General features: G+C 42.1%; 2 protein-coding genes and 1 non-coding gene across 3 annotated transcripts; 2 read left to right on the forward strand and 1 right to left on the reverse strand.

Moving 5' to 3' along the window:
* The first annotated feature begins 9529 nt into the window (after nt 1–9529).
* On the forward strand, nt 9530–9605 carry trnaa-ugc (transfer RNA alanine (anticodon UGC)). Its single transcript has one exon. It is a non-coding gene; the product is annotated as a tRNA-Ala (tRNA).
* Nucleotides 9606–24673: 15068 nt separating this feature from the next.
* cnga1a (cyclic nucleotide gated channel subunit alpha 1a) lies at nt 24674–36466 on the reverse strand. Its single transcript, XM_082974354.1, has 11 exons — nt 36225–36466; nt 35807–35923; nt 34012–34074; nt 32271–32324; nt 32043–32168; nt 31777–31881; nt 27766–27872; nt 27323–27627; nt 26832–27137; nt 26021–26632; nt 24674–25844 (listed from the first exon to the last, which is right to left on the reverse strand). Exons 2-11 carry the CDS (start codon nt 35902–35904, stop codon nt 25599–25601), a joined length of 2022 nt encoding a protein of 673 aa, XP_082830480.1. The 5' UTR covers nt 35905–35923; nt 36225–36466; the 3' UTR covers nt 24674–25598.
* Nucleotides 36467–48710: 12244 nt separating this feature from the next.
* On the forward strand, nt 48711–50948 carry LOC106602751 (E3 ubiquitin-protein ligase TRIM21). Its single transcript, XM_014195590.3, has 2 exons — nt 48711–48883; nt 49099–50948. The coding sequence occupies exon 2, from the start codon at nt 49101–49103 to the stop codon at nt 50733–50735; it is 1635 nt and encodes a 544-aa protein (XP_014051065.1). The 5' UTR covers nt 48711–48883; nt 49099–49100; the 3' UTR covers nt 50736–50948.
* Nucleotides 50949–57293: the final 6345 nt, after the last annotated feature.

Here is a 57293-nt window from a genome sequence, read left to right on the forward strand (position 1 = left end):
AGAAGATCCCACCAAAAGATAGCCAAGCAGCGTGCCCTCACCAGGAAGACGAGCGGGACCAAGCAATGTGGTTCAGAGAACTGGACCTGGGAAGAGATCCTGGATGGGGCAGGACCTTGGACTAGGCTGGGAGAGTATCGCCGCCCGCCGGAGGAGATAGAGGCAGCGAAGGCGGAACGGCGATACTGGGAAGAACGGCTAAGGGAGCTACAGGAGCCCGAGAGGCAGCGGCAAAAAAACATTTTGGGGGGGCACACGGGTAGATTGGCTAAGCCGGGTTTAAGACCTGAGCCAACTCCCCGTGCTTACCGTGGGGAGCGAGTGACTGTACAAGCACAGTGTTATGCGGTGGTGCGCACGGTGTTGCCCATGCGCACTCACAGCCCGGTGCGCTCGGTGCAAGCTCCTCACCGTTGCCATGCGAAGGTTGGCACTCAGCCAGCTTGGAGTGTGCCTGCTCCACGCACTCTCCCTCCAGTGCGCCACCATAGCCCAGTACATCTTGTGCCTGCTCCTCGCACTCCTCACCCAGTGCGCCTCCAGAGCCCAGTACGTCCGGTGCCTGCTCCGCGCACCCTTCCTCCAGTGCGCCTCCATAGCCCAGTACGTCTTGTGCCTGCTCCTCGCACTCCTCATCCAGTGCGCCTCCATAGCCCAGTACGTCCTGTGCTTGCTCCGCGCACTCTCCCTCCAGTGCGCCTCCCTAGCCCAGTACGTCCTGTGCCTGCTCCTCGCACTCTTCCTCCAGTATGCCTCCATAGCCCAGTACGGCCGGTGCCTGCTTTGAGCACTCAGTCCTCAGTGCATCTCCCCAGTCCGGTGAGAGCTGTTCCAGCTCCACGAATAAAGCCTCCAGTGATAATCGATGGTCCGAAGCCTGTAGAGATGATCCATGGCACAAAGCCTCTAGTGATGATCCATGGCCCGGAGCCTGTAGGGATGTTCCATTGCACGAAGCCTCCAGAGGTAATCCATGGCCCGGAGCCTGTAGAGATAATCCATGGCGAGAAGACTGTAGGGATTATCCATGGTCCAGAGCCTGTAGGGATAATCCATGGCACGAAGCCTGTAAGGATAATCCATGGCCCGGCACCTGTAGAGATGATCCATGGCACGAAGCCCCCAGTGATGATCCATGGCGCGGAACCTGTAGAGATGATCCATGGCATGGAGCCTGCAACAACAGTCCCTAGTCCGGAACCTATAATGACGCTCCCCAGTCCGGAACCTATAATGACGCTCCCCAGTCCGGAGCCTCCAGCGACGCTCCCCAGTCCGGAGCCTCCAGCGACGCTCCCCAGTCCGGAACCTATAATGACGCTCCCCAGTCCGGAGCCTCCAGCGACGCTCCCCAGTCCGGAGCCTCCAGCGACGCTCCTCAGTCCGGAGCCTCCAGCGACGCTCACCAGTCCAGAGCCTCCAGCGACGCTCCCCAGTCAGGAGCCTCCAGCGACGCTCCCCAGCCCGGAGCCTCCAGCGACGCTCCCCAGCCCGGAGCCTCCAGCGACGCTCCCCAGTCAGGAGCCTCCAGCGACGCTCCCCAGTCCGGAGCCTCCAGCGACGCTCCCCAGTCCGGAGCCTCCAGCGACGCTCCTCAGTTCGGAGCCTCCAGCGACGCTCCCCAGTCCGGAGCCTCCAGCGACGCTCCCCAGTCAGGAGCCTCAAGCGACACTCCCCAGCCCAGAGCCTCCAGCGACGCTCCCCAGTCCAGAGCCTCCAGCAACGCTCCCCAGTCTGGAGCCTCCAATGGCGGTCCGCAGCCCGGAGTCTTCAACGGCGGCCTGCAGCCCGGTGTCTTCAACGGCGGCCTTCAGCTCATAGACTTCAACGGCGGCCTTCAGCCCAGAGTCTTCAACGGCGGCCTTCAGCCCAGAGTCTTCAGCGGCGGCCTTCAGCCCAGAATCTTCAGAGGCGGTTGGCGTTCCAGAGCCTCCGGCGATGATCCTCCGGACACACAGAAGTGGGGGGATCAGTGGGCGGAGGGGGTGCTACGCCCGGAACCAGAGCCGCCGCCAATTATAGATGCCCACCCGGACCCTCCCCAAAAGGTTCAGGTTTGCGGCCGGGAGTCCGCACCTTTGGGGGGGTACTGTCACGCTCTGACCTAGGAGAGCTGTGTTTTCTCTGTTTAGTTAGGTCAGGGTGTGATAGGTGGGTGGGCATTCTATGTTTTGTTTTCTATGTTTCGCTGGGTATGGTTTCCAATCAGAGGCAGCTGTCTATCGTTGTCTCTGATTGGAAGCCATACTTAGGCAGCCTGTTTTTCCCTGTGTTTTTGTGGGATCTTGTTTTTGTGCAGCTGTGTTTGAGCAGCCCCAGAACGTCACGTTTGTTTCAGTTTCACCTGTTTCTTGTTTTGTTCGGGTTCGGGTTATGACAGGGAATTCGAAGACAGCACTCGTGACAATTGGCATAATGGCCAAGGCAGAGGTGTCATGCCCCAAGGGGCACAGGGGCACGTACACCCATTAGATTTGTCCTGTTTACAAAATATATGCACTGAACAAAAATGTAGAAGCAACATGCAACAATTTAAAAGATTTTACAGAGTTACAGTTCATATAAGGAAATCAGTACATTTCAATACCTTCATTAGGCCCTAATCTATTGATTTCACATGACTTAGAATACAGATATGCATCTGTTGGTCACAGATACCTTAAACAAATGTAAGGGTGTGTATCAGAAAGCCAGTCAGTATCTGGTGTGACCACCATTTGCCTCATGCAGCATGATACATCTCCTTCACATAGAGTTGATCAGGCTGTTGATAGTGGCCTGTGGAATGTTGTCCCACTCCTCTTCAACGGCTGTGCAACGTTGCTGGATAATGGCGGAGACTGGAACACGCTGTCATACATGTCGACCCAGAACATCCCAAAAAACATACTCAATGGGTGACATGTCTGGTGAGTATGCAGGCCTTGCAAGAACTGGGACATTTTCAGCTTCCAGGAATTGTGTACAGATCCTTGCGACATGGGGCTGTGTATTATCATGCTGAAACATGAGGTAATGGCGGCAGATGAATGACACGACAATGGGCCTCAGGATCTCATCACAGTATCACTGTGCATTCAAATTGCCATCGATAAAATGCAATTGTGTTCATTGTCCGTAGCTTATGCCTGCCCATACTATATCCCCATTGCCACCATGGGGCACTCTGTTCACAATGTTGACATTAGCAAACCGCTCGCCCACAGGACACCATACACGGTCTGCCATCTGCCCGCCACAGTTGAAACTGGGATTTATCAGTGATGAGCACACTTCTCCAGCATGCCAGTCGCCATCGAGGTGAGAATTTGCCCACTGAAGTTGGTTACAACGCCAAACTGCAGTCAGGTCAAGACCCTGGTGAGGACAACGAGTACACAGATGAGCTTCCCGGAGATGCTTTCTGACAGTTTGTGCAGATATTCTTCAGTTGTGCAAACCCACATTTTCATCAGCTGGTCTCAGACAATCCCACAAGTGAAGAAGCCGGATGTGGAGGACCTAGGCTGGCATAGTTACACGTGGTCTGCGGTTGTGAGGCCGGTTGGACGTACTGTCAAATTCTCTAAAACGACATTGGAGGTGGTTTATGGTAAAGAAAGGAACATTCAATTATCTGGCAACAGGTCTGGTGGACATTCCTGCAGTCAGCATGCCAATTGCAGGCTCCCTCAAAACTTGAAACATCTGTGGCATTGTGTTGTGTGACAAAAGTACACATTTTAGAGAGTCCTTTAATTGTCCCTAGCACAAGGTGCACCTGTGTAATGATCATGCTGTTTAATCGGCTTCTTGATATGCCACAAGGGTCATGTGGATTGTCTTGGCAAAGGCTCACTAACTGGGACATAAACAAATTTGTGCACAAAATTGTAGATATAAGCTTTTTGTGCAGAAGGAACATTTCTAAGATCTTTTATTTCAGCTCATGAAACACTTTACATGTTTATATTTTTGTTCAGTATGTATATATTTTTTGTTGTCATTTCTCTGTAATACTACTAGCATACTATTACTATCCACCTAGCAATTTTATGATGTTGGCTTTAGCTAGCCCAGATAGGGTCCCAATCTCCTAACCTCATAAGTAGCTACCAATAAGTAATTTCAGGCTATCAATCAAGTTAGAGTAGCTAGCATGCCTACTGGTAGACTTACTGCTGGTCGACTCACTACTGTAAGTCGCTCTGGATAAGAGCATCTGCTAAATGATAATTTTTTATACTGAATAAGAGTCACATTCCTTTCAATATTTTACACATATTTTAGCAGTGATGCAGAGAAGCATGTTTAGTTTCTCCCAAAAAAATACCACTAGTCAGGACGATACAGACAGCTCAAGATGTATGCTTAGATATACAGAAAAAAAAAACATATTTCTGACATAGAATTCAGCATAATGATTATGGCTCTAGATTGCTGGGAAAATCTGGTTCCGGCATTTGAAAAATTTGAAATTTTCCAACTTACAGCAGGGGCACCTTCAAAATCCTTTGGATGAGAAGGTCAAAGCGGAGGAACCTCTGACCTTCTTATCCAATGGGTTTTGAGGAGACGAGGAGAGAGGATGCGAGGAATCAAAGAAATGCAATTAAGGGTCTCCTCTTGTATATACAGGCCTGCATAAGGATGCATACTAGGTCACATTGAGGTCAGAATACTTATTTTACAAGAGACCTCGCCAAGAAGGCAGCTCAATAAAAAACACATAGATCAAACAGATTTCAGTGCATGCACAGCACCCGAAACATATTAAACTCAAACTATGAATTGAGTTGACAGTCCACTTGTCTGTCAAGTGTCTACATCCCAGTTGGCCTTCGATTGGCCCCTCAACACAACCAAGGCCACTCTGTTGCTTAGCTACAGGAAGCTAATTAAGGTTGAGAAAAACGGAAATGTTTGTGTATCACAGGAATGCATTTCCTTCACTGTCTGCCTGGCTGCATGCCTCCGGTCAAACCCACTGGGTTGTGGGTCAATTACTCAGGATTATTCCAACATCATCAACAGGTCCAACAGAGCAGATAAGGGGTTCTGATTTAGGATCACAAGGTTTGAGTGCACGTGATGAATATGATCTTTGTTCAAGTAGTTATTTGTTTTCTTTAAAATACTTAGAGAGAGTTTCAATGAGCCTGCCTATAGAGCCAGATGAGAGGGGTTTGCACTTTTGGGAGGATTCAACTGGTCAATTGCAGGAGGCATGCTCAACCAAATGCAGATATAGTGTTTTAAAGATAACCAGAACGATTTGAACCCAGGTTTAGACATATTACGGTTCTTTTCAATCATGTTGGTGTAATTTTTACAAGTATGTGATACATTTTCACAACTCTAAGCACAAAAATCAAAACAAAATGGCATCAAACAAATTCACTAAGTCACTTGTTCACTGCACCATATCACTCTTTCAATTTGGATATATATTCAATAAAAGGCTGTGTTTACACTGGAAGCCCAATTCTAATCTTTTTTTCAATTATTGGCAAAAGATCTGATTGGTCAAAAGACCAATTAGTGAAAAATATATTTAAAAAACTGGGCTAGTAGTATCGACTTTTCAAAATGCAATATTTACTTTACTTTCGATATGTTAACAATACAATTAACTATCACTTAATCATACTGTTCAAAATGTATAACTACTAAAGCAAAATGTAGTGCCTAGTTAACATATCTAGTTCGATTACTTCTGAACACTGTAAATGTCTATATTTTTACCATGAATGTATCAATTTGGCATAATTTACTTTGGAAGGTAAAACCAAATCATATATGGATATGGCAGTAAATACTACCTCCATACAGTATATGCCAGCAGCATACCACCTGTAAGGTACACGCAGGGAGTCAGGAAGCAGAAGGTAATAATAAACATGATGAAAATCCCAAACAGGAGAAGCGTACTGAACAAAGCCAAAACCAATACTGCCTGATGACTGGATGGTGATGAAGTCCAGGTGTGCTTAATGATGGTGAGCAGGTGTGCGCAATGATGATTGCCAGAACCTGTGGTTAGTAGACTGGCAACGTCAGGCGCCAGAGGGAGGGAGCAGGAGTAGGCTTGACACCACCCTGCATCCCACTGCTGACTTCCCTCTGAAGCTCAACAGGGTTGGTCCTGCTTGGCTCCTGGATGAGAGACCAGATGGTGTTGGAATTATAGTGTGGTGTACAATGCACTGCTGAAATGAATTTCAAGCAGAGAGACAGGCTATACTGCATCAGTTGACATGTAGAAAAGGTGATATTGTACAATGTTGCACAGGGCAGAAATGGCATACAACACTGTGTTGTTTTTACAGTAGCCAACTGTTTTACAATACTCCTATTTCTGATGATTTGTCCTACATTCAGTATGTATTGTTGGGTTCTGAGAATATGAAATATACTTATTCAGGTCACTGAGGGAGAGATGGTAATGTATAACGTTTACATTATGTCAGAATATGTTATTGATAGCCATCAGGGATCCTATGGGAGGGATCCTCTCGGAGGAGAAGAGACACAGTCTGGTACCAGGCTCCATGACAGCCATGAGTTGGGGAGGAGTGAGCACTTTGGGGTAGAAGTTAGGTCAGATGAAGTGAGGAAGAACAGATATCACTAAGGTTTTGTCTAGCAACAGAGATGCATTGGCTGTTCAGATGTGTAGGAGGAGACTCAGGAGAAATGTCGTTGTCTAATGCAGCTGTATTGATCCTTTGGGAAGAATTAAACTTGGTTAAGCTTTCATAGTGTCCTCTGAGTTTTTTACTCTGAGAATTAGAACAGTATTGTATAAGGATAATAAAACTGTTAGAATTACATATTTCTCAAAATGCTCAGAACCTGCCATTGGATACAAATTATTGAAAAGAATTGCTATAAAATGTATTGTAAAAATGTATAACAAAAAAGGCAACACTGATCAGGAGGCTAAGGGATTATTGTATTATAGCAACCTTAGCCCAACACCTAGTGACCTTGTCAAGAGGTTCGGCTCTCTTGACGTAATGGCTGAGGTGTTGGGTTGACAGTCGTTAGGCCCGGGTTCTCCCTCCCCCCCCGCCCCAAATTCGATATACAATATTTAAAGGGATGAGGGAACAAGGGATGTTGTGGCTGGCTCTGTTCTAATATCCACACTAGCATATCACTAAGTATGAAGCAATGTATGTATAGGTCTGCATAGGCATGCATACTGAGTCCCATTGAGGTCAGAAGACCTCTTTTATGAGGGAGAGCTGGCTAAGAGGGCATCTCAATAAAAACACATACTGTAGATCAAACATACTACAGTGTATACACAGCACCCCACCCTTACGAGATATTTTTTTTGCTGATTCACGTCAAAATCCCATTTGCAGTTTTACATGACAGAAGCTTTCAAATGTGAAAATCTAACATTCACATGTGGAATTCCTAGTTCACGTGTGAAAAACAAACATATGTGTTTTTGTTGTTGTTGAAGTTTCCCATTCACATTTGAAAATCTAACTTCCACATGTGAAATTGCAAGTTTACATGTGGGGGTGAAATAGTGTTGAATTGAATTTGAATTGAAGTAGTAAACAGGATACTGAATTGCTATTCAAATTTGAATTAAATGAAATATAATTAAATTCAGTGAAATTCAATGAATTTCAAATGCCTCTTCTATTCTATATTAGGTGTAGTCTATACAGATATGCATTTTGTACATAAAACATATGTCGTTATATACGTTATATAAAATATTGTTGAAACAATTGATTTGCAGGACAAACTTAAAATTAATGTTCAAGGAAAACAAAACCTGTATGCAAATATTCTAAGGTATTATATTTCATTAATCACTTAAATTTTGTTCAATATGGGGGGGAAATACTACATTTCCCAGAATGCATTAGTTTAACCCTCAAGTTGACCTTGATGCCTTCAAAAAGAAGTCAAACTAATTAAATGGTTAAAAAATGTATATGAATATTGTTTCTGGAAGTGTGACCTGTCAGATTCAATAAATGTTCTATGAGTGAAATTTATTTAAATTGCCCTAAATAAAATTATACTTCCTGTCATTCAAACTCAAATTCTTATTATAGAATTCCAAAATTCTGAATTGAGCCCAACCCTGGTAGCAATCTTTCCACATTCTGCAAATTCTGTAATGCCCTTCTGTAAAAAGGGAGAATGTTCTGAGGGCAAGAGAGTGGGGCGAGTGTGCAACTCAATGTTAGGAAGGTGTTCCTAATGTTTGCATACTTAGCGTTACGACTAGGAGGAGGCATTTGGAATGTTACTGCTGCGGGCGCACGCCTCTCGTCATATGTTGTTCGGTGACCATTGGAAGAAGCGCAATGAAAAGAACAGAGAAGATAGCGCTCTGTGTCTCCTTCATTTTTATCCTGTTTTCTGGTTTGTACACATGGTTATATTTTCAAAATCTAGAGATACCATGTTTAAATAAACGGTGATGAGTTTTCTGGTCATATGATGTATTATTAAATTGTTTTGACTGAGTGAAGAAATAGTGATATTTTCCCCTTTACATGTGTAGCCAAGCTAAGTAGCTTGCTAGCTAGCTCACTTTTGTATGCAAGTCAATGAAAACTATATGGCGTCTCGGATGATTTTTTTATTTCCGTTAAAAATATTTTGGCTCATCAATGGTTTTATTTTTTACCAACAAGGGCTCATAGTGAGTGTATTTATTTGCATTTACACTCTTCTTATATATTTATTTTCGAAGGATAATTTGATGGAATTTTTATCTAATGTTGCATGCTAATTGCTAACCACTAGCTAGCCTGCCATGTTGTCGTAGCTTGCTTTTTAACCTTCTGATATTGTTAGCTATCCACTTGGTTTTAATGCACAGGCCTATTTTAATGTATTTTAAAATGTATGAATGTGTTTTCTATTGGAATGAATGTAAACAAATACTTTCTACAAGAAGATTAACTTGAATTGAACAGTCAGTGATTTTTTTTTTATGTGAAAGATACATGTGAAAACCACACGTATTTTAAAAAATTTTTAAAATCTGGAGATATTTTTTGTAAAGTTTCACATGTGATTGTTTCATGTGATGTTTTGTGTAAGGGCAAACACGTTAAACTCAAACTATGTGTTGAGTTGACAGTCCACCTGTCTGTCAAGTGTCAACATCCCAGTTGGCCTTCTATTGGCCCCTCAACACAACACAACCAAGGTGACTGCTGCTTAGCTACTGGAGGCTAATTAAGGTTGAGAGTTTCAACACTGTATATAGACATATGACATTTCAAATGTCTTTATTCTTTTGGAACTTCTCAGAGTGTAATGTTTACTGTTAATTTTGATTGTTTATTTCACTTTTGTTTATTATCTACTTCACTTGCTTTGGCAATGTTAACATATGTTTCCCAAGCCAATAAAGCCCTTGAATTGAATTGAAACTGAAATGTTTGTGTATCACAGGAATGCATTTCCTTCACTGTCTGCCTGGCTCCATGCCTCTGGTCAAACCCGGTGGGATGTGGGTAAATTATTCAGCCTTACTCCCAACATCATCAATAAGTCACATGGTCCCGTGTGGCTCAGTTGGTAGAGCATGGTGTTTGCAACGCCAGGGTTGTGGGTTCGATTCCCACGGGGGACCAGTACGAAGAAAAAAAATGTACGAAATGTATGCATTCACTACTGTAAGTCACTCTGGATAAGAGCGCCTGCTAAATGACTAAAATGTAAATGTAAGTCCAACAGAGCAGGAGGTTACTGATTTTTATGAATACAAGGTCTGAGTGCACGTGATGAGTATGATCTGGGTTCAAGTAGTTATTTGTTTTCTTTAAAATACTTTGGGAGAGTTTCATTGAGCCTGCCTATAAAGCCAGATGGGTGGGGTTTGCACTTTTGGGATGATTGCATTGGTTCCATTGCACCAGGCAAACTCAATCAAGCACAGATAGTTCTTGTTTTCTTTCAAACACTATCTGAACCCAGGTTTAGACATAGTAATAGTTGATGCCAGAAGATTTGCTCATGATGTACTGAATCAATGGGGTTTTGCTGTTGAATTGCCTGATAATGAAACCCAAAATAACATTTGATGGTGTGTGAATACTGAACACAAACTCACCCAAGAGTAATCCTTAGAAGAGTAGTGCAACTATGCCAGGTGAGGAATGTGTGCGTGTGTGCATGTGCGTGCATACGAGTGTGCATGTGAAGTTTCTGTAATCTGGTTTTGAAAGAGCAGAATCTTTTTTTATTGTGGATTTCAGTCACACTTCACATTAGTGTCCCAAAAACCTGTGGGCCTATGCAATTACTGCAACTAACTGGTGCAGTTAACTTAATTGCATAACGGATTCCTCTGAAAACAGATAACGCATTTGTACTTTAGAATTACATAAGATGTACACCAGTCCAGACACAGTATAGGCGCTTCTCCACTAAATGAGTGTTATCTGTTCCTATAGACAAGAAAGCATATTACAGTAACCATGCTTTGACTTTGAGGTACATTTACAATGAAAGTAATACTGTTCCCTGTTCATACCTGAATCTCCTGCTTTTCTCTGTGAGGAGTTGTACGACTTACTGTGACATTTAAGGAGCATACATCAGCAGCCTGAGAACAATAAAATATAAAAATTCAAAGTACCACCAGCATACATATTCAAATGGCTTTCTCACTAACAGAAGAGGTACTAATCCAGAATTCCTTCAATGTGTGCGCAATTACAATGATAATTTAATATGGTAAATTTCTGAAAATTGTATATAACATAAACATAGTGTTGACAAGTAGGCTATGGTGTAATAGAATGTTTTGCCTTGTGTGGTAGGTTTTGTTGGTTTATACACTCTTATGTAGGTGTCATAACCAGCCATAAAACAATGCAATATATGTCAAGCCAAAATATACAGTTGGAGTCGGAAGTTTACATACACCTTAGCCAAATACATTTAAACTCAGTTTTTCACAATTCTTGACATTTAATCCTTGTAAAATGTCCTGTCTTAGGTCAGTTAGGATCACCACTTTATTTTAAGAATGTCAAATGTCAGAATAATAGTAAAGAGAATTATTTCTTTCAGCTTGTATTTATTTCATCACATTCCCAATGGGTCAGAAGTTAACATATGCTCAATTAGTATTTGGTAGCATTGCCTTAAAATTGTTTAACTTGGGTCAAACGTTTCGGGTAGCTTTCCACAAGCTTCCCACAATAATTTGGGTGAATTTTGGCCCATTCCTCCTGACAGAGCTGGTGTACCTGACTCAGGTTTGTAGGCCTCCATGCTCGCACACGCTTTTTCAGTTCTGCCCACAAGTTTTCTATGGGATTGAGGTCAGGGCTTTGTGTTGGCCACTCCAATACCTTGACTTTGTTGTCCTTAAGCCATTTTGCCACAACTTTGGAAGTATGCTTGTGGTCATTTTCCATTTGGAAGACCCATTTGCGACCAAGCTTTAACTTCCTGACTGATGTCTTGAGATGTTGCTTCAATACATCCACATAATTTTCCTGCTTCATGATGCCATCTATTTTGTGAAGTGCACCAGTCCCTCCTGCAGCAAAGCACCCCCACAACATGATGCTGCCACCCCCGCCGTGCTTCAAGGCTGGGATGGTGTTCTTCGGATTGCAAGCCTCCCCCTTTTTCCTCCAAACATAACAATGGTCATTATGGCAAAACAGTTCTATTTTTGTTTCATCAGACCAGAGGACATTTCTCCAAAAAGTACGGTCTTTGTCCCCATGTGCAGTTGCAAACCATAGTCTGGATTTTTTTTATGGCAGTTTTGGAGCAGTGGCTTCTTCCTTGCTGAAGAAGTTATGTCGGTTATGTCGATATAGGACTCGTTTTACAAGTAGATAATTTTGTACCTGTTTCCTCCAGCATCTTCACAAGGTCCTTTGCTGTTGTTCTGGGATTCATTTGCACTTTTCGCACCAAAGTACGTTCATCTCTAGGAGACAGAACGCGTCTCCTTCCTGAGCGGTATGACGGCTGTGTGGTCCAATGGTGTTTATACTTGCGTACTATTGTTTGTACAGATGAACGTGATACCTTCAGGCATTTAGAAATTGCTCCCAAGGATGAACCAGACTTGTGGAGGTCTACAATTTTTTGTCTGAGGTCTTGGCTGATTTCTGTTGATTTTCCCATGATGTCAAGCAAAGAGGCACTGAGTTTGAAGGTAGGCCTTGAAATACATCCACAGGTACACCTCCAAATTGACTCAAATAATGTCAATTAGCCTATCAGAAGCTTCTAAAGCCATGACATCATTTTCTGGAATTTTCCAAGCTGTTTAAAGGCACAGTCAACTTAGTGTATGTAAACTTCTGACCCACTGGAATTGTGATACAGTGAATTATAAGTTAAATAATCTGTCTGTAAACAATTGTTGGAAAAATTACTTGTGTCATGCACAAAGTAGATGTCCTAACCGACTTGCCAAAACTATAGTTTGCTAACAAGAAGTTATTGAAGTGGTTAAAAAACAAGTTTTAATGACTCCAACCTGAGTGTATGTAAACTTCCGACTTCAACTGTATGTGTCTTTACAGTGTGATGTCCAAAATATGACATGTTATGACAAGTTATGTCAGCAGTTATGACATATTATGACATGGTTATGACTGTGTCTTAACATGTTATGACACTGGGTGTCAAGTAAAGTGTCACCGAAAAGACAATTGGAAATTAGAAGAAAGTTGGTGAGCTAAGAATAATAATAGGAAAAAGCATAAGATGAGTTACAACAACACATTTGGGGCTCCATTATCTAGGCAGTGGTAGGGGCTGTCTAATCAAAACATAAACCGGTTGTGCATGCACTACAGGCATATAGTGGTGAGATGTTTTACTCCGCCCAAAATCTGTCCACCAAAATAAGCCCACGAAGTGAGGTCAATGAGATAGTGTCGAATTTGGTCAACAAAAAATGTAATTGCTAATTTGCTACGTGAGGCTCATTTGATCGCATAGAAGTTTCGTAATGGTTAGATTGTTAGAAATGCACTGATATAAGTGGACTCACGTGGCATTTCGGCAACTTTGAAAAAATTGACATTATATCGGGGTTGTGCCTGTTGTCATAGAGATAGATAGAGGACTCATCATGCATATAACTTATCTATCTTTATGACAACAGGCACACCCATTTTTTTTGCATGGACATTGCCATTGAGGGCTTTCACCATTTTAAAGTAGTCAACTGGGTGGGGATTCTTATGAGTTGGGAGCAATGGGCCAATGAAGAAGAAGAACATTGAATACTTTAAAATGAGATTGCCTCAATGGCGCTGCCCATCATGTCACAGCATTTTCATCTCTTATCAAAATGAAAAGAAACCAATACATACATGTAATGAATAAAATGTAATATTTTTTATATTTTGGCAACCTCACTGCAGTTCACCCACGACCCCAGCTTTGAATACCACTGCCTTGGAGTGAAGCAATGTATTGGACCCTGCATTCTATGTGATAGGTCTATGTAGGTATGGACATTATATTGTAGCCTGGAGGGCATCGGGTTTGGTAGGGAGTGAACATATCATATTGCCTACGTATCCCTATCTCTGTATTTCTGAAGTCGAGCATATTACGTTTTCCGTTACTTCCATCTCTTCTTCCCGCCTTCTCTCTCACCACCAATCAATCAGTCAATCAAATGTATTTATAAAGCCCTTTTTACATCAGCAGTTGTCACAAAGTGCTTACATAGAGACCGAGCCTAAAACCCCAGAGAGCAAGCAATGCAAATGTTGAAGCTCGGTGGTTAGGAAAAACTCCCTAGAAAGGCTGGAACCTAGGAAGAAACCTAGAGAGGAACCAGACTCTGAGGGGTGGCCAGTCCTCTTCTGACTGTGCTGGTTGGAGATTTTAAGAGTACATGGTCATTAAGTACATGGTCATTAAATAAAGGTTAAATAAAAAATAAAAAGCTAGATTGCTCTTCAAGATGTTCAAACATTAATAGATGACCAGCAGGGTTAAATATTAATCACAGTAGTTGTAGAGGGTGCAACAGGTCAGAACCAATACATTGATGAACAGAATCTACCCACTTCACCTAAATCAGACTTAATGAATTCATTGAAAATGCATCAGCTGTTTTCTAATGCAATTACTGAGTAGCCTATCCTAATTACAATCTCACATTTAGCATACCAGGAGTGATGCTCACATAAATTGAATGATTACACAAGAGGGATCAATGTTTCACTGGCTCAAATGTCTTTTCGACCAGTTCGATGGTAATGATTTGAACAATAAGCTACACGATTTGTAAGAGGAAAACCAATCATCAAGCACTTTAGTAAAGCAGCGCACCTGTGCTGGCTGGGACTCGTTGGGTGGAAGGTTTAACGCCGTGACGACCTGTGAGCAAAGGCTTTTGCCGAGCAGCGCACGGCGGGAACTTCCCCTCCTTTCAGAAACGCTCTGGTAAATGCAAGTGACAGGGGCATTGGCAGAGATTTCATGGCTGTCACTCTGGTTCTGATGAGGCGAAGAGTTTTCTCCCTCCCTGTCTCGTTCGTTACGCACTGACTGCCCAAAATGGATATTGCCAAAGTGGAGGGGAGTTAGGAGAATAATTGCTTAAATCCCCCTGATCTAATATCCACTTACTTTGCTGCAGTGGCGCAGTCGGGTTTAAACCCATGCCTTCGGGGTCAATGTGTAGTCCATAAAGGACCAAGTCCCTTGGAAGAAGCCATGCTGTACTTGCGTATAGCAGGGACAATACAATAATCTGATAAGAATCTGTTATTGTTTCTGCAGTCTGAACAGCCAAAAAGCACATGGAATCAGATATTTCAAGTCACATTTCAAACCACCTTCGTAGGTGGTTTGAAATCAGATACAAATCTGATTCCTGGCCTTGTGACTTGTGTCTGAACAGTCAAATCTGATTTATTTCCCCTCAAGTGGTTTTGCATATCTTGTTGCTTCCTAGTTACTCTGTTGACAGTTTTGACAAGAACATGTGGTAGCTAAACTAGCTTATTAATTGTTTACAAACAAATAAGTGAATGTGCTAGAAAGAGAAACAGCTACCTAGATAGCTAGTTGACTGCTGTGGCTAGCCAAAAGAGAATCTTTTTGAAAGTTGGATCATCTTATCCTTTGAGGCTTTAAAGGTGTTTTTACACTATAATTTTGAACATACGAAGCTACTGGGAAAAGTCCATGGCAGACATTGTTGTCACCTTAGCTTGCTACATAACTTCTGCGTGATAGGAAGCATGAGCACCACCACCAATCAGCCTACACCACTGCGCAAACACCCGTTGTTACTATGACAACTAGCGTAGCCATGTCGGCAATGAGTACTGCCTTGGTCACTTGTAACTTTCTGTTTGGACAGTCAGTATTCCAAAACGTTTTTGAAAAGCAAAACTTATTTGAGCATTAAGGCCTGCAGTGTGAACAAGGCTTAACTGGTCTTGAGATACCATCAAAACTACAAGTCTTGCACCCCAATACAAAAGTCAGATTTTCAGTCCACTTCCCAAATGCTACAGTCATGTTATATTCATTCAACACATTTAAGACTCCTAGGGCCATATTGTGCAGCAGTGTGTGTTAACTCTGGTTTTCTCACAGATATTTCAATAGTGTGGTACTGCTCTAGACCCATCACCCAATTATATCCATACTGTAGGAGAACACAATTAGGTCTCCTTTGGGAAATCACCTCGTGCATACCATTTATCCTATCCACACTCTAGAGAAACCATGATTCTCTCACCATGGGTTGAATAGATTTGTGTCTACAGGGGCATTTCTCAATTTGACCTTTATTTAACAAGCCAAGTCAGTGAAGAACAAATTATTATTTACAATGACAGCCTAGGAACAGTGGGTTTAACTGCCTTGTTCAGGGAAAGAACGACAGATTTTTGCCTTGTCAGCACAGGGATTCAATCTAGCAACCTTTCAGTTACTGGCCCAACGCTCTAACCACTAGGCAACCTGCCGTCCCTATTACCAACACAAAGGCTACTGTTACTTTCCACAAGGAGTGTGCGAACGAAACAATGTTAGCTAACTAACCAACACACAAAAGTATTTAAATGTTTTGGGTCCTTTGCACCAATGCAGAATTATAGGGCTGACAAAAAAGTAGTTTTTAACGTGATGAGAATAAGGGCCGAAGAATAGGCTAGAACAGAGCCAACTAATTACCTCTTTCGATATTGTGCGTACTTTATGTGGGCGTGTATACTGTATAGCCCAGTTGTAAGCCTACATACAGTATCTATGAGAGCCTTGGTTCTATATTAAAGAGGTAGTCAAGCATAAGGTTGGGTTCCTCAGAAAGCGGACTGAAATAGGGAGGGACTACCTGGACTAAGAAATCGTTTTTTGTTCTTAAAAAGTTTTGCTATGGTGTGCATTACTGAACACCACCCTTTGGGCTCCCGAGTGGCACAGCGGTGTAAGGCACTGCATCTCAGTACTTGAGGCATCACTACAGACCTCCTGGTTCGATTCCAGGCTGTATCATAACCGGCTATGATTGGGAGTCTCGTAGGGCAGCATACAATTGGCCCAGCGTAATCTGGGTTTGGCTTGTGTAGGCTCTCATTGTAAATAAAAACTTGTTCTTAACTGACATGCCTGGTTAAATAAAAAATTCGGTGGAGGCATATGGGTCTTCCAGGAACCACATACACTCAATCTAAAGGTGGCCTCTAGATGAACTCTTTTTCAAGGGATAATATGAATGTTGAGCTTGAGCTTGAAAGGGAAAAAGACAAATAAGGAGGTCTGCATAACGCATACGTAAACTGACTATTTACAGAGATAGGAGCAGGTCAGGTCTTCCTAATGCAGCGTTGAGCTTGAAAAGAATTAGGATGATGACACTGGCATCCAATCCATGCAGATAGATACGGTTGAAACGTTCTTTCAATGTGTTTTATTGTTAACTTGTTAACTTTCTTGTTATAATTTGGACACAAAAGAAAAGACAGGTGAAGAATTAGCCTAGTCCGAGATAACAACTCTCTTCGAAATACAATGAATTCACATAACAAGCTACTGCAATCCACATGGATATGGCACCTCGGAGAACTATGTGAACCACACTTGGCCCCAAATGAAACGTGCTACTGATCTTAAGACTCCCTTCTAGACTGCTTTTCATTTCGTGCTTCTGTGGTTATTACTGCGTCTCAAACGACCCCAAAACGATACATTTCTGGAATGAAATGAGTGTCCCTGTGTGTATGCTCCTTTTCCTGTCTGTTGCACTACCGTACCTTTAGCCTAGGCTAGCCTACTTCTCTTTATGTCCTGCTGTGCTTAGTTATTAGGCCTACTGTGGCTCAGTTAGGAAGCTAAAATGCTACATTGGTGAGTGGAGATTGTTGTATGCTCCCTTAGAGTCTGTCTCCTGTCTGTATCATTACAGGGATATGAGATATTTCAAAGCAAGAGCTAAATTGGTAGTTTAAAACTATCTGTTTGACGCCACTATCACCAGTCTGATTGCTGCAGAGGCACTCTGTCGGTGGAGTCTCACTTCGAGCCACTGAGAAATCAGGGATGAATGTCCAAAAAGGCTGTAAAATAGAATAGGCATTCTTTCTCTCATAGTCAATGCTCGGCTGCACTCACGTCGGCCACCACTATCTATACTGTACAAAATTATAAACGCAACATGCAACAATTTCAAAGATTTTACAGTTCATATAAGGAAATCAGTCAATTTAAATCAAGTCATTAAGCCCTAATTGTCACGTCCTGACCAGTAAAAGGGGTTGTTTGTTATTGTAGTTTGGTCAGGGTGTGGCAGGGGGTGTTTGTTCTATGTGTTTCTGGGTTTTTTGGTTAATGCTCTATGTTAGCTATTTCTATGTTCGTTCTAGTTTTTCTATTTCTATGTTTAGTTTATTGGGTTGACCTTCAATTGGAGGCAGCTATTCCTCGTTGCCTCTAATTGAAGGTCATATTTAGTAGGGGTGTTTTTCTATGGGTTTTTGTGGGTAGTTGTTCCAAGTGTAAGCTGTGTTCCTTACAGGACTGTTTTTCGTCGTTGTTTTTGTTTAAGTGTTTGTTTTGGTTTTCTTCACAATAAAGAAGATGAGTATTCACATTCCCGCTGCGCCTTGGTCCCATCCTTACGACGAACGTGACACTAATCTATGGATTTCACATGACTGGGAATACAGATATGCATCTGTTGGGTATTAACGGGAACTGGAACACGCTGTCGTACACGTCGATCCAGAGCATCCCAAACATGCTCAATGGGTGACATGTCTGGTGAGTATGCAGGCCATGGAAGAACTGGGACATTTTCAGCTTCCAGGAATTGTGTACAGATCCCTGCAACATGGGGCCGTGCATTATCATGAAATATGAGGTGATGGCGGCGGATAAATGGCACGACAATAGGCCTCAGGATCTCGTCACGGTTTCTCTGTGCAGTCAAATAACCATCGATAAAATGCAAGTATGTTTATTGTCAATTTATGCTCTGTCGCCATCTGTTTAGTTTTTCGGTCCCATGGCTTGGACCTCCTGGGTAGACCCTCTGGCAGTGCAGCAGAGGTGCGATACCATCTCTGATAAATTGTGTTTTTACAGCAGTGGTGGTGGGAGATGTAATCACTCTTTCTGTTTTCTTTCATAGTCTTTGTTCTGAAGTTACCTACACATGTCTGTAACAAACTCAGTGTTGAAAATGTATTTTCCTACACTTGTCTAATGACAAAAGCAATGTACACATCTGCACAAATCTGCACAGATAACATACACACACACTGAAATATAACACACACACACACATTTGGCCTACACCAAGGCTAGAATAAACAATCAAATGATTCCTTGAACAGGAAAGAATGCAGCCAGGGTGTCACCATGTAAAGAAATGTACTTGTACATGTTTTTTGTTGGGGAACATGGTTTTAAACATTCATGTGAAGTGCAAAATAATATACACATACAGACACACACACACACGCATGCACACACGCGTGTGCAAATGCACACACCAGTTTTTTCCCTTTCTTCAATACTATGTAAACTTTAACAAGACAATTATTTGAACCAAAGGGCTTTCTCTGGTTTCTATGAATAATGACAAGGCAATTGAGGAAGAATATAGATTAATTAATGAGATTCATACTGGGGCTTCCCATGAGATGTGAGACAGGACCTAATGCCCTGTGTCACGTCTGTCATCATGGGTAATTGTTTTTCTCCTCTCTTCTCTCCCACCTTTTAGTTCTTGCCTCTAAACACATTAAAGTTAATGGCCAAATACAGCATGACAGTAAAAGGATGTGGAGCTTAGGATAGTTACACTAACAATGGAAGCATTACCATAAGGTAGAGGTCATTATACTATGTGATTTACAGTAAAATGTGAGGCTATTCGAGCAGCATATACAGTGCCTTCGGAAAGTATTCAGACCCCTTGAGTTTTTCCACATTTTGTTGTTACAGCCTTATTCTAAAATGGATTAAATAAAATACAATCCTCAGCAATCTACACAAATAACCCATAATTACAAAGTGAAAACCGTATTTTTTAAATGTTACCAAATGTATTAAAAATAATAAACAGAAATACCTTATTTACATAAGTATTCAGACCCTTTGCTATGAGACTCGAAATTCAACTCAGGTGCATCCTGTTTCCATTGATCATCCTTGAGATGTTTCTACAACTTGATTGGAGTCCACCTGTGGTCAATTAAATTGATTGGACATGATTTGGAAAAGCACACACCTGTCTATATACTGTAAGGTCCCACAGTTGACAGTACATGTCAGAGCAAAAACCAAGCCATGAGGTCAAAGGAATTGTATGTAGAGCTCCGAGAAAGGATTGTGTCGAGGCACAGATCTGGGGAACGGTAACAAAACATTTCTGCAGCATTGAAGGTCCCCAAGAACACAGTGGTCTCCATCATTAAATGGAAAAAGTTTGGAACGAACCAAGGCTCTTCCTAGAGCTGTCCGCTCAGCCAAACTGAGCAATCGGGGGAGAAGGGCCTTGGTCAGGGAGGTGACCAAGAACCTGATGGTCACTCTGACAGAGCTCTAGAGTTCCTTTGTAGAGATGGGAGAAACTTCCAGAAGGGCAACCATCTCTGCAGCACTCCACCAATCAGGCCTTTATGGTAGAGTGGCCAGACGGAAGCAACTCCTCTGTAAAAGGCACATGACAGCCCGCCAAAAGGCACCTAAAGACTCTCAGACCATGAGAAACAAGATTCTCTGGTGTGATGAAACCAAGATTGAACTCTTTGGCCTTAATGCCAAGCATCACGTCTGGAGGAAACCTGGCACCATCCCTACGGTGAAGTATGGTGGTGGCAGTATCATGCTGTGGGGATGTTTTTCAGTGGCAGGGACTGGAAGACTAGTCAGGGTCGAGGCAAAGATGAACGGAGCAACGTACAGAGAGATCCTTTATGAAAACCTGCTCCAGAGTGCTCAGGACAACGACCCTAAGAACACAGCCAAGACAATGCAGGAGTGGCTTCGGGACAAGTCTCTGAATGTCCTTGAGTGGCCCAGCCAGAGATAGCTGTGCAGCAACACTCCACATCCAACCTGACACAGCTTGAAAGGATCTGCAGAGAAGAATGGGAGAAACTCACCAAATACAGGTGTGCCAAGCTTGTAGCGTCATACCCAAGAAGACTTGATTCTGTAATTGCTGCCAAAGGTGCTTCAACAAAGTACTGAGTAAAGGGTCTGAATACTTATGTAAATGTGATATTTCCATTTTTATTTGTAATAAATTTGCAAAAATTTGGAAAAAACATATTTTTGCTTTGTCATTGTGGGGTATTGTGTGTAGAATGATGAGGGAAATAGCGATTTTATCAATTTTAGAATACAGCTGTAACGTTACAACATTTATAAAAAGTCAAGGGGTCTGAATACTTTCCAAAGGCACTGTATATTAAATTCAATAACATCAGCCCAGTTCACAAGTATAAGAGGAAACCATTGGCAGGGGTTGAGATTAAAATCAGATTGAAAATGTGAGTTGAGGAGTTATAGGAGGTCGTTCGATCTAACACGCACACACAATAAGAAATGACTGGAAAAAGCAACAATAATAGCAAAATTATCAACTTAATTCTTATCAAAACATCATTAGACATGTAAATAATGTAATCTAAAATAAAAATGTACCAAAATACATAGTTATTTTTGAAAAATTCTGTCAAATTAATTCTGTCAAATGAAATATATATTTTTCCTTTATATAATGTGCAACTTTTTTCCAAAGTAGAATCCACATAAGTACTATAAAGAAGATTTACCATTATTTGATTGTTGTATCATTTAGTTTTTAGAATTTTGTTGTAAAAACACATTTTGTTACATTTATGTGGTACAAATGGGCGGTACACCAACATTTTAAATACACTTAATTTTATTGATCCCTCAAGACAATGACCAAAAATATGTCTTAGTTTTCTTTATTTACTGCTAGTGAAGCAATGGGAGTAGTATGGTCTATGGCAGCAAGCTTCAAAAAGTATGCCTAAATCCTCAAAGTCACTTTAAACCAAATGTTATAGCAACCAAAATACCATAACAAGTTGCATATATAGAAGCTAGCTAGCTAACGAAGAACAACAAAGAATATCTAGTTAACAGAAGAAAAGAAAGAGAAAATCAGGACAGAAGAAAAAGAATATCAAAGTGAAACAGTTCTCTAAAGACACAAGAGACAATAATACAAGAAACAACACTTCTGTAGCTTGTCAACTATGTGTCTGTCTATCCCTGTTCTCTCCCCTCTGCACAGGCCATACAAACGCTTCACACCGCGTGGCCGCTGCCACTCTAACCTGGTGGTCCCAGCGCGCACGACCCACGTGGAGTTCCAGGTCTCCGGCAGCCTCTGGAAGTGCCGGTCTGCAGCCAACAAGGCTGAGTTCATCTCAGCCTATGCTACCCTCCAGTCCCTAGACTTCCTGGCGCTGACGGAAACATGGATTACCACAGATAACACTGCTACTCCTACTGCTCTCTCTTCGTCTGCCCACGTGTTCTCGCATAGCCCTAGAGCATCGAGCCAGCGGGGTGTTGGCACTGGAATCCTCATCTCTCCCAAGTGGACATTCTCTCTTTCTCCCCTGACCCATCTGTCTATCTCCTCATTTGAATTCCATGCTGTCACAGTTACCAGCCCTTTCAAGCTTAACATCCTTATCATTTATTGCCCTCCAGGTTCCCTTGGAGAGTTCATCAATGAGCTTGACGCCTTGATAAGTTCCTTTCCTGAGGATGGCTCACCTCTCACAGTTCTGGGTGACTTTAACCTCCCCACGTCTACCTTTGACTCATTCCTCTCTGCCTCCTTCTTTCCACTCCTCTCCTCTTTTGACCTCACCCTCTCACCTTCCCCCCCTACTCACAAAGCAGGCAATACGCTTGACCTCATCTTTACTAGATGCTGTTCTTCCACTAATCTCATTGCAACTCCCCTCCAAATCTCCGACCACTACCTTGTATCCTTTTCCCTCTTGCTCTCATCCAACACTTCTCACTCTGCCCCTACTCGGATGGTATTGCGCCGTCCCAACCTTCGCTCTCTCTCTCCCGCTACTCTCTCCTCTTCCATCCTATCATCTCTTCCCTCTGCTCAAACCTTCTCCAACCTATCTCCTGATTCTGCCTCCTCAACCCTCCTCTCCTCCCTTTCTGCATCCTTTGATTTTCTCTGTCCCCTATCCTCCAGGCCGGCTCGGTCCTCCCCTCCTGCTCCGTGGCTCGACGACTCACTACGAGCTCACAGAACAGGGCTCCGGGCAGCCGAGCGGAAATGGAGGAAAACTCGCCTCCCTGCGGACCTGGCATCCTTTCACTCCCTCCTCTCTACATTCTCCTCTTCTGTCTCTGCTGCTAAAACCACTTTCTACCACTCTAAATTCCAAGCATCTGCCTCTAACCCTAGGAAGCTCTTTGCTACCTTCTCCTCCCTCCTGAATCCTCCCCCCCCCCCCCCCCCTCTCTGCGGATGACTTCGTCAACCATTTTGAAAAGAAGGTTGACGATATCCGATCCTCGTTTGCTAAGTCAAACGACACCGCTGGTCCTGCTCACACTGCCCTACCCTGTGCTTTGACCTCTTTCTCCCCTCTCTCTCCAGATGAAATCTCGCGTCTTGTGACGGCCGGCCGCCCAACAACCTGCCCACTTGACCCTATCCCCTCCTCTCTTCTCCAGACCATTTCCGGAGACCTTCTCCCCTACCTCACCTCGCTCATCAACTCATCCTTGACCGCTGGCTACGTCCCTTCCGTCTTCAAGAGAGTGAGAGTTGCACCCCTTCTGAAAAAACCTACACTCGATCCCTCCGATGTCAACAACTACAGACCAGTATCCCTTCTTTCTTTTCTCTCCAAAACTCTTGAACGTGCCGTCCTTGGCCAGCTCTCCTGCTATCTCTCTCAGAATGACCTTCTTGATCCTAATCAGTCAGGTTTCAAGACTGGGCATTCAACTGAGACTGCTCTTCTCTGTGTCACGGAGGCTCTCCGCACTGCTAAAGCTAACTCTCTCTCCTCTGCTCTCATCCTTCTAGACCTATCTGCTGCCTTTGATACTGTGAACCATCAGATCCTCCTCTCCACCCTCTCCGAGTTGGGCATCTCCGGCGCGGCCCACGCTTGGATTGCGTCCTACCTGACAGGTCGCTCCTACCAGGTGGCGTGGCGAGAATCTGTCTCCGCACCATGCGCTCTCACCACTGGTGTCCCCCAGGGCTCTGTTCTAGGCCCTCTCCTATTCTCGCTATACACCAAGTCACTTGGCTCTGTCATATCCTCACATGGTCTGTCCTATCATTGCTATGCAGACGACACACAATTAATCTTCTCCTTTCCCCCTTCTGATATCCAGGCGGCGAATCGCATCTCTGCATGTCTGTCAGACATATCAGTGTGGATGACGGATCACCACCTCAAGCTGAACCTCGGCAAGACGGAGCTGCTCTTCCTCCCGGGGAAGGACTGCCCGTTCCATGATCTCGCCATCACGGTTGACAACTCCCTTGTGTCCTCCTCCCAGAGTGCTAAGAACCTTGGCTTGATCCTGGACAACACCCTGTCGTTCTACACTAACATCAAGGCGGTGACCCGATCCTGTAGGTTCATGCTCTACAACATTCGCAGAATACGACCCTGCCTCACACAGGAAACGGCGCAGGTCCTAATCCAGGCACTTGTCATCTCCCGTCTGGATTACTGCAACTCGCTGTTGGCTGGGCTCCCTGCCTGTGCCATTAAACCCCTACAACTCATCCAGAACGCCGCAGCCCGTCTGGTGTTCAACCTTCCCAAGTTCTCTCACGTCACCCCGCTCCTCCGCTCTCTCCACTGGCTTCCAGTTGAAGCTCGCATCCGCTACAAGACCATGGTGATTGCCTACGGAGCTGTGAAGGGAACGGCACCTCCATACCTTCAGGCTCTGATCAGGCCCTACACCCAAACAAGGGCACTGTGTTCATCCACCTCTGGCCTGCTGGCCCCCCTACCTCTGAGGAAGCACAGTTCCCGCTCAGCCCAGTCAAAACTGTTCGCTGCTCTGGCACCCCAATGGTGGAACAAGCTCCCTCACGACGCCAGGACAGCGGAGTCAATCACCACCTTCCGGAGACACCTGAAACCCCACCTCTTTAAGGAATACCTAGGATAGGATAAAGTAATCCTTCTAACCCCCCGCCCCCCTTAAAAGATTTAGATGCACTATTGTAAAGTGGTTGTTCCACTGGATATCATAAGGTGAATGCACCAATTTGTAAGTCGCTCTGGATAAGAGCGTCTGCTAAATGACTTAAATGTAAATGTAAATATATAGAATGTTGAAGGGCATTATAGGAATTCCGGTATTTTGTTATGAATACACACCAATACAGCACTATGTCTACATTCAGAGGGTAGTTGGTTATTGTATCACAGTTCTACCAAGTATTTATGCCATTGACAGACATTTATGAGCTGTTTTGACTGCAACTAAGCATATATCTAAGACAATTTAGATTTTTTACGCGATCATACTTAGTTATAACCAAAGGTGAGAACATAACATGCTCCATCTGTGCAGGTTATCTGTCTATCACGTAGAGATCACTCCAACAGATCCCTTTGATTGACAAAGTCATGAAACATTTGAAGAATTTAATGAACTAACTTTGGGCTATGCTAAAAAATATTGATAGTAGTTTGAGTAGTTTGAGGGTTAACTACAGCACAATAGTCAAGCTTGGGCAGTATTTCTGTTTGCCAATTCATATATCATATACTTTCTTCATGTGGTCAGTTTGTGTGTTACATATGGGGTCCAAACACTTAAAAAAGACCAGTGTGAAAGTGATACATAGTTTTATGGCCTCTGGTGCCCTCTAGTAGTTGAATTATCTTAAAACAAATAGTGTAATAAGTCTGTTACATCAGGTTTCAAAAATCATAGATTTCCCAAAAGCTGAAAACCCTTCAACAAGAAAAAAAATTGTTTTAACCAATATTCCAGCAGACTTCAATTCAAGCAGTTTTTATTTTTCTAATGGTCTATATCCAGTTAGCTCAAATTGTGTTAAGACCACACCAAAAAAGTTTGTTTTTTTCCTCACAAGAAATCTACTTCTCCTCCTCCTCCTCTTTCTTCTCATCATCCTTCTTCTCTTCTGCCTCCCCTTCCTTTTTCTCCTCCTCCCCTCCCTCCTTCTCCTCCTCATCTAGGTCCTCCTCTGCTACAACCTCTCCAGTCAGCCGCTCTATCTCAGCGATGCGTTCCCTCGTGGCCCTCTGGCTGATGCTGTAGTCTCCCAGCAGCTTCTTCAGCTTGGTCTGCATCAACTCCAGGTTGCTGTACATGCGGTTCACCTTAAATAAAAATAATAATAATAAAATGTCACATTTAGAATGCACTTTATGTTGTACAACATTTTTTAAGTCTTACAGTTTGTGCATTAAAATACTAAAAACAAGAATAGATAACTCTACAAAAAGGCAGTTATGTAAAGGAAATAAAATTTAAGGCAAGTTTTAAAAGTTCCAACCTTTTCCTCGATTTCTGTGGTTTCGGGGATAATTTTGGAAGGGTCCAGTTCCAGCAGGCCGTCCTTCAGCAGGATCTGACGACCTTTCTCCTCCAGCATGCCCTTGGCTTCTGGGTACTCGGTCAATGACTCCATCAGGTCATCCTTGGACAGGCAGAAGAGATCTGAGTAGCCAATGCTGCGGATATTGGCCGTCCTCCGGTTCCCTGCCTTAGAACCCTTTATCGCTAGGATACTGATCTCCCCAAAGTAGCTGCCATCTCCCAGCACGCAGAACTGCTTGATGCCATCATCAGCCACCACCGCCAGCTTGCCCTCCTTGACAATATACATCTCACGGCCGATGTCGCCCTTCTTACAGATGTAGTCGCCAGGGCTGAAGACCTGGGGCTGCAACTTGAGCACCAGCTCAATCAGCAGGCCCGCTTCGCAGTCAGCGAAGATGCGGACCTTCTTGAGAGTATCCAGGTGGACGTTAATGGCGATTTCGGCCCTGAGCTTGTCGGGCAGGTACCGCAGCGTCTCCCGTTCGTCCTGAGCCTTGTCGTTGGTCCACAGGTAGTCGAACCACGTGATGACTCGCAGCTCCAGGTCCTTATCCACCTTCCACTTCTGTAGAGGTGTTATAGGGAGAAATTGACTCGTATTCATGATATATAAGCCAACTAACTACAGTTGTGACGCACCACTTGCCCTTCCAACCCCACAATGGGCGCTAACATAATTTCTATAAAGTGTAATAGTGCACCAACATTTGAGTCAACAAATCCTCAATACTTTGATGGCTCCTTTACGAACCCCACACACGCACCTGCATGTACTGCTTGATGTTGTCGATGCGTGCCTGAAACTCGACCCTCGCAGCGCTGATGTTGGAGATCATGGAGCTGATGTTTCCCACCAGGGTGGCGAAGATAAGCACACCCACAAGGAAGTCCAGCACATGGAAGAAGAACTCTGAGTCCAACTCCGGTGATGGTGTCTCGCCGATGGTGGTCAGCGTCAGCGTGGACCAGTAGAGGCTGAAAGAGTACTTCCTCCCCAGTTCGCCGAACTCTGGCTCTTCTGGGTCATTCAGGTCCGGGTAGACCCAGGGGTCAGAGCCGAAGCCGATGGACTAGATTAATTGATTAATTGATTACCCGATTTTTGTATAATAAATGTACACCATAAAAGCACAAAGAAATGAAAGCATTAAACAAGTACTTTTGGGCATAGGACAAAACACGCCTAAGAAATGCATATGATAAGCAGATATCGACATCACAATAAGTACATCCAGCAGCTGAGAAACTCAAAGACCTTAGAGAAGGAGTAGTAGAGGCAGGCGTTCCAGTGGATGATGATGATGATGTACATGACCAGGTTGGAGATGCGGAAGAGGTTGGTGTAGTTGGTCTTGGTCTCGGTGCGGGTGAAGAACTCCATCATACGCGTGATTCGGAGGAGCTTGTTGAGGCGGATCTCGGGGTAGTTGATCCCCAGGTAGATGTAAAACACATCTGTGGGCAGCATGGAGATGGCGTCCAGCTTGAACTGGAGGCTGCTGATATAACGTTCCCACAGCAGCTTCTTGTCTTTGACCAGCAGGCCCTGCTCCAGGTAGGCTGACAAAATGTATTGTAAGAAATAATAAAAGTATCATGCGTAATAATAAAACTGCGACATGTGATGTATCAATTTGAAAGAGCGGACATAAAACATTAAATGAAAGGAAACTAAAACACACTCATACACACACACACCTGTCCTGGTCCTGAAGGCCATGTCAGCCAGGTAGAGGACATCAGAGATGTAGTCCAGAATCATCCAGGTGACTAGGTGATTATGCTGCAGCTCCTCAAAGCAGGCCCTGACACACAGGAGACAGAGCAGAGAAAACTGTTAGATGCTCAACCATGCTTTAATACAAGCATATCTTAAACAAATTGTGAGTCTTTAAAATAAAATGCACCCAGTACTTCGAGTGGGAAATTACTTGCAGGTGAGTAAGAAGATAATATGAAGTTACACAAAAGAAGAATTTACTGGAAAAGCAATTTTTGTCTTACACTTTGTTTATATAAAGTACCAGTCAAAATGTTGGACACTGTATGCCCTGGCCATAGAGAGGGGTTTTTTGTTCTTTATTTTGGTTAGGCCAGGGTGTTACATTGGGTGTGCGTTCTATGTTCCTTTTTCTATGTTTTGGTATTTCTTTGTTGAAGCTCGTTGCTGCTGATTGGGAGTCACACATAAGGAGCATGTTTTTCCTTTGGGTTTTGTGGGTAATTGTTTCTGTTTTGAGTATTTTCCTAACAGGACTGTTTGCTGTCGTTTTTGTTCATTTTGTAGTGTTCTCTTGTTTATTTGAATTAAAATTCTAATGATGAACACATCCTCTGCTGCACCTTGGTTCCCTCTTCCAGACAGCCGTTACAGACACATCTACTCATTCAAGGGTTTTTCTTTATTTTTATTATTTTCTACATTGTAGAATAATAGTGAAGACATCAAAACTATGAAATAACACATTTGGAATCATGTAGTAACCAAAACGGTGTTAAACAAATCAAAATATATTTTATATTTGAGATTCTTCAAAATAGCCACCCTTTGCCTTGATAACAGTTTTGCACACTCTTTGCATTCTCTCAACCAGCTTCATGAGGTAGTCACCTGGAATGTATTTCAATTAACAGGTGTGCCTTGTTAAAAGTTAATTTGTGGAATTTCTTTCCTTCTTAATGCATTTGAGCATATCAGTTGCGGTGTGACAAGGTAGGGGTGGTATACAGAAGATAGCCCTATTTGGTAAAAGACCAAGTCCATACTATGACAAGAACAGCTCAAATAATCAAAGGGAAATGACAGTCCATCATTACTTTAGGACATGAAGATCAGTCAATGCGGAAAATGTAAAGAACTTTTCAAGTTTCTTCAAGTGCAGTCGCAAAAACCTTCAAGCGCTATGATGAAACTGGCTCTCATGAGGACCACCACAGGAAAGGAAGACCCAGAGTTACCTGTGCTGCAGAGGATAAGTTCATTAGAGTTAACTGCACATCAGATTGCAGCCCAAATAAATGCTTCACAGAGTTCAAGTAACAGACACATCTCAACATCAACTCTTCAGAGGAGACTGTGTGAATCAGGCCTTCATGGTCGAATTGCTGCAAAGAAACTACTACTAAAGGACACCAAAAAGAAGAGACTTGCTTGGGCCAAGAAACATGAGTAATGGACATTAGACCGGTGTAAATATGTCCTTTGGTCCAAATTTGAGATTTTTGGTTCCAAACACTGTCTTTGTGAGACGCAGAGTAGGTGAACGGATTATCTCTGCATGTGTGGTTCCCACCGTGAAGCATGGAGGAGGATGTCTGATGGTGTGGGAGTGCTTTGCTGGTGACACTGTCAGTGATTTATTTAGAACTCAAGTCACACTTAACCAGCATGGCTACCACAGCATTCTTCAGCGATGCGCCATCCCTTCTGGTTTGTGGGACTTAGTGGGACTATAATTTGTTTTTCAACAGGACAATGACCCAACACACCTCTAGGCTGTGTAAGGGCTATTTGACCCTTACACAGAGAATGTGCGGTCCTCCACGGACACTTTGACCCATACTGGAGAAATGAGAAACTGCGACTCCGATGGCAGGAGGATGAAACTCGAGAAACGCTTTGAATTTGATACCATTGTGTAAAATAAATCTAAATGTTACCTCTCACATATTATGTATGAAGAGTTCCCTGGAGTGCACAAAAAAAACATGATTTAGGATAATACATACAAACGGAGATATGTTTTTGCAAAATAACCCCTAATATGTTGTACAGTTTAATCGGGATTCATATTTAATTGGATATGTAATTATTAAACAATACTTGCATGTTATGAAATGTATTCTAATAAATTACGTTTAAACTGATGCCGTTTTCGATGCCTCAGGTGGGCAGATACGAGTGCACAGTTTCATATATTGTTGTCACATGTTTGTTGCTCAGAACTGTCAATGTGATAATGTCCCTGTCATTGTCAGTTACAATAAGGGTAATTACCACACCTGAAGGTGTTACGCAATTTTGTAGCTTTTACAATCAAATGAGTGGGTATTTAAAAGGCATGCAATTACAATGCATAATGACGCACAATGGCTGCTTTGGCACTGTTGGAAGATTTGGCGAATGGAATAATTCTGAGAGAACCAATTTTCAGAGACCAGCCAGATTTACTGGCCAATGATGATGAGTGAATTAGGAGCCCGTTCCGATTACCAAGCGCTGTTCTCTTGGATCTCTGTGCTGTAGTGGGCCCAGCTTTACAGAGAAGGACCCGCAGAAACGAAGCCGTGCCTGTCCCACTTCAATTCCTTGGCAACCTCATTAATAGCGTCGATGGTGTCGCTTTGCGTTGCAGGACTGCATCTGTGAGGACACGGCCGCTGGAGGGTTGTGACGCACGAGGTGCATTGGAGACACCAAGGCTGGGCGCACTCAGCTCCTGCTCAGCTGCAGCACCACCGACCCCGATGGAACACGCAGTGACACTTTTTTTATGAAAATGTCATAATTGTTTGTGTAAATAAATGTTTCAACACCAACCTCAATGCATTTGGTTTACTCTATTTAAACAAGAGAATACTAATTACATACCTGGATCATCCGGTGCATCTTGCATGTCCATGTCCCCCTCCACCTCAGTCACTACTCCACTCAGGAGTTTTTCCCCTATAATACTGGCAAGTCGCTCATCAAGGGGGTTGAGCTCCGATGTCCCCTTTCCCCCACCTGTGGCACAAACACTTTGTCTGTGTAAGGCCTTTTGGCCTCCACTTTTATGTCGGACCACTTCTTATTTCTGAGAGAGTCCGACCTTCTGAGCCAGCAGCATTCACAGCATCCGCCACATGCTACTACTCTAATGCATTTTTGGCATTTCTAATGCCCACACCAAACAATATATTTTTTCTTGGTTCAACTTCCCCTACAAGAACTTCCATTTCACACTGGGTGAAATTTCTTTTTTTAGCCTTTCTGTCGGGATTTGTCGTCATTGTCGTCATGCAGTCAGTATGGATGAATATTAATTAGTCGTGTTTCACTGACTATTTATAGGCAGCTATGGGCGTTAAAAGGGTGGGACAAGACGGCGTGGGACGTGCGTGTGCACTGTGTTATAAATCTGAATATTTTTGTGCATAAGCACTTTCTGTGTTTTGTCCATATGCCACCTTTTGACGTGAAACCTATGCACAGTTTTATAAATGAGTCCCCTGGCCTCCACAATCGCCAGACCTCAAGCCAATTGAGATGGTTTGGAATGATTTGGATCGCAGAATGATACAAAAGCAGCCAACAAGTGCTCAGCATATGTGGGAACTCCTTTCAAGACTGTTGGAAAATCATTCTCTGCTGGTTGAGAGAATGCCAAGAGTGTGCAAAGCTGGCAAAGGGTGGCTACTTTGAAGAATCTCAAATATAAAATATATTTCAATTTGTTTAATACTTTTTTGGTTACTACATGATTTCATATGTGTTATTTCATGGTGTTGATGTCTTCATTATTATTCTACAATGTAGAACATAGTTAAAATAAAGAAAAACCCTTGAATGAGTAGGTGTGTCCAAACATTTGACTGGTACTATATAAAAGGAGAAACTTTGTAAAAAAAGAAAAATAATAACTTGTTTTAACCTCAGAATCCATTCCATGCCACTAACTTAACTATATATTTTAAACAAACTATATATTTTAAACTGTACATTTTTACCTGGCTATTATCATGGTCCAATTGTACATGACTGGTATTGTGATAATGAACAGCCAGTTGTAGTACAGACTGCCCGCTGGATTGATGAAAAACACTTCTTTGGCCCTGCAAGGAAAGGAAGATGGAGAAGTTAATTTAATATTTAATACTTAATACATTAAACATAATAATAATATACTTAATATTTAATTTAAACAGAGTCATATACAGATATCAATGCTGATATCAGTATATCGCTTCGGGTGAGATATTACTATCATACACACCCCTCCTTTTTCTCTTTCTCCTTTTTCTCCTTTTCCTCTTTTTCCTTTTTTTCTTTCTCCTCCTTTTCTTTCTCCTCCTTTTCTTTCTCCTCCTGCTCTTTCTGCTTCTTCTTTTCTTTCTTTTTCCTGAGAAAACAAATACAAGTTTCTGAAGCTTTTGTGCATGTAACCTCTCTTCTATCTAACTATGCAGCATTCATGGAAATGAGGGACAAATTAGGTGTTTACTCTTTTTTCTCTTTCTTTTCTTTCTTCTCCTTTTTCTTCTTTTTCTTCTCCTCCCTAGGGTAAAAGGACACATTTTATGACACACACACAAACACACACACACACACACACACACACACACACACACACACACACACACACACACACACACACACACACACACACACACACACACACACACACACACACACACACACACACAGAGTTGCCATGGCAGCTGTAATGGCTAGCAGACTGTGCTGCTGTATCTCTGTAAATAATTTCTGATACATTGTAACAGTCAGGAGATCCAAAAGGGTGGATTTATTTCAGGCAAAGTGAGGGCTGCCCTTGGGGCCAGCTGCTGTGGGGCCAATGTGGAGCCGATAAGCAAAGGCGCATATGTCCAATGTGGGCAGCCTACATGGGTCCAATCTTTTAACCCTCATTGGGCCCACATCGTGCTAATGTGGGTATGTTTTCTGGGAAAAGATGGGCTTATTTCAGGTAAAGTGAGAGCTGCGTCCACCAGATATGGTCTCCCCACACTGGGCCACACTGGCCCAATGACTTTGGGGTCCATGTGGAGCCAATGAGCAAAGGTGCATCTGCCCAATGTGGGTAGCCTACGTGGAGAGAATATTTTCACCCACATTGTACCATTGTGGATGTTTGCTAGGTAGCTACTAGCTAGCAAACTGACAAAGTAGCAGTATTTTATTTTTAAATGCCGTGGCTTGAGGTTGAGGAGAAGTCCGAAGCGGAAGGACAGTTGAGATGGCTTGTGGTGATGGCAGAGGCTTGAGGACTGTAATAGCCTACTTTGCACTACTGATAAGTGGTGAGCTTTCTGGCGCCAGCGACATCACCCAGGAGGGTGCTACTTTTTGGTAGTGGAGGAGTAGCTGTCAAAGTCAAGTGGCTACGTTACGGGGTCAGTGGCGGTTCTAGACCATTTCAACTGGGGGGGCCAAGCTGGGGCCAGTTGTACTGTTAGAGGGGCCAGTTACATTAGACGTTATTGTTGTCATATCGTTTTCTTCACTGCATTGCAGGCATTAGCAGGCAAAAGACCATGTTCCACGTTGCCACTGTCTAATAACGGATGTAAAAAAAGAACGATAGTAAAAATTAGTTAGGTAAAAATTATTTCATACTCCACATTTATGGGGTCCACAAGGGGGTCCAAAATTGTTGTCACAGGGGTACTGCCCCCCCTCCAGAACCGCTAGTGTACGGGGTACGCTGCTTAATGACTCTGGACCTATCTGATCCTGTCCCACGACTCCCCCCTGGCTGTGACCACCATGCTTCATCCCTGTGACCGTGATGCTGCCTCCCACCACTCAGGAGGACATTGACGCTACCAAAACTAAATGCTTCAGCTCCCATCCTAACTTCGGGGTGGCAGGAAGCCTAGTGGTTAGAGCGTTGGACTATTAACCGAAAGGTTGCATGCTCAAATCCCCAAGCTGACAAGGTAAAAATCTGTCTTTCTGTCCCTGAACAAGGCAGTTAACCCACTGTTCCTAGGCTATCATTGTAAATAAGAATTTGTTCTATACTGAATTGCCTAGTTAAATAAAGGTAAAATAATAAATAAACTTCCTGATTTTTTTTGCTGTTTTTGCTTACTTGTATGTGCTGTGAACGAATTACATTTTTAGTTGCCATTTATGGCCAACATGTAATGTAATAAAACTACTACTACCACTACTACACACATACAACACACACACACAGTATATGGGGACTGACTCACTCCTCATTGTTGTTACTGTTGTTCACATTGAACAGACGCCCTGGGCCAGGAGAAGTTTCATCTCTGGAAACAACAAACAATATTTAAAATACAGCCAACAAAAACACGGCGACATCAATAAAGTTCAGTATCAAACAACAATTGGACCAACAGGTAGCTATATACAGTTATACAGAAGTTGGAAGTTTACATACACATAGGTTGGAGTCATTGAAACTCGTTTTTCAACCACTCCACAAATGTCTTGTTATCAAACTATAGTTTTGGCAAGTCGGGTAGGACATCTCCTTTGTGCATGACACAAGTAATATCTCCAACAATTGTTTACAGACAGATTATTTCACTTATAATTCACTGTTTCACAATTCCAGTGAGTCAGAAATATACATACACTAAGTTGACTGTGCCTTTAAACAGCTTGGAAAATTCCAGAAAATGATGTCATGGCTTTAGAAGCTTCTGATAGGCTAATTGACATCATTTGAGTCAATTTGGAGGTGTACCTGTGGATGTATTTCAATTCCTACCTTCAAACTCAGTGCCTCTTTGCTTTACATCATGGGAAAATCAAAAGAAATCAGCCAAGACCTCAGAAAATAAATTGTAGACCTCCACAAGTCTGGTTCATCTTTGGGAGCAATTTCCAAATGCCTGAAGGTACCACGTTCATCTGTACAAACAATAGTACGCAAGTATAAACACCATGGGACCACGCAGCCGTCATACTGCTCAGGATGGAGACGCATTCTGTCTCCCAGAGATGAACGTACTTTGGTGCGAAAAGTGCAAATCAATCCTAGAACAACAGCAAAGGACCTTGTGAAGATGCTGGAGGAAACAGGTACAAATGTATCTAAATCCACAGTAAAACAAGTCCTATATCAACATAACCTGAAAGGCCACTCAGCAAAGAAGAAGCCACTGCTTCAAAACCGCCATAAAAAAAGCCAGATGATGGTTTGCAACTGCACATGGGGACAATGATGGTACTTTTTGGAGAAATGTCCTCTGGTCTGATGAAACAAAAATAGAACCGTTATGTTTGGAGGAAAAAAGGGGAGGCTTGCAAGCCAAACAACACCATCACAACCGTGAAGCATGGCGGGGGTGGCAGCATCATGTTGTGGGGGTGCTTTGTGGCAGGAGGGACTGGTGCACTTCACAAAATAGATGGCATCATGAGGACATAAAATGATGTGGATATATTGAAGCAACATCTCAAGACATCAGTCAAGAAGTTAAAGCTTGGTCGCAATGGGTCTTCCAAATCGGCAATGACCACAAGCATACTTCCAAAGTTGTGGCAAAATGGCTTAAGGACAACAAAGTCAAGGTATTGGAGTGGCCATCACAAAGCCCTGACCTCAATCCCATAGAAGATTTGTGGGCAGAACTGAAAAAGCGTGTGTGAGCAAGGAGGCCTACAAACCTGACTCAGTTACACCAGCTCTGTCAGGAGGAATGGGCCAACATTCACCCAACTTATTGTGGGAAGCTTGTGGAAGGCTACCCAAAACGTTTGACCCAAGTTAAACAATTTAAAGGCAATGCTACCAAATACTAATTGAGTGTATGCAAACTTCTGACCCACTGGGAATGTAATGAAAGAAATAAATGCAGAAATAAATCATTCTCTCTCCTATTATTCTGCCATTTCACATTCTTAAAATAAAGTGGTGATCCTCACTGACGTAAGACAGAGAATTTTTACTAGGATTAAATAAAAATTTTTAGTTTAAATGTATTTGGCTAAGGTGTATGTAAACTTCTGACTTCAACTGTATGTATTGTTTACATTTCATCCTCACTGTCCTCCTCTGTGTATGTGGCCATGTTTGGAGAAATGCGAGGCGCAACCGCCAGAAACGGACGAGTGCTTGATGTGCTGATCATGGCAGCCAATCTGGGTAGCCTATCAAACACAAAGCAAATGGAGACATATTGTCCTTATGCCAAAAACATAAATGTTCTTGCATTGTAAAACTGCATGTTTAGATATAATGAATGTATTCAATACAACAGGGTTTACATAATGACAACAAAGTAGATAAAACATTTTTGGGGTGAATTATAGAGGCATACTAGACATCCATATATTACTGCTAATGTTGTTATGATTTTATCTTGACAACAGATGAAAAAATATCACAATTACAAGGACCACAACTTTGTTTACTGAATAAAATACTACATTCAGTTTCATGTAGTCTTACCTTTACCGCTAGTCAGCATAGTGCACTGTCCATAGTCATCACAGACCTCAAGATAAGCAGTCCTTTCGTTCCCACTCCACACAGACACTTAATCCAAGTGTAATGTAAGTATAGATAAACAGCCTATCAGGTTATATATCACACCGATATACAGCTAATTTGATGAATGGATACAAAATAAGCATGTTGCAGTAGTGGTGTCATTGAGTCTTCCTGACCCTGAGTGGGATTTGAGGATTATGGAGATGGATGAAAGTGGCTGTGGTGGCAAAGTCTCAGGGCGGTCACCCTCCTCCACTCCCTTTCTATGTTTAGGGCCCTTTGCGGCACCACTCCAGAATAAATGCATTTTATTTTACAATAAATAATAAAATACATCAAGTTGCCTCATCCATCCAACAATACACAAAACACAGAAATTGATCCTCCCTATCACAGCTTCTCACGCTGTCATAATAAAACATCAGTGTGGGTTTGACGTTTTGAAACTCCGGGATTGCTGCTGATACACAAGGGGCATCTCAATAGTCTAAAGTGGCTTCCTATCCCCGCCCTATTTCCTTTGTCTGAAAACACAGAGGGTAAATCTGTGTGTCGGATACCGTCGAGGAGCCTGTGCTTTTCGCTCTCCCAGTTCATTTTAGGGCAGATGAAGGAAAGGAGTTAAGAGGAGGACACAAAAGTATTGAGATTAAACCACAGGCTTTACAAATGATACAAACCAGACGGTTGGGTTGCTTTAACATGCCTCCTACTATACCACACCTGTGTGTTGGTTAGCTCACCTTGAGTCCCTGAACAGTGGGGAGTAGGATTTAGTCTCAGTAGGGGCCGGCTTTAACCCTCTCTCCTGCTCTGTCAGCACTTTCTATTCTATCCCCCTGATCCTATTAAAACAAGCCAGCTGGGTAGAAGTTGCCTTCAACCACAGATCTAGGATCAGATGACTCTTCCTTAAATTCTAACATACACTGAGTGTACAAAACATTAGGAACACCTTCCTAATATTACATTTCACCCCCTTTGCCCCCAGAACAGCCTCAATTAGTCGGAGCATGGACTACAAGATTGTCAAAAGCGTTCTACAGGGATGCTAGTCTCCCTCCCAACCCGCCCAGATCAAAACTTTGGACACACCTAATCATTGAAGGGTTTTTCTTTATTTTTACTATTTTCTACGTTGTAGAATAATAGTGAAGATTTCAAAACTATAAATTAACACATGTGGAATCATGTAGTAACCAAAAAAGTGTTAAACAAATTGAAATATATTTTATATGTGAGATTCTTCAAAGTAGCCACCCTTTGCCTTGATGACAGCTTTGCACACTCTTGGCATTGTCTCAACCAGCTTCACCTGGAATGATTTTCCAACAGTCTTGAAGGAGTTCCCACATATGCTGAGCACTTGTTGGCTGCTTTTCCTTCACTCTGTGGTCCAACACATCCCAAATCATCTCAATTGGGTTGAGGTCGGCTGATTGTGGAGGCCAGGTGCAGCACTCCATCACTCTCCTTCTTGGTCAAATAACTCTTACACAGCCTAGAGGTGTGTTGGGTCATTGTCCTGTTGAAAAACAAATGATAGTCCCACTAAGCGCAAATCAGATGGGATGGTGTATTTCTGCAGAATGCTGTGGTAGCCATGCTGGTTAAGTGTGCCTTGAATTCTAAATAAATCACTGACAGTGTCACCAGAAAAGCACCCCCACACCATCACACCTCCTCCTCCATGCTTCACGGTGGGAACTACACATGTGGAGCTCATCAGTTCACTTACTCTGTGTCTCACAAAGACTCGTGGATGGAACCAAAAATCTCAAATTTGCACTCAGCAGACCAAAGGACATATTTTCACCAGTCCACTGCTCGTATTTCTTGACCCAAGCAAGTATTTTATTTTTATTGGTGTCCTTTAGTAGTGGTTTCTTTGCAGCAATTCGACTATGAAGGCCTGATTCACGCAGTCTCTGAACAGTTGATGTTGAGATGTGTCTGTTACTTGAACTCTGTGAAGCATTTATTTGGGCTGCAATTTCTGAGGCTGGAAACTCTAATGAACTTATCCTCTGCAGCAGAGGTAACTCTGGGTCTTCCTTTCCTGTGGCATTCCTCCTGAGAGCCAGTTTCATCATAGCGCTTGATTGCACATAAAAAAACTTTCAACGTTTTTAAAATTTTCCAGATTGACTGACCTTCATGTCTTAAATAGACCCATATCCATAATGGTTATAGACCTATTTCCATCCTGCCTCGCCTTTCTAAAATCTTCGAGAGCCAAGATAACAAACAGATCACCAACCATTTCGAATCCCACCGTGCCTTCTCTACTATGCAATCTGGTTTCCGAGCTGGTCATGGGTGCACCTCAGCCACGCTAAAGGTTCTAAACAATATCATAACCGCCATCAATAAAAGACAGTACTGTGCACCCGTCTTCATCGACCTGGCCAAGGCTTTCAACTCTGTCAATTACCGCATTCTTATCGGCAGACTCAATACCCTTGGTTTCTCAAATGACTGCCTCGCCTGGTTCACCAACTACTTCTCAGATAGAATTCAGTATGTCAAATCGGAGGGCCTGTTGTCCTCACCTCTGGCAGTCTCTATGGGGCTGCCACAGGGTTCAATTCTCGGGCCGACTCTTTTCTCTGTATATATCAATGATGTCACTCTTGCTGCTGGGGATTCTCTGATCCACCTCTACGCAGACGACACCATTCTGTTTACATCTGTCCGTCTTTGGACACTGTGTTAACAAACCTCCAAACGAGCTTCAATGCCATACAACACTCCTTCCGTGGACTCCAACTGCTCTTAAATGGTTGTAAAACTAAATGGATGCTCTTCAACCGATTGTTGCCCGCACCCGCCCGCCTGACTAGCATCACTACTCTGGACGGTTCTGACTTAGAATATGTGGACAACTATAATACCTAGATGTCTGGTTAGACTGTAAAGTCTCCTTCCAGACTCACATTAAGCATCTCCAATCCAAAATTAAATCTAGAATTGGCTTCCTATTTCGCAACAAAGCCTTCTTCACTCATGCTGCCAAACATACCCTCGTAAAACTGACTATCCTACCGATCCTTGATAGCCTCCAACACTCTACTCAGCAAACTGGATGAAGTCTATCACAGTGCCATCCGTTTTGTCACCAAAGCCCCATATACTACCCACCACTGCGACCTGTATGTTCTCGTTGGCTGGCCCTCACAACATATTTGTCGCCAAACCCACTGGCTCCAAGATGACCATCTTAAGTCTTTGCTAGGTAAAGCCCTGCCTTATCTCAGCTCACTGGTCACCATAGCAACACCCACCCATAGCACGCGCTCCAGCAGGTATATTTTACTGGTCATCCCCAAAGCCAACACTCCCTTTGGCTGCCTTTCCTTTCAGTTCTCTGCTGCCAATGATTTGAACGAATTGCAAAAATCACTGAAGCTGGAGTCTTATATCTCCCTCTCTAACTTTAAGCATCAGCTGTCAGAGCAGCTTACCAATCACTGTACCTGTACACAGCCCATCTGTAAATAGCACACCCAACTACCTCATCCCCATATTGTTATTTATCCTCTTGCTCTTTTGCACCCTAGTATCTCTACTTGCACATCATCATCCTCACATCTATCACTCCAGTGTTAATGCTAAATTGTAATTATTTCGCCTCTATGGCCTATTTATTGCCTAACTTCCCTACTCTTATACATTTGCACACACTGTACATAGATTTTTCTATTGTGTTATTGACTGTACGTTTGTTTATGTGTAACTCTGTGTTGTTTTTGTCGCACTGCTTTGCTTTATCTTGGCCAGGTCGCAGTTGTAAATGAGAAAATGTTCTCAACTGACCTACCTGGTTAAATAAAGGTGAAATAAAAATGAAATAAAATAAAAAATGTATTAACATTTTTATTAAAGTAATGATGGACTGTCATTTCTCTTTGCTTATTTGAGCTGTTCTTGCCATAATATGGACTTGGTCTTTTACCAAATAGGGCTATCTTCTGTATACCACCCCTACCTTGTCACATCACAACTGGTATGCTCAAATGCATTAAGAAGTAAAGACATTTCACAAATGAACTTTTAACAAGGCACACCTGTTAATTGAAATGCATTCCAGGTGACTACCTACCTTGTCACAACACAACTGATTGGCTCAAACACATTAAGAAGGAAAGAAATTACACAAATATGACCGACCGGCTCAAATCGGTCTTAGGTAGCAAAATTTGAAATTGTGATTTTTACATTGGATAGAAGTAGAGATTACATAAGCTACAAAATGGTATATCATACACTGCATTTTTGAGGAACAATGGGAAAGTAATTATGCTTTGAAAGTTGATCAACTTGTAAACTCACTTTTGAGAAAATGGCCTTTGAATGTTTTGGTACGTACTGGAGAGCTCTCCTTTGTCTACACCCATTCAGCATTGTTCACACACTCTTAAAAGCCAGCCCCACCCATCTCTTTAAGGATTCAGATGTGAGGTCATGTGCTAAAACAGTGAGTAGTGTTGTAAAGATTAAGACTAAAAGTGGTAAAAGTAGTAGCCTACAATAAGGACAAATTCCAGGTAAACAGAAAGTGTCCAGATAAAAATATTTAATAAATATTAGATGACGCTTACCCAGACACACTTGTCTAAGAAATGCTAAAAAACCCAACCACATCTAGCCAAGTGGATGGGTCTCTACAGAAGGTGTAAATGGTACAGCCAAATGGTTACTTGCATAGTAGCAATATCAGAAATAGATAGTGTCAATATAAATAAAGTAATATACAGTATGTACAAGAGCAATATCAATAACAATAGCAGTGGTAGATGAGGAAGTTATATGCATACAATCAGGGGTAAAGTGGCTGAGCAGCAGGATTTAAAAAAATTGTTGCGGCAAAGTGTGTTAGGAGAGAGTCATTTGAATAGAAGCGACTGCAGATAGTGTTGATGACTGGTCCATCCGAAACACGCATCAACAAGGGAATCTATATTTGGAGAGCCTGTTTCTGTCCTCCCCTTGACTTTGGTGCAGGGCATGTGATGTCCATAGCCTCTTCATCGCAAAACTCCCTGATCTTCTCAAAAACATACGTTTGTCTAGCTGTGTCCAGTCTAGGTGGTGCTTGTACAGGCAGACCACCTATGGGAGGAAGGATGTCAGCGTTGCGCAGCAGAAACCTGGTCCCGACTGAGTCCGAAAGCTCCTTGGCGACAACAACACCAGGCTCCAGAGCATCGAAGCTGTAAAACAGGAAATAACAAAAAAAATGAGAAGACATTACAACCTTGCACAACATCAATTCACCTCCCAAGTTTAGATAAGAAGGATAACCTCATACAATGCAATGAAAATTATATTCACCTCAAGTGCTGGTACTGCTTGAACTGTGGCAGCGGCCTGAAGTACGGAGTCAGGTGTTGTTGCCAGCCATAGCTTTCTACCAGCACCGTACCATCTTCCAGTCCAACCAGCTGTTGGATGGTGACCCCTGTCACAGTGCTGTCCTTCACAACACCAGCAATCCCAGACAAAGTGTTCACTCTGGTCTTTCTGATGCGCTGCTTGATGAGGCTGAAGCACCAGTCGGGGGCAAACTTGGTGTGGCCTGTGATCAGGAAGTGAAGGTCCAGATTGTAGTGGAGCTTGTGCATGGTCCGCCAGGCACAATACCAGAGCACAAACTTGTTCTTATTTTGGCCACTGCAGTTGCGAGGAGTTAAAAACTAGATGGAACCTGGCTGCATAGGGTCAGAAGGATAGTGCACCTGCAAACAACAAAATAACATTAAGACAAGTTAATGAAAAGAAAATGTAACGTAAAACGTAATATCATTTTTTAATGCATCATTATCAAGTAAGTTTCACTTACCTACAAATGTGCAGAGCAGTAGCACTGCATACCGACACATCATCTTGGAAACTGGATGTTAATAACAGAGCCCGGCTACACGTGCCTCTGGAAAATACAAAAATAATGTGAGATCAATAAAAGTAGAGCCAATCATGTTCGAGGTCAATTAAATAATCAAAACGTGTTGTTTATGCTTTACATACCAAGCGTTGTCATCGATTCCTTGTAGAGACGCCACAATGCTGCTTTGTCACATGGGATGGCAGCAGCTTTCCACCAAAGGGTTTGTGTCCTGGGTGGCATCCTGGTAATACTATTGCATTATCGTCTACGTAGTTGTTGATGAAGTTCACAACTCGCTGCAAGTCCTCATGCTTCAGGTGTAACCTGTTCTTGCTTGGGCCAGCTCTCTTTTTGATGGGAGGCATTAGACCATTCTCAATGTATGACTGGTGGAGGAGAGTCAGGCGTGTTCTGCTGATGCTGAAAGACAAATTCCAGATACAAATATTTTGGCATTATTGTACAATAGATAGCCGTAATCACTGTCAGACACACCTGGCTAACTCGATGGGTCATGTAATCATTTGGCGAAGTGGAGTCTGTTGTTAGACATGCTAGCTAAACAATGAACCATAATCCTAATCCATAGAGTACTAGCAATACAAACCGATTGTCATAGCTAGCTAAAGTTAACCAAATAGGTTCAATGTTAGCTAGTTAGCTAGCTAACATTAGGCTATAACTAGCAATGTGAAATGGCATTCTGAGATAACATTACTACACACAGATCTTAAACGTAATGTTAGCTAGCGAGCCAGCCATCTAACGTCAGCTAGCTAGCTAACCATCAGCTTTAAGGAGCCTTTTGTTCATACTAGAAGCTAGCTAGCTAAACAAAGAACCATAATCCCAATCCATAGAGTACTAGCAATACAAACCAATTGTCATAGCTAGCTAAAGTTAACCAAATAGGTTCAATGTTAGCTAGTTAGCTTTTGAGTTGTGTAGTCCACTTGTGTAGCTAGCAAGACTGACTTTGTGTTAGCTAGCCAACGTTTAATTACTTCTGCATTATGAAAGGAACTAGACACGTGTGTTATTATTGGATGCTAGCATGCTAGTTTGCTACGGCGTCATAGGTGCACTGGGTGGGTTTCACCCAAGTTATCTAGCTGAATAAACTAAGTTTGAGCCTATGAACCACTGTAGTTTACATCAATTATAATTTCTAATTTCTAAAGTGAAAGTTGGAAAAGTTATATTTGAGTGTTTCAGTGAATGGTTAGTGAGGGAGGCCCTGCTCTTTCGCTTCCCCAGTTGTTTAGTTAATTTTCATTCCAATCTCCTTTGCATTAGCGTAGCCTCTCCTGTAGCCTGTCAACTATGTGTCTGTCTATCCCTGTTCTCTACTCTCTGCACAGGCCACACAAACGCTTCACACCGCATGGCCGCTGCCACTCTAACCTGGTGGTCCGAGCGCGCACGACCCACGTGGAGTTCCAGGTCTCCGGCAGCCTCTGGAACTGCCGGTCTGCGGCCAACAAGGCAGAGTTCATCTCAGCCTATGCTGAGCCTATCCAGTCCCTCGACTTCTTGGTGCTGACGGTAACATGGATTACCACAGAAAACACTGCTACTCCTACTGCTCTCTCCTCGCTTCAAACCTATTGTGTAATGTAAATGGACAATGATCACGGCCCTACAGATCATCACAGGCCAATCATGCCATCGATATATGGTTAATATGTAATGAAGTTACATGTACATATGAAGACAAACTTGAAAGGGTGAAATATGAAACGTCATTGTTTGCTGAACTGATCAATTCTGATATTAAACTAATGGGGATTATAGATTGAATAACCCGATCACTGATTGAATTATTTGTGATATTCTTCTCATGATTATGATAAATAGTTAAGAGCCTAAATGACTCAAGGATGATTCCTATTGACTTCTTATTGAACTGAATTGCTGAATTACCTAATTATGTTAATAATGAATGATTAAGATTTGATCTTTGTGATTATGAATTTGATTGGATACATGTTATTCTGTTTCCTTTGTTACTACCCAGTAAATATACCACTTTATGGTTAAAGGAATTCCTGCCTCAGTCTCATCCATTCCTCTGTCACCTGACCCGTGACCACCTGTTCACCTTCACTGTGAGTCATCTTACCTGTCCAACTACCCACGCAGATTCCACTAATCTTTCAGTATGTTTGTCATATTTCTGCTGTTGGGAAGAGAATAGGGTGTTATGCAGAAAAATATGTAGTAGGGCAAGGCTGTGTACTGTATGTTTGTGCGCATGGAAGTCAGTGATTGATGTTTACTATAGGTGAAAACCTCTTAGATGCAAAGTCCCCTATTTAGGGGACCTCAATGGGACTGATACCGGTTCCAACTGACATTATCGCTTATAATTCGAACTGACCTGGTTCCCACGGACACAGTAGTCCCTCCTCCTACTATTTCATTCGCTCTTCCAACTGTCCATCAACTCCTGGCTGAACCCTACTTCACAGCCACTGACAAAGCTATCCTTACATCATAGAGCAGCAGGAGAGAGTGGTTTCATCACTGTACCAAATTCAGAGATCGATTTATAGTCATTAAACTAAAATAATGAATATATTTTAAACAAAAAACACTCTGTTTGTCATAGACAGACAAGATGTATATGAGATGAGAGACATTTAGATAATATGCACATTTTCTCTAACACTAAACATACAAATGTGTATTTTACAGTTATAAGGAAGGTGAACTATTGTATTTAGTTGTTTTATAATTTGATTATACTACTATTTAAAAAGCATATAAGTCATTTCAAGCCTTATTCATACAGTTTTGTTGAATAGCAAATAAATCATAAAATATTTCATATTTTCATATTTGTACTTTTGCGCTTGAGGTTGTTTCCTCAAAACTGACTACACCTCAGCAATTTATAACTATTATTACAAGAAAGGTGAGATTTTAAACTTTCTTGGAGTATGCAGCATTACTAGTTATTGTTTACAGCCCTCTCATAATAAATAATTACTTTTGAAAATTAAGTAGATTACATTTTCGATTACATTTAGTTACATGTAACTGGTTAATGAGGCAATACAAATGTGATGTAACTAAAATGAAAGAGCATTTACTTGACTAAAATGGCCAACTGTTTTTGTGATTTTGACAATAACTAGACTAAATCATGTTTGAATAAAAAAAAATCCACATCCTTTCAATGAAATGAAGTTGAACCAACATGGAATAGACGTTGATTTGATTTCTGTGCCCAGTGGGTAACACTTAATAATATTTTTGTCAAAATTACTAAGACTAGACAAATTCTAAAAAAGAGTGCCAAAATTAAAAGTGCAATATTGGCACTATTTCATATAACTGTTGACAGAGAATTTTCTCCTAAACATCCACTGTGATGCAGACACCATTCAAATGTGTGCAGACTCATTACAACTTCAGCTTTAAGCACGAAGTGATTTCATACATCTGTGACCAAGAAAATGTGATCTTATTTCAATTCGATTAAATGATTTAGTATTTTTTCAGGTTGAGAGCTCTAAATCCAGCTGAAAATATCCCAGCGAGATGAATCAGTGAGCTGGCGTGAGATGGGGAGAGCAGGGAGAGCAGTGAGATGGCGTTTTCTGGCACCGTAAGACACGGGACCCTATGACATACACAGAGTGCATTGTACACCAAAATATAAGTCGGAACCAGTCCAGAACCACTTAAAGTCCCCCATATTGGGAACTTAACAACTAAGAGGATGTCTTAGAGGTTTAACATCTAAACCTGTTATATTAAATGAAGTGCCCTTTAATGTGAACCACATGGAAAATAAATCTAATTTCCTCTGTCCTGTTTATAGGACTTCTAGGAAGATTTTAACCCACATAACTCCAACATGTTTATATGTTTTCACCATCATTGTAAAGCCGTAGTTATTTTGTTGCTTTGATAAAGTCATTTCTCAAGATTATTCTTTAGTTAAAGTGATTACTTCATTTACATTTCCCTAATTTTAAGGTCTATTACGTGAACTGAACTCTCATTTTATTATGGTGCAACTATTGCTTTTCAAAAGAAACATATTGAACATTTAATAGTCAAATTATAGTGTAAGAGCAGGTGAGCTGGTTCTACTCTTTTTGGCAATTTTCTGGTGTTTCGTAGTGAAAACTGAGCACATCGAGCATAACACTAACCCTGTTAGATGGGCACATTTTGTTATTAACAATTTCCCAAAAATTAAGCTAGCATTCAATTGCCACTCCCTGTTACACAGAACAAGCTTTCCTTCCCCCTGTCACAAAGGGATTTATGGCTGATTCAAGATTAAATCATCAACCTTGTTACTATCAACCATGTTACTTTCATTGGCCCATAATTCACAGCTACTATAGTCTTTCTTTCTCTCTCTTGAGATGGGAAAACATGTTTTATGAAGTTGACGTTAAACAGAACATGTACTCTTTAAGACAAAGTTAAAATTAGGTGAACTAAATAAACTGCTGGATAAATAAATAAATTACACTACCCAAAAGGCCTCGTTTTTGTTTTTTTGGGAGGGTGCCTTTTTTTCACTTTGAGCTCCTGCCCCTCAACTGGTAGTTGGTATACGCTAAAGTGAGTATGTGTAAAGACACAATCTAGGATATAATTGATAAATCTACCTAGACTGACACTATTTGTTCATCCCCATGTGGAATTTGAATTCTGTTGTTAATGTTGTCGGAAACCTTCCATACATCTGCAATGAGTACTTGTTTAATAACCTCTACTGGATCGGGCTCCCTAAATCGGGATAGTTGTTGCTCAATATGCGATAATGTGACTTGAATGAAGTTGTAAACAACAGCCAGGACATAGACATGTCTTATATTGGCAGAAATCTTAAATTATTGTTAATATAACTGCAGTGTCCAATTTATAGTAGCTATTACAGAGAAATGTAGGAACAGTTTGACCCCACTGCTGTCTCTGGCTCCACACCCACCCCGCCCGGCCATCTAGATGTGTGAAGGTTAGTGTCTTTTCTGTAGGGAAGCTAATGATCCATGATGTATGACATTCCTGGGAGTACTGTACACTTTAATTTTGTATTATCATAGCATTTTTGTATGTTCTCTGTAGTTGTGTACTTGAAAATGTATCAATTTACCAATTAGGCACATTTGGGCAAACTTGTGAAGGACACCTGGCAGACTTGATACAAAATATTGTGTAGAGATGTAATTCTTCAATAGATCAGTCTGAAACGTTCTACACACACTGCTGCCATCTTGTGGACAACATCTAAATTACACCTAGAATCTACACTGTTTGACCTTTCCCTTGCATTTCAAAGATGATGTAAAAAAAATAATTACGTTGTTGACCAGTTTATAATAGGAATAAGGCACCTCAGAAGTTGGTGGTATATGGCCAATATACTACGGTTAAGGGCTATGTCCTAAGAACAGCCCTTAGCCGTGGTATATTGACCATATTGACCATATACCACACCTCCTCGGCCTTATTGCTTAATCACAACAGTCAAAACAAGTTAAATCGACATCCATTGACGGAAAATGATCTGGAGAGTTATCTTTTCTCTTGCAACATATTCTTAAACTCGCAATAATTATTATATTGATGGAAAATCAAATTTAGCTTCTTAGCCTACGTTGTTAAAAATGACTTATTCCTTATTCCTATATTATTCATATATTCCTTCTTAATTTGCTCGATAACATTATGGAAAAGGGGTTTCATGGAAAATGTGTCAAATCCCCTCTTCCTTTTTGGGCTAGTTTTCAGGCCTCGTGGGTGGGTTTTCAGGGGTTATTGGGCTAGAAATGTAAGCTAGACCTGGCAACTCTGGTTGCTCCTCCTGCAGGCAGAAGCTATGGTTACTGTAGTGTAGTAATGGCTCCCTTTTGAGTTGCATGTGTCATCACACAGTCAAGAACAGGGAAGGCTTCAATTCGATTGTTTGTTAGTAGGCCTAAGAGGCAGATGTATGCAGCAGAACTTCAAACCACAGTTAATGACTAGTTTCAACAGCATAGCTAACAAGCTAGCTAGCTAACTAGCTGATTTACATCATCTACCTACATTCACTATGATAGCTGATAGCCCACCCCTCTTTGCCCTCTCTTTGAGCAGTAAACTATAAGCTTGCTTACAGTCGTATTTTGCAGAAAATAAAGCCCTATGCTAAACAAATAAATGTTGAAAATTGGCTACAGGAACATTAGATAATTAGCTATGAAGGTAAGAAATGTACATTGCCACTTTAATATATTTGTTCATCCTCAAGTGGAATTAGAATTCTGTTGTTGATGTCTTTGGAAAACCTTCCATACCTCTGCAATTAGCCTTTGTTTAACATCCCTAAATCACACTTCATTCATAATTAATAGTTATATATTTCATAAGTTATATTAATTATTAATACATTTCTTCCAAGATTAGTGAAAATGGAAACTATTCTCTCCTTGTTTGATTTGAAATGGTAAAACATTGTATGAATGAATGAAGAGAATGGAGAGAGAGATCAGCCGGGCAAAGGGTTAATTTTGTTCCAGACCACATGCTGTACATAGAAGTACTGGGTGGGGAGGAGCATGTCAGCTAAAGTTGATAGATGTATTGGACTGTATGTGGCGCACATGAGCAAACTATGTCAAACTCTTTAGAAATGTGTCTTTATTTTTTTGATAATACTGTTTAAACTACAGACAAAATCAGAGAACGTACCCACACCCTCACAAGCACACACAGACAGGTGAGTTGAGATTTACAAGTACCGATTATTTTAACTGTGTTCATTCTACTGTAGTTTCCTGTTTTGTAATCTACAGTACCTATGTTTACCTCACTTTGGTAATTTAGCAAGTTTATACTGACTTTTATCACAACTTTATTCAAGCTGATGGCACAAAACTATCGAGAGCTGACTCATTCCAGGAAATGATTTACAGTTTCAATTTCTCTGTCTAGATATGACTTCCTCCAGCAGTCTCCTGTCTGAAGAGCAGTTCCTGTGCTCTATCTGCCTGGATGTGTTCACTGAGCCAGTATCCACTTCATGTGGACACAACTTCTGCATTGCCTGTGTCACAAAGTACTGGGATAGCAATGACCTGTGTCAATGTCCACTGTGTAAGGAGACATTCTACACACGACCAGAGCTTCGTGTCAACACAACGTTCAGAGAGGTTGTAGATCATTTTAAAAGGATGACAGACGAAGGTAAAGATGATTGCCCTGCCAATCCCGGAAAAGTGACCTGTGATGTCTGCACTGGGACGAAGCTCAAGGCCCTGAAGTCCTGCCTGGTGTGTCTGGCCTCTTACTGTGAGACTCACCTGGAGCCTCATCAGATAGCCCCACCCTTAAAAAGACACAAACTGATCGACCCCGTGGAGAACCTGGAAGACAGGATCTGTAAGAAGCATGACAGAGTCCTGGAGCTGTTCTGTAGGACTGACCAGACGTGTGTGTGTCAGTTCTGCACTGAGGCAGACCACAAGACTCATGACACTGTCCCTATAGATGAAGAGTGTGGAGAGAGGAAGGCTCAGCTGGGGAAAACTGAGGCAGAGTTGCAGCAGATGATCCAAGAGCGACTGCAGAAGCTAAAGGAGATCAAACACTCAGTAGAGCTCAGGAAGAGAGATGCAAAGAGAGAGATAGCAGACAGCATGCAGGTATTCACTGCTCTGGTTCGATCCATTGAGAAAAGCCAGGTTGAGGTCATTGAGGTGATTGAGAAGAAGCAGAAAGCAGCAGAGAGGAAGGCTGAAGGGCTCATTAAAGAGCTGGAGCATGAAATCACTGAGCTGAAGAGGAGAAGCACTGAGCTGGAGCAGCTCTCTCACACCGAGGACCACCTCCAACTTCTCCAGAGCTTCACTTCTCTAGTGTGCACCCCTCCATCCACCAAGGACTGGTCTGAGATCAGTGTTCACAGTGATCTGTGTGTAGGGACTGTGAGGACAGCTGTGTCTCAGCTGGAGGAAATGCTGAATAAAGAGATGGAGAAGCTGTTGCCTGAAGTCAAACTGAAGCGGATTCAGCAGTATGCAGTGGATGTGACTCTGGACCCTGACACAGCACATCCCGATCTCATCCTGTCTGAGGATGGGAAACAAGTGAGATGTGGAGAAACACTACGGAATCTACCTGACAATCCAAAAAGGTTTGATCGTTTTGCCATTGTCCTTGGAAAGGATTGCTTCTCCTCAGGGAGATTTTACTATGAGGTGACGGTTAAGGGGAAGACTAAGTGGACTTTAGGAGTGGCCAGAGAGTCCATAGACAGGAAGAGGAATATCTCACTGAGCCCTGAGGATGGACTCTGGACTGTGTTGCTAAGGGATGGAAATGTGTACAAAGCCGGTACCTACCCCCCTTTCCTCCTGTCCCTGAAAGAGAAGCCCCAGAAGGTGGGGGTGTTTGTGGACTATGTGGAGGGTCAGGTCTCTTTTTATGATGTGGAGGCCAGGTCTTATATCTACTCTTTCACTGGCTGCACCTTTACTGAGAAACTATATCCATTATTCAGCCCCTGCAATAATGCTGTTGGTAAAAACCTAGCCCCTCTCATCATCTCTCCTGTCAACCATACAGACTGATTAAACAATGGAGTTTTCCAAAACAAGTCATTTCCAATTTATATCTACAAATCATTACATGTATAAATATATTGACAAATATATTTAGTCAGGTTGACATGTCATATGATTAGAATGTCCATGGAAGTCCTCTGAAATTGCATTATCAAATGAAAATGGAAACTGTGTACATCTTAATATAAATAATAAATAATAGCATTTGCTGAAAATTAATATTATCACCTGGAATGACCTTAAATAATAAGTAATTGAAAATAAGTTGTTTTTTTTAATTATTCATATGCTTTATCTCTAATGCTGAACTTCCCTTGAGCAAGGCAGTTAACCCCCAACAACAACTGCTCCCCGGGCTCCGATGAAGTGGACGTCGATTAAGGCAGCCCCCAACACCTCTCTGATTCAAAGGGGTTGTGTTAAATGAGGAAGACACATTTCGGTTGAATGCATTCAGTTGTGCAACTGACTAGGTATCCCCTTTTCCCTTCATTGACATTCCCTTCATTGACATTGAATCTGATAAAGCGAAGCACATTCTTAGCCTTTGAACTGGTTTTGGAGGGACACACAAGCATTTCACTGCACCTGCAATAACATCTGCTAAATACGTGTATGTGGTAAATAAAATTTGATTTGATTTAACACGCACACACACACACACACACACACACACACACACACACACACACACACACACACACACACACACACACACACACACACACACACACACACACACACACACACACACACACACACACACTTACATACACCCACTCACCACCATGCACACACCCACTCACCACCATGCACACACCCACCCACCACTTATGCTGCTGCCATACTATTTACTATTATTATTATTATTATTATTATTATTTATCCTGCTACCAGTCACGTTCTCCTAATCTTTACCTACATGTACATATCTACCTCAATACTCCAGTATCCCATGCACATTGTACATTTGGTGCTGGTACTGACCCTGTATATACTATGGCTTCCTTTCTTATTTCTTTTTTCTCGTGTTTTTTTTATTTCTTTTTTCTTATTAGTTATACTTTTTGGATATTGAATACTGCACTGTTGGGTAGGACTTACAAGTTAAGCATTTCACTGTACTTGTGCAGTGACAAATAAAACTTGAACTATAGACTGTATATAAATAGGTAGCCACTGGTTTGGTACTGGAGGTAATGAGGTTAAAAAGTGATGAAGTGTCCCTTTAAACAAACCATGGAAAAATGTATATATGACAATGTGCTCGCCTGCTGATGTGGCGTGATGGAACAGCAACCTTTTCCTTCACTGTGCTTCACTATTTGAATGCAGGAACATGATGTCCTAGTTACTCACATGCCGTTATCCTCCTATCTTCCTATTCTGCCATAATCTACAAGACCTGTATCTACAAGAGATAAGCAACAGCGCCATATGTTTTTTCTAGACTTGGAACTCCAGTTCCAAATGTGAACCAGAGTCACATTAGAGTCTAAAGACTATCTGGCGTTTCACTTAAAGTGGCCTTCTGTAGTTCAAACAATAACAAAGCGGCCCCCCCCACTGATTTGGTGAACATATGAGTGGAAATGTAACCTCTCTCAAATTCATGGAGCTATGGATGCAATGAGATCAAATGTATAGTTTTAACCATGTTTTGTGGCTATACAGTGTTTGTTTACAATGATATTGTTTGTAAACATTGGAGTTAAAAAGCTTCTATTTTAGGTTCTGATGGGGTATGACAGTTGCACTAAGCTCATGAAGCATTCGTAAGTTATATTTTTCAAGAGTCCCTGGTTATATACTGTAACATTAATATAAAAAATTAAAAATTGACTTGCATTCGCAGATTGACTCTTTAATAGAAAGTTTTACCACAGAAAAGGGAAGAGCTTCAATGGTCCTTTGTAGCTCAGTTGGTAGAGCATGGTGCTTGTAACACCAGGGTAGTATGTTTGACCAACCCATACGTAAAATGTATGGTTGCTTTTGGATAAAAATGTCTGCTAAGTGGCATATATTATATTTTTACTTAGATGCTGTGAGAATTTCAATAATTTCAGTGGAATGGGGGAAACCCTTATTTCAGGATATCTTTGGCTCCAAAAATGGCATTTAAGTCAATTAATTATACTGGTTAAAGGAATTGCAACTTAAGTGTGATTAAGTTCCTAACTATTAATTTTAGCAACATTATAGCACAAGGGTGGTTAATATAGAAATCGGTCTAGTTTTGGTGATGTGTAACAACGGTATTTTAAAACTGGCATGGTTTATGGCTATAAATATGACACTATGTTTGGGGCATAAGTACAGGCATGAAAATGAAAGCTGTGTAAAAGTCCTGGATGTCTGGAATATACAAGCAAATCCTCTTGTGTTTCCTTCTAATGCCTGATCAGAGAGTCTACTTTTATCACATGACCCTGAAGAAACCAAATCATTTAGATATCTCCTTTATCTTTGTGTGTGTGTGTGTGTGTGTGTGTGTGTGTGTGTGTGTGTGTGTGTGTGTGTGTGTGTGTGTGTGTGTGTGTGTGTGTGTGTGTGTGTGTGTGTGTGTGTGTGTGTGTGTGTGTTAAAAAACACAGCTTTTGCACTCTCCTCTGTCAGCCTTGTTTGACAATCTGTGTCCCCTGTTACCACTGCCACTTCCCCTTTCTTACCACTGCCCACTTCCCCTTTCTTCCTCCAGATCTACAGGAGACTTGTCATGTGGTCGTCATATTGTTCCCTTTCCTCCTATACTACCCCATGAAACACACTGACCTTTACAAAACCCAGTGCATGTACACACTCTTTTAAGGAAACTCAGTGGCGGACCACTCAAATGGAGCCATATATGGGGCTAAGTGTTCCGACACAGGGCTTTTGAGACAGAGTGAACCTACAGTACCTGTGCAGACTTTGTTCAAGAAACAGCATCTGTCATTTCTGACCACATTGTGTGAGTGTGATTTCTCGCTAATTTATTTTGGTCTATTGGTAAACAAACAAGAGGATAGTACAGTCCATACAATAAAAATGGCATCCGCCAACCAACATTGAGACAATTTTCGATAATATGACTTTTTATTGAAGCCTTTATGTAATTGCTTTCTTTCTTCAGAAACTAAGCCGCTCGTTTGATAATAGCACACTTGGCTGTCACATTACATTTGAAGAAGTATTAAATTGTCACAGATTGTACCCTTTTGAAATGAAATTGTCCCTCTGAATTTATCCAGCATTCTGACGAATGTCATCTGAGAAGAACAGAACAGGTTCAAATCATTCATTTTCATCCCAGACATTTCAATGTTCTTGTCTAATAGTGATCGTTGTTTGTTACAAGCTGTACAAATTCACTTCAACAAACACAATTGCATATGCAGCTCCTAGATTTGCTTTTTAGACTCCTATTAGCTATTTTTGTGGGTGATGGTTGACTATTTCAACGCCAACGTTCTGATCTCTGCAGTTTGCGCAGACAGACAAACAGATGAACACAGAATGACAATAGATCCCAAAGTAACAAGACAAAAAGCTGTAGGAGAAGAGTAGTTAGCTTCTGCTCGGAGGCTGGAACATCTTCATTGTCCCGTAGGTATGAAGAGATTCGGGAGACAGGCTCAGGAATGCGTAATAGTTTTTTTTATTATACTCCAAATTACGGCGTGCTGTGTAAAGGCACGGGAACAAAGACCAAACAAACACGTAACAAAAACAAAGGGTTGAAAGCCAAACAAAAGAGTGAGGAGTACCTCGAATAAATAACACAAGCGCACAATTCTTATCACATGGGATGAGACCATCATCTGCTTAATCCACAAGGGCATGAAAGCCCAAAGCACGCAGCACAGGTACTCACACGCACCAATGGACATAGTAACAATAATCGACAAGACCATGGAAACCAAAGGACACATACAGTACATTGCCTTCGGAAAGTATTCAGACCCCTTGACTTTTTCCACATTTTGATACGTTACAGCCTTATTCTAAAATGTATTAAATAGTTTTTTCCCTCATCAATCTACACAATATACCATATAATGACAAAGCAAAAACAGGTTTTTAGAAATGTTTGCTAGTTTATCAAAAAAATAAATTTACATAAGTATTCAGACACTTTACTCAGTACTCTGCTGAAGCACCTTCGGCAGCAATTACAGCCTCGAGTCTTCTTGGGTATGACACTACAAGCTTGGCACACCTGGATTTGGGGAGTTTCTTCCATTATTCTCTGCAGATCCTCTCAAGCTCTGTCAGGTTGGATGGGGAGCGTTGCTGCACAGCTATTTTCAGGTCTCTCCCAAGATGTTCGATCGGGTTCAAGTCCGGACGTGTGCGTTGTCTTGGCTATGTGCTTAGGGTCGTTGCACTGTTGGAAGGCCAACCTTCGCCCCAGTCTGAGGTCCTGAGCGCTCTGGAGCAGGTTTTCCTCAAGGATCTCTCTGTACTTTGTTCTGTTCATCTTTGCCTAATTCCTGACTAGTCTCCCAGTCCCTGCCGCTGACAAACATCCCCACAGCATGATACTGCCACCACCATGCTTCACCGTAGGGATGGTGCAAGGTTTCCTCCAGGCATGGCGTTTGGCATTCAGGCCAAAGAGTTCAATCTTGATTTCATCACACGAGAGAATCTTGTTTCTCATGGTCTGCGAGTTTTTATGTGCCTTTTGGCAAAATCCAAGCGGTCTGTCATGTGCCTTTTACTTCCGTCTGCCCACTCTACCATAAAGGCCTGATTGATGGAGTGCTGCAGAGATGGTTGTCCTTCTGGAAGGTTCTCCCATCTCCACAGAGGAACTCTAGAGCACTGTCAGAGTGAACATCGGGTTCTTGGTCACCTCCCTGACCAAGGCCCTTCTCCTGCGATTGCTCAGTTTGGCGGAGCGGCCAGCTCTAGGACGAGTCTTGGTGGTTCCAAGTGATGGAGGCTACTGTGTTCTTGGGGAACTTCAATGCTGCAGACATTTTTTGGTACCCTTCCCCAGATCTGTGCCTTCGACACAATCCTGTCTCAGAGCTTTACAGACAATTCCTTCAACCTCATGGCTTGGTTTTTGCTCTGACATGCACTTTCAACTGTGGGACCTTACATGGGTGGCAGTGTAGCCTAGTGGTTAGAGTGTTGGACTAGTAACCGAAAGGTTGCAAGATCAAATCCCCGAGCTGACAAGGTACAAATCTGTAGTTCTGCCCCTGAACAAGGCAGTTAACCCACTGTTCCTAGGCTGTCATTGAAAATAAGAATTTGTTCTTAACAGACTTGCCTAGTTAAATAAAGGTAAAATAAAAAATATATATAGACTGGTGTGTACAAACGGAGTACGCATTCGAAAACTGCCCTCTGTGCTCTATTTTGCATACTTCGATTTGGACTCATACTCCCTCCCGTGCTCCAATTTGCATGCTCAGAGCACGGTAGTATGCATTTTGAGAAACGTTCATTGTTATTATTTTCTGTTACAATTATTTTACTGGGCAGTGGGCACTCATAAGCTTACAGATACACATATGTAGCCCTATGAATGCATACATCACATTAAAATGTTAATACCCTGATTACTGTCTAAAAGGAAAGAACATATAAGACTCTGTGTACAACAGGTACAGTATGTATAATATCAAAACCACAACTATTGTATTCACTGGGCATTTACAGCCATGTAGATACAGACATACAAGATTAAAAACTACCCAACTTGTTGACACTTTGTGTTGCCTCATGTTCACCAATCATTTGTCCTCATATTGACACATGCACCGCTGAGAGCAAACTTACCATAACATTTCAGATAGACAGGAACTCCTAATTTCATTGAATTGACCACGTGTATTGCGCTGTGTAATAATTAAACTCCTTACTGAATACAGTATAAATTATGCCGCAGATCTGCCCTATGTGAAATGTTATGATTATTATATTAAATGGTGCTTTCTTTGTCTTTGTAGGCTTGCTGTATACTTACAGAGTAGTCTTGAGAGGATTTGGTCTCAGATCTCACTTCAGAACTGGGTCTGAGTAACATTGACCTGCAAGATTCAGGAGTGGTGCTGCTCTCTGCTGGACTGGGGAACCTGGAAATACTGAGGTCAGGGCTCATATTAAAAAAACATGTAGCTTTAAGACTAGTCCTGGAGTGGTACTTTTATAGGCAAAACTAGACGGTAACATGAAGATTATTAGGCCATAATACAATGGCCCATCTGTACACATTCCAGACCACAATCACTGAGCCCCTCTACCCAGCATTTGGGGGCAGACATGATGTGTCCACTGTAGAGCTAATGCTCATACTCCCTCCCTGCTTCTCAGTGTCCCTGTGTCAGGTAGAGTAGCCTCCTGTGTCCTGTAGAAAACACCCGAGTCTCCATGGAACCACCCTCTTGTTATCTAACCGTGTGACATGATAGGGTGTTGTTGACAGTGTTGACTTCAGTTATGGACGTTGTTCCAGATAAAGTTGTTGAGAGTGATCATGACACCAGATATGGACATAAATAATCACAATGAGGTTGTAATGACATGAATGATTGTTACATTCCTGTGACTGTGCATCCATTTTCT

Source organism: Salmo salar, chromosome 04 (assembly GCF_965601325.2).
Source record: "Salmo salar chromosome 04, fSalSal1, whole genome shotgun sequence".
NCBI lineage: Eukaryota > Metazoa > Chordata > Actinopteri > Salmoniformes > Salmonidae > Salmo > Salmo salar.

Bases quoted from the DNA above. Each gene is read 5' to 3' on its own strand.
- LOC106602751 (XM_014195590.3), top strand. From the start codon at position 49,101: ATGACTTCCTCCAGCAGTCTCCTGTCTGAAGAGCAGTTCCTGTGCTCT.
- cnga1a (XM_082974354.1), bottom strand. From the start codon at position 35,904: ATGATCAGCACATCAAGCACTCGTCCGTTTCTGGCGGTTGCGCCTCGC. The intron at 32,169-32,270 runs GTAAACACCTAA...TTGTTTTCTCAG, and splicing joins GAAAAGAAAGAGAAAAAAGA to GAAAAAGAAAGAAAAGAAGA. The intron at 27,138-27,322 runs GTCTTTGAGTTT...CAATTAATCTAG, and splicing joins TCTACTACTCCTTCTCTAAG to TCCATCGGCTTCGGCTCTGA.